Consider the following 72,089-nt stretch of genomic DNA (forward strand, 5'->3'; position numbering starts at 1 on the left):
ACCAATCAGCGTGCGCGCCCGGCGTGGACGAGCCCCCCTCTCTGCACCCAATCACCTGCGACCGCGCCCTACAAAACATCCGGCCAGCGCCGCCCAAACCCCCAGGTAAGTGAGCACTCGGCCGGAGGCTCTGCCCGTCTGCTGAGTGGCATTGCCCCTTTGAAAACCGAAACGGGCTGAGGGCATTCACATTGGCAGGCGCAGAATGCACTCCGGGGACTTTGCGAAAAACTGGGGGAACTTCGCATAAAGGGGAAGAGGTGCAAATGTCTGCCTAACTCTCTTTCTACCGTGATAGAAAGAATGACTCCACAGCTAACTGATGCATGCTAGTTGCTTCTAACTAAGCACAAACAAACTAACCCTTCCGTGGCAGAAGGGAATGACACTTTGCAAATTAACCGCATGCTCTCCCGTTTCCTTGCAGGTGCCCTGACTCTGGCGCTCCCACCTGGTGATGACCGACGGAGCGCTGACAGGTAAGGAGGAGGTGGGGGGGCATTCCGCAGATTAGTGCAAACCGCCCATTCACCTGAACCCACCCGCTCACTTGCCGCTTTGGGTGAGGCCCAGCAGGGGTGGGGGGCAACCATGGCCGCCCCTGGCTGCCTCAGAGGCAGGCGCCTCGAAAACCACATGTGGCCAGGTGTTTGTTGTGACCAGCTCATTCTCTCCCTTAAAGGTAAAGGCTTGCCAAGGCCGAGTGCATCCTCACCAGACCGTCATGCATCAGCTGCTGCCCTCGACCATGTGCAAACCCCCCCCGGATGGCGGAGTGTGGGGCTTGCCTTGCCAGTGGAATGAGGCAAAGCCCACACGTGTCTTTTTCCCCCACAGGCACGTCCAGGGCATGGCTGCTCCCCCGCGCCCCGCCCTCCCCAAACATCTCTGACGGACGGTTGGCTGCAGCCCAGGAAGCACCGTCGCGCCGCGGCCTGCATCCCAGCCCCGCCCCTCCGAGTGGGAAGGAGGGCTGTGTGGAATGCTCCGGCTCCCTCGCTAGCCTAAACGCAAGCCCGCTCTTTCCAGTGCAATAAAACGAGATGTACAACAACTGTTTTCTGTGTCTGCGAGTCTGACTTCGTCCTCCGCCCCTCCCCCAACACTCCCGTCACATCTCCCCACCTGCACATTGCCACAAATGTATCCGACACACCCCGTCTTGCCTCCCCGCCCCCTCCCTCCCTCCTCCCCCCCTCCTCCTCTGTATTTGACCAGTGTCTGTACCACCCATCTGCCGAAGAGAACTTGATTCTCAGAAGCCTGTGCCACAATAAAATTGGATAGTTGTAAAGGTGCTACGGGACCCTTTTTGAATTCGCTACCATAGGCTAACACGGCTAACCCCCCTGTATCTATGGCCAGGTAGAGGGTTGGGGCGGGGCATGTGAGCGGGGATCCCCGGTGGGGAGAGTAGCTGGCACACGATAAGCCAGGGAGAGGGTGGTGCGAGCTGCAGCTGCAAGGGGGCGGGAGATGGCAGGGCAAACGGTCCGCTCGCTGGAACCCTAGCCCCCACCAATGGAGAATCCAGGGTGGTGGCAGGTGGATGCCATATCCCGGGCAGGAGGTCTCGCGCGCCTGGGGAGGGTCGCCCCCATCGCAGCCGCAGCCCCAGCAACACAGTCCCATGAGCGGCCGCCTCCCAGAGTGGGTCCAGCCCCTCGGGCGTCTGCAGCAGCCCCATTGGTCATTCCAACACCTTCCACCCCAGGGCGTCCTGCCTCGCATCCAATCCCGTGGAGCAGTTGCCAGCCTCCCACGCCAACAGGCCATGGTTGTTGGGAGGGGTGGGGTGTGCCTCTCAAGTCCGTGCCGAAGCCCTGCTCGGGCGGCTCGTCGCCATCCTCGACCCTCTGGCCCCACCCGCTGCAGCAGCTCCACCCGCCCCAGAGGCACCCCTCCCTCAGGCCCAGTTGCGTGCGGGAGGCCGGGCCCGTGGACGGCCAAGGGGGTCCGGCCGCCGGCCTCGCCGGTGACCGCCGCTGCCGCCTTGGCGGTGGGGTAGGGTGTTTTGCTGCACAGACGGCTCTCCTACACGCCTCCCCTTCCTCACGTCTGCTGGGGGAGGTGGGATGATATAATAATAAAGGCTGATTTCTGTGCAATGGGTGTCTGTGTTCTTTGCCTTGGGATGGGGATGAGGGGGCAGGCCCGCTGTGTCTGCCTCTTGGTGGCGGCCTCAGGCCAGCCCTCCCCTTCGGCACCACTTGGGGGCTGTCCCCTGCTGCCAGAGACTGGCTGCTGCCCTGGATTCCTCATGGCAGGGCGCCTGCCAGTCCCATGCCAACCTCTCTGGACGCGGCCGCCAGGGACTTGGTGCTACATTGGGCAAACGGGGGAAAGGCTTCTCAGACTACGCCCACCCCTCTCCTTCCCGACTGCGAGCCCCGCCCGACACACGAGCCGAGGCAGTCTGCCAGCATGGGCGCGGTTTGCCTGCTGCTCTGGGGCCTGGCCGGGATCGCGTGCTGCCCATAGGCTGCGCCTTTCCTGGCCCCTCCCCCTGACGCTTGTCAGGAACAGCACCCTTTGGCTGCGCCTGGCGGCGGCCGTGGATCAGACCCGCCCACAACACTTTCTGGTTCTCCAAAATTGCATCTCTGCGCCGCTGCGGGCGCCGCTGCGGCCACACTTTGCTGGCACAGGATCCGGCCCGGCGGCGCCGCCACACCACCAGTGCAGCCGCGTCGGCGTTGGGGCCGGCCATAGGATTGCGCTGTAACTCTATGATATCCCTAATTATTGCAAATGATTCCCAATATGATCAATGTGCATTAATTCAGATTAATTCAATGACCTCTGTTTCATTTTGGTGGCTCCTATTGTAGGTTTTTCTAGCCTCTTCAGATGTTTTATAACTGGTTGGGATCTTTCTCTTATCTTTGCTGTCCTTTGCATTGTTATGTTTTCATTTGCCTACATGTTTTTTAAAGGCTACTGTTGAACTCTAGAGTGCCAACATCAGTTAATTCACAGAATGGTTATGTTAACTGTGGACCAGCAGGAGCATAAATATTGCATACCTAAAGTCTCTCAGTATCTTTTCTTCCACATGGAAGCCTTTATTTTAGCTATAAAGGTTTTTTTAATTAGGTCATGTACTAAATGTTTTCAGTGATGTATTAAATGAGTCTTTTTATCCAATGAAGTAGTAGCAAATTTAATCCCAATAAAATATTTTGTAATCTTCAAACCAGAAGCAGGAATATAAGATGATGGAGAATGTATCCTGACATCCATCTTACAAGATAGCAATTTTTTTCTTGGTACATGCTAGTGTAGAATCTCTCAAAGTGTTCAAAACATTTCTACAAAAATCAGTATTATGACATTGGTGTTTTAAAGAAATACCTGGTTCTCATTTAAATACCTATGTTCTGCAATTGAAACCCCAGCCGGAAGGAAGAGACAGACACAGGCTTGGAATAAAGGGCCGTTTATTAAAATGACCATAAATGTAATGCACGGCAAGAGCTAACTAAGCGGTACAGGTCAAGCCCTGGGGTCATACCACTGACCACCGCCTTGCCTGTCTGGGTGAGCCCCACTGCCCCGGGTATAGGCCATCTCCTGAATGGCTGGAACCCGGCAGCCAGGCCTTGGATCCCCCCTCAAGCACCCTTTACGCCCCAGCCGACTAGCATGAGGTTAGGCCTTGCTCCTGGGGATCCCCTCAGGCGCCTGCCCTCTTAGCAAGGAGCCGTCAAAAGCATCCCGACGTCCTGGCAGCCCTGCACCCCACGCATGGGGAAATGCCAGAGGGGCTCACCGGCCCGCACCCTATTCCCAAAATCTCCTGCCAACTATTAACTAAATAGTACAACCCAACAATAACTCAACCACTGCCACTAGTGCAAGGTAAGCGAAAAAAACCCTTCCCAACAGCGAATCAGGGAAAAGAGGGAAAAATTCCTACCTGGCTCTGAGCCCAGCAGCCAGCTAGTCCTGCACTAAAAACAGGGTGAGGCGGGTGGGCCGAGCGATCGAAGAGACTGGAGCTGGGGAAGGGCGGAGCAGCCAGCAAATGGCTCCTGGCTCCACACCCCCAGCAAAGCCCCGGATGCCCAGGAAGGGAGACTGTCTCCGTTCCACCGGGCGGGGCTTCAAAGGACGGCTCCCAGCTCCAGCGGCATTCTGCCGCACTGGGAGAGCTGCATTTTTAAAAAATGTATGTGTACAGGGTATTATCCTTATTGTCTGTTGCAGAGGCTGGATGGAGGGAAAACAAACAGGACTGCTTCCCCAACAAGATATCCTCACTACATTGTCCTTGGAGATAAACAATTATCTCAGTATCATTCCACTGTCAATAGACATAAGGGCACCTTCCCCCTTACAGCTGAAAAATACCTCTCCCACAAAGGCCCACAAAAACAATTATCCAACATCTGCATCAGTATTTTTCAATTGATAAAGCCCCAATTAATAAGGATGCCTCACTTCCTTCCAGGAGCAGTTTCTGAGAACAGAGCTGAACATTGAAATTGCCTCTTTAATGGAATGCTGTGTTGATTCTTTCCATAACATTGGTAAAAAAAATATAGAAAATAAAGAAGGTCATCCTCTCCCATTAACAAAAATAAACCTACCACCACCACTCCTCCCATTCTCACTGTTGTGGACTGTTTTAGGAAGTAAATATGTTTGTTTAGTTGACTCATTTGTTTTTGCAGTTTACTCATTTGTTTTTGCTTATAGGTTATCTCCAGATTCACTGCATTGATTATAGTCACATGTCACCTCTAAGAACATCACTTTAAAATCCACTGGCAGGCAACCTATGCAAGAGGAGGAAGTAACATAGAAATTAGGAATCAGCCAAAACTATATGTGAAAAATCCATAGAAGATTTTTTTGCTGATGACAGTCAGCATGGTTGGAAGGGGGGCTCACTTCCCCCTTAGCATTTTTACTGATCCTAAAGTAACTCCAATGGGAAGGTTTTTTTGCATAAATTTGGGGATTTATGTCGAGTTTTCTGAGCATTTACAGGTTGACACAGACTCCTCTACAGAAATTCCTTCTCTGGGGATTGTCTCCAAAGGTGATTGGCTGTAAGCGCTCCTCTCCTGATCCTTTGCAAGGATCTGATTATAAAGGAGAAATGCCATTGTCTGGGAAATCAGGAAAATCAAAGAAAACTGAGTGTCTATTGTTGCTGACATTAAGCACCCAAACATGAAAAACAACTTGGATTCTAGATTTGTGCTACTGCAACTAAGAATTCCAGATTTGTGCTACTATTCTGGAAAATCATGTTAATGACCCAAAATAATGACTTTTGTGTATAGTTTTGGCTTAGGAATTTTGAAATGCACACCTAACGAACAAGGCAGGTTCAACTGCTGAGCAGGTTCATGAGAACTTCATGGTGCCCATAGTCAAGAACTGAGGAGCCAAAAAAATTATTTCTCCCTCTGTTTTAATACTACAAGTTAGGAATTGCTTGATGGAATTGATTGTGGTAGGTTTGTCAGGGGAAACAAAATACTTCTTCATACAATGTATAATTATGTGGACATGAATTCCAAAAAATATCAGAGTATAATTATTCATAAATAGTTAATAAATAACATGTAAGGATAGGGTTCTCGAGTTTAGGGTTCTCAGGTAGTGTTCTCATGTGCTTACAGGTGGAGAGTAAACTCCAAGCAGTTTGCCCCTGTGCCTGTGGATTGCCCAGCAATTGTCTACCAACAGCAGGCAGGGCACAACAATATCACCTCCAGAAGTGACATTATTATGCTGCCCATGAGCGTGCTCCTGTGCTGCATGTAGGGCTGGTTTTGACCCTAAACAGACTGATTCACAAAGAACTGACCCCACTTGAAGAATGTGAGCACTCCTGTGGCTATCACGATGACATCACTTCTGGAAGTGACATTTCTGCACAGAAACTGGGAGTGCAAGTGCATGAAGAATAAGCACAGGTAAGTACTGCTCCTCCCCCCACTCCCCACCAGTTGCCAGGGATACCTGTCACTTTAGTAAAGGGACCCTTTTGAAAATAAGAAAGTCCCCTTCAGTGGTATGTGTGTTATAGAATTTCCATTTATTGAATTTCCCTTCAAAATTATTTGTCAAGAGCTTATCCCATCCATCCTTGCTCTTCAATTCCAAATAGCTTTGAACTCAAAAAAACCCTCTAAGTGGTCAGAACTTAGAAACGGGTGGTAATTCATTTCCTACAAGGCCCCTTCCTCTCATTTCCTTACAAATATTCACAATCATATTTTATATTGTATAATATATATGTTGTATTTTAATTACAGCATACTTTATAGAAAGTTTTCATTATGAGTTTTCAGCTAATAATTTCAGAAAAAAATATTTCTTAACTCTATAAAGAACTAACCAGCTCTCATCTCATATTGGTCTTTGTAGGTAGTAGCCCATATTCAAAATAAACACTAACAGTATAAGCCTAAGCAGAGTTGTACCAGTCTAAGCCCATTGAAATCAACAGGATTAGAGTGGAGTAACACTGTTTAGGATTGTACTGTAAATGTGCCAAATTTAAATCTCTTGAGCATTGAATTGCATATGAGAAAAACACTGATGCAGTCACTTTTTGAAATATTGTAATGAAATACTATGGAGTCTCCCAGCAGGCTTCAGTTCAGGAAAGCACTAAAACTCATCTACCTTAAAAAAATCTAATTCATTAAAACATTTATATCTTTAGACATATAAAAAAATTAAATCAGCAACCTTTAAAATAATATTAAACTAATTTATTTTACTGCAACACAGCAGGAGAAAAAGACAATACAGAGTCTACTATTACAAATCTGAGCAGTCTAGTTCAGAAAAGAAATGAAAAGGTAAGCAAAAAAAAATTGAAACCAATCCAGAATTTAAAAAAATTACACTGAGAATATGATGTCTACAATGTGATATTCACTGAGATCTATATATTGAAGTTCTGGCTTTAACTATGATCCTAGAAGTAAAGGTATTAGTCCTTCTAATAGAAAAGTGTCTGGTTTCCTGTTCTGATCACAATAGCAGTACAGCAGAGACACTCACAGGCAAACCAGGGTTTCTACATTCGTGCGGGACTCTCTAGGTATGAAGAAAATGCAATTCATAAATTAATCAATGGAAAATAAATGTATGAGGGCAGACCACATGAAGAAACTTTTTGCTAAGTACAGTGGAAAGAGGGAGATAACTGCAACCTTTGATGGGTTTTGCTATGCAGATGTACATACTAGAATCAGCCCTGATTATGACTGCGTAGATTGTATTTGATAGTTGCTTTATATCATACAAGATGACTATTTTAAATACTTTATAATTAGTAATATGCGATCACTGCTGTGTTTGAATCACTATTTTATTCCGGATTGCAAGCAGCACTCCAACCAACTGGGAAATATTATTTTTTTTACTGAACTCTTGAAATGGTTCAAACTTGTGCTGAGAATGTTGTGTGCATACATTCTCATACACTATTTCCATGTGGCTGTGCCTATCTCCCTTTCGTTTGCCCACATACCTAATGATAAAAATATTAACTTACAAAAATAGGTTCTTTGCTTGTTTACTTCAAACAAGTGGGTGGGGACAGAGAAAAGCTGCATGGTACATCTCTTTAGCTTTGCAGCATTGACCATTTCACCTTCCTAATTCCCAAAGCAGAGCATATTCACCGAATGTTCTAAACAGACAAGCCTGATAACCCACTGGCTTGTTTCAAATCCTGTTTGCCAATCATGAGCAAGTAACCAATAGTTGTGTCCTCCAAGTATAATAGCAGCTTGAGAGGCAGATGATTTGTTGTGGGAAAATGGTGCATGATAGAATTATTAATCCACTACCAAGTATAATAGCAGCTTGAGACCAACCTGGTCTAATAACTGTTTGAAGGAACACTATTGTATCAGATGAATAGTCACTTTGCCTCTTTCACATGATAAAGATGTGGTGTAAATGTTGTAAATAAATAAAAATAAATAGATCATGGCAATTACTTTCTAAGAAATGCTGCCGGAAGAGATAACCTATACATACTTTAATAGATCCAGAGGAGTTAGCCAAGTTAGTCTGTATTTGCAAAATAGTAAAGAATCCAGTAGCTCCTTTAAGACAACTAACCAACTTTATTGTAGCATAAGCTTTTGAGAGCCCCAGCTCCCTTTGTCACAATCATCTGAACTAACACTTATCTGGTATTTAAGCTTAAATTACACATGGTGATATTCAGCCATGGGCATTGTCTCCTTCCTCTTTCTTTTGCTTCTTCCACATAAGGATATCTTTAGTTATTTTTTCCTCAGTCCACTACTTACTTTACCACCTTCTTTGAACCCTCTTACTCTCACATCCCTATTTTCTTGGACCACATGATATTCAGCCTTCTTATCTCAGTTTCTCCCCTAAGGGCTGTGTGAAGGCTTTTTGAAACTGATTTTTCTTTACCTTCAAAGAAGCTGATGTATTTAATAAGGTCATTTCTTCAACAGTTAAAATGTTTGTGAACATTCTATAGTATTGCAGAGGCTAGCAGATCCTAATTAAAACCTGTGATCTAATAGATGTACAGATCAGATGGTCAATAAACCAAGAAAATAAACATCACCTCTCAGTATCCACTATTTAAGGAGACTGTTTCTGCATGCAGAACAGTGGTGAATAAGAGCCTTGCTACAAGTGACATTTTACACATGAAGGATAAAGGATCATTTTCGCAAGTCTTTCTGGGAACTGAAGTTCCTCTCCCCACCGCTTTTCCTTTTGTTCCTTCCCCTCGCTGCGAGAGAAAGCCTACGGCAACAGCAACTTTTGCAAATTGTTTCTCCAGTCACAAGCCTGTTCTCAACGATCTTTGGGGCAGGCAGCTGCAACTTTCTCAGCTTTCTCCGGAGCATTCCCCCCCCCCGACCCCAGCAAGACGATTTGCAAAAGCTGATGTTACCCTAGGCTCTCTCTGTCTCTTCAGGCAGTGAGGGGAAGGAACAGAAGGAAAAGCAGTGGGGGAGAGGAACTTCAGTTCCCAGAAAGACTTGCGAAAATGATCCTTTATCCTTCACGTGTAAAATGTCACTTGTAGCAAGGCTTTTAGTCTGCAGGATAGTTTTATCCTGTCCTATCAAAAGGCTGATATATATTATAAAGAACATAATGTGCATACTGTTACCTTTCTTCAGAACAACTGGATCAAAATGAAGAAAATTAATTATAACTTTTTGAAATATATTTTTATACTGGATTTCTTTTGTAACTTGTTTGTATTTTTATTTAGAGCTTTTACTTTGTGTATTGAGAAGTTTTGACTTTTGAAAGTACATACCCTGGAAATGTAGCTGATCTTTAAAGTGCCACTGAACCTATCTTGTCCAAAACTGCATCATTTTTTCATTTAAAATTCTTATAAAATCCTTATACAAAATCCTTATACACGTGGCATACTGAATACTTAATTGCTGATATGAAAGCTACAGGAAGGTTAATTAATCAGAGGGCAATTACTAGCAATTTCCCCTTCCCAGCCACAGACCCTCCCCCCCAGTGTGGTGTATTGGTTAGGGGTGTGCAACAACAACAACAAAAATCTGGGTGACCAAATTTGGGTTGCATTTTTTAAAAGCCTGAGATTATTCAAATCCAGATCAGATTCTCTGAACTGTGTAAGAAAATACTGGATTTAACCAGCCATTGTTCCCTTTGGGGAACAGAATAATGTCTGGGGGCTGGGGGGGGGGCATTTTTAAGCTAACTCACCAAATTTGGAGGGAACCTAATCTTGACTCCCTGATTTCAGGAGGGTTGGACCTGGATTCCTATTCTATGGGCTGCTGAACAAGCTGTCCCCAGCCACTCTCTATTGTTTCCTATGGAGAGTGGATTTTAAACTCCGTGGCTTGTTAGTAGTCATATCTGCCCTCACACTAATAAGGAAGTTTATGAATATGTAATATCATAAGCCCCTCCCTCATGTGTTTTAAACATAGACAAACTGCCGGGCTAGGCGGGAAATGGATACCAGCTCCCAGCCAGGAGGTAGAAAAATACTGAAATGTGAGCAATGAGATGAGACTAGCTTTCAGCACCACATCTCCAAAGATGTGCAGAACTGTACAACAAAAGGGTCTCCAGAAGTTCCTGAGTTAATCTCATCACTGACCCTGCTAATTTTTCCTTATCCCTTTTGCCAACTTGGGCTATTCAAAACCTGATAAGCCTCTCCCATCCAGCCATTGGATCTTTTACACATTTAGTTCTTCACAGGAAGGTTTAACTAAGCTTTCCTAAATTTATTGCCTCACCTCCAGAGACAGCCATCAAGTTATTGTTCTAGGGCAGAGACACACAGTCTCGCCCCAGGATATATTTTGGTCTATTTGGCCTCCACATTTGCAAGCTCAGTGTGTATCTTGGGACCTCACACACACACACCCTCAAACTCAGATCTGAGCCCCCCCTTCTCTGCCATGAAGTGTTGGACGCTCAAGATGCCCTCCTCCTCCTCTCCTAGACTGGTAAACAGAACCCAATCCTGATTCGCTGTCCCATTTTCCTCACTGTTTTCTAGTTAGTTTTGTGTGTGTGTGCTGTGTGTATTTTTTGCAGTTGGTCTTTATTATTTTCTAAATAGAAATCCTATTAATTGAACATCCGCCTGTCTATTAAAAGAGTTCTCTAGAGGAACAATCTCCGTGCTGCTGCTCCTCTTTCACTGTGGCTGCCAGCTGCCTGCAGGTCCTTACTGTGGCCAGTTATTCAGTCCAGCAGAGTTTAGCCTCCAGATCAGATCCAGGGGTTCAACTTGGGGAACTGGCAAAGCTGGATTATGCCAAATCACATGTCCTTAATATTGGTTAGAGTGTCAGACTGAAATCTGGGTGACTCAGGTTCCAATCCAATCTGCCACTGAAGCTTGCTGCATGACCTTGGATTAACCATACACACTCAGCCTAACTTACCTCACAGAGTTGTTGTGAACATAAAGTGGAGGAGATTTTTATTCATTATTTGCATACATAATTTATAGTTCACCTTTCTCACTGAGACTCAAGGCATATTATATACTGGCAGTCAATGTGATTAACAGCTGGGTCATTCAATAAGCAATGCAATATAGATCAACCAATGCTGAAACAAGCATAACAGTTAAACAAGACACGCAGAAGCTACTCTGTAGGAACAAACTTACAGCAATATACAGTACCTAGTAATATAGTCTGTTGTTCCCATCCCTTTACCAAACTACCTCTATGAACCATTTTCTTGTAGTACAGCCCTCCTGCCTGTGAATATTTCACTTTTTCATTGTTTGTGGAAACCACGAGAGTGGGAGCCCCCCTGACCTCATCAGTCAGGCCATTCCATAAGGTGGGGGCCACAACAGAAAATCCACTTGTATGGCAGTTGTTGATTTTGTCCATTTGCAGGTGAGAGAAGCTGCTAGGGCAAAGCATAGGGAAAGAAGTGGTAACTGATGGGTAACCAAATGGCATGCCTGCAGAATGGACGTAATATGCATGTTCCACCTAGTTTCCAATAATTGAGCTTCGGCATTCCATACCAACTGGAGTTTACAGTTGACTTCAAGTGGAGACCTATGTATTATGTGTTACAGTAGTCTAGTCTTGACTAGACTTCTGTCAAAAAATGGCAAAAGATGGTAGCACAAGAGGAGGCTTGAGGTTTGAGCTCCGCTAAGGTTGGGTGAATAACACCTGAATAACAACTAAATAACAACTATAATTACCATTAAAAGATGGCACGAAGTAACAGCAAACAGAAATATCAACTGAAAGACTAAAGTATAGCGCAACAAAACAGCAAAGTTAATAGTGCATTAGCACAACAAGATTAAGGCACAGTGAGTTGAAATAGCAAAATTACCAGCAAACCAACAGAATGTTGGTGGATAAACAACAGAGATGGCAGTGGAGTGGTGCAGCAGCAAAGGGAGTAGAACGAGTGGGAGAGCCGTAGTAAGTTACCATTTGCTTCAGCCTGTGTTTGGACAGTGTGGAGTGCTTGGGCGGCATGGAGTAGTCCGAGGGCTGCTCGTGGTAATAACTTGCCTCAACTGCTGTTAAAACAACGTGCCCCAACCCATTTGAACCTGAGCTGGTCACCGATTGCCCAGTGGGGAGTCACCCAGTTGGGGAGACAAGACCACTGGAGGTTTGGTGGAGGAATGCTGGAGGCCCCTGGGCATGGATTATGTGAATGGCTCGGGGAGAGTATGTTGAGCTGACCCAGTGAAATAAGACCAGTGAAGCAACACCACACAGACCACGAAGGAGATTAGTGAGACTAGATCTTTGAAGTGAATTTGATATGAATTTCTAAGGCTAAGGTTATAGGGAACCATTAGCCGCTATGGTATTACAGTGTATATGGAATGGTTATAATCCGGTTTACACCAGGAAGAGGTTAATTTATAGGGAAATTTATATGTAAAACAGAGATAGGTTTTAGTAATAATTTGGGAATTGTACACTCCCCCCAGACTGGAATGATTACTGATAGTTTAGTTGTAGCCCTAACTGAATTAGAGAATCTTTCAAGAGTTCTCCCAAAATAAATGAAGAGGGGGGATGCCTGCTGTAAATTGGAACTGTTAAGCAAGATAGTAAATGTTGGAATAGGAAGTTGAAATGTGAAACTGGGGAGGTGGGGAGGGGGATATATTATGAACTGAATTGAATGGGAATATTAAAATTGATTTTGGCCCTGGTTTTCATTGGATGCTATTAGATTAGGTTGGAAATTGCTAGGCTGACCCATAGAAATCTATTGGATTAGAACTGGTGCTACTCTCTGTGCTATTAGAACTGGTGCTGCTTCCTGCTGCTAAATGATATTGTGTATTGTGATGTGATGGTGATGGATGTGGGGAGGGCAACCGGGACAGGGACAGGGATCCCAGTCCTCTGGGGGCGAGGGAGGTATGGCAGTTGGACTCATTAAAATGGAAAAGGCCACAGAGATATGGAAAGGCTCGGTGCCCTTCTAACCTACGTCCCATCCTGAGACACGCTGGTGTTGGAGTTAGGAAAAATTCCCCTTCGACACTGATGTTGTGCAATGCCAGGTCCATAAGTAATAAGACCAGAACACTGTGTGATAATTTTGCAGCAGCTAATATGGACCTGGTATGCGTGACCGAGACTTGGGTGAGGGAGGGTGAAACAGTCGCCTTGGGTGAGCTGACCCCCCCCCCAGGATACTCGGTCCTTCATCCGTCGCGAACAGGGGGGAGGGGGGGAGGGGTGGCAATCCTCATCCAAGAGGGTTTCTCCTTCAGGCCGCTTCCCATCCTGGAGATCTCTGGCATTGATTGTGTGGGACTGGTGTGGAGTGCCGAGGAAAGTTTGGCTGTCTGTTTGGTGTACTGACCGCCTAGCACACCAGCAGATGCCCTGCCACACCTGTTGGAGGTGGTCACGGGGTGGGCCTTGGTGCAACCCAGGCTGATAGTGCTGGGGGACTTCAACATCCATGCTGATGATGCCGCCTCTGTACAAGCTGTGGACCTGGTGTCGGCCATGGCAACACTGGGACATTCTCCCAGTTTGTATCAGCACCCACACATGAAGCAGGCCACACGCTAGATTTGATCTTTGGGATGGGACTGGATGTAGTTCTGGACAGAATAGAGTCAGTGCCATGGTCAGACCACGTGGTCCTGGAGGCTCGGTTGGGTGTGCCACCCCCCCTGCAAGAGTGGTGAGCAAATTTATGCTCGCCCACAGAGACTCATGGATCCAATTGGTTTCCAGAATGCCCTGCCGGAACCGATGCACCACGGCGGTTCATTAGATGAGCTGGTGGAGGACTGGCAAGTCCGGCTGTCCGAGGCCATCAATGAAATTGCTCCATCGTCCTCTTCGTTGCCAAACTCCTTGGTATATGGAGGAACTACGGCGACAGAAACGGGAACTAAGATGACTTGAGCAAGTGTGGCAGCCATCTCGTGACGAGGAAGCCAGAACATCTTATAGGTTGCTTATGAGATCCTATGAGATGGCAGTGAAAGCTGTGAAGAAGGAATACTATGCGGCTTCCATTGCATCAGCTAGCTCACGCCCAGCTAAATTGTTTAATGTGGTGCGCTCACTGGTCTCCCATTCAGGTGGAGACCGTCAAAATTCAAATTTGGGGATAAGCTGTGAGGCCCTTACGAGCTTTTTCGCTGATAAGATCTTGTCTCTCCGCCACAACTTACTGGCCACAGTTGATACAGTATGTGAACTAGAGGCCCCTTGGCCATCTTCGGGGTGGATATTTGATCATTTCAGCCCCCTTTCCGGGGAGGAGGTGGACAGGATTCTGCAGGTGGTGTGGCCTACCACATGCCCCCTGGACCCGTGTCCATCGTGGCTGGTAAAAGCCAGTGTCGACAGAATACGGGATTCCTTGGAGGCAATTGTAAACTTGTCCTTAAGCTCTGGTGTTTTTCCTAGGGCATTAAAAGAGGCTGTGGTATGGCCTTTTTTGAAGAAATCATCATTAGACCCCACCGACCCGCTCAGCTACCGCCCGTTCTCGAACCTCCCGTTTCTGGGTAAGGTGGTTGAGCAGGTGGCAGAGAAACAACTGCAGAATTTCCCGAAGGAGACCTCAGCCCTAGATCCCTTCCAGTCTGGTTTCTGCCCAGGACATGGGGTAGAGGCACTGCTGGTCGCCCTCACAGACGATCTCTGCATGCATCTGGATCAAGGTGGATCGGCACTGCTGATTCTATTGGATCTTTCAGCAGCATTCAATACGATCAGTTATGATCTTTTGACCCACCGCCTCGCTGATGTGGGGATTCAGGGGATAGTGCTGCAGTGGCTAGTCTCCTTTCTCCATGATCAGGGACAGAAGGTGGCGCTAGGGGAGATGCTATCATTCCATAGGCCACTAGTATGTGGTGTGCCACAGGGAGCGATACTCTCCCCATTATTATTTAATATCTATATGCACCCCCTCACCCGGCTGGTGCGGAGTTTCGGGCTTGGGTGTCACCAATATGCGGATGACATGCAGCTTTATCTGCTGTTGGACGGACAGTCTGGATCGGCCCCAGATGTTCTAGAGCATGCTTATGAAGCCGTGGCTGGATGGTTGAGGCAAAGTCGGCTGAAACGGAACCCTACAAAGATGGAGATCATGTACCTGAGTCATGGAGGAATGGTTTCAGGACCCCGGCTTCCTACACTCGATGGGGCAGTGTTTACACTGGCTCTGAGAGTTAGGAGCCTGGGGGGGGGGGGTGAGTCTTGATTCCTCCCTGACTATGGAGGATCAGATTGCTGCAGTTGCCAGGTCTTCTTTTTATTATCTTCGTCAAGCCAGGCAACTTGCCCCCTATCTATCGTCCCATGACTTGACTACTGTGGTCCAAGCAATGGTCACCTCTAGGCTGGAATACTGTAACACACTCTACACTGGGCTTCCCCTGAACCTTATCTGGAGATTACAGCTGGTACAGAATGCGGCAGCGCGGGCCATCGCCAGAACACTGATATGGGGGCATATAACACCGGTATTGCATCAGCTGCACTGATTACCAGTGGAGTACCAAATCAGGTTCAAGGTTTTGGTACTAACCTATAAAGCCCTATGCGGACTGGGACCAGCGTATCTGCAGGACTACATCTCCCCATATGAACCCCAGAGGACTCTTTGCTTGAGCAATAAACATCTATTAAAGATCCCTGGCCCTAGGGAGGCCCACCTGGCATCAACCAGGGCCAGGGCTTTTTCAGTCCTGGCCCCAGCCTGGTGGAACACTCTGTCTTATGAGACTATGGCCCGGCAAGATTTGTTAGCATTTCACTGGGCCTGTAAGACGGAGCTGTTCTGCCAGGCATATGGTTGATGCTAGGCAGTGTCCCCCCCCCCAGTTGGGGGGAATATGCCCTCCCTTCCAGTGACACCTTCCATCTCCCACATATTTTCCTGGTAAAAATGCTTTGGAGATGGCAAAAAGGTGGTCATCCAGATTATGTGCTGCTATGTTTTTTGTTTCTATATTTAGATAGATATGGTATTTTTAAACTACAGTATGTAAGTATTTTATGTTTTTAATGGTCTTAATGGCCTGAACTGTGAAATGTGTTTTTAAGCTTTGTTGTGATCCGCCCTGAGCCTGCTGGTGTGGGGAGGGTGGAGTATAAATGGAATAAATTAAATTAAATTAAACTAAATTTAATGTTATCATGGCATGGATCCAGGTGGCCATATTGGCCATGTCAAGGTAGGGGGCCAATCTTCTGGGGAGAAAGGCAGGGAATAAATGAAGAAAAAATTTAAAATCTCATGCTGTTCCCAGGGTTTTTTGATGCAAGGAATTGCTGGGTAGAGAGAAAAGAATTCCATGGGTGGAGCTTCACTTGCAATAGTCTGGATTACCATATACCAGTCTTTCTATCCAATGAACTCACAAATTTGGTAAGTGGAAAATCTGATCCTGTACAACAATCATATTATTCCATTTAAATATGGAACATTTACTTCAAGATCAAACATATATTTCTCTTAAAACTTTATACATCTCCATACGGCAAATTGACAAAGTATTTGATTACTTTTTTGTTTGGTGCAAAACAAAGGCAAGTAAATTGCCATGCTTTTATTTACCTGCCACATTTCTACTCACTTAGAAAGGCTGCCTGGCAATATATGTTCCTTTGAACTGGAAATAAAGACATTTTTCTTGACCTCTTTCTGCTTGGTCCTCTAGTCATCACTCTGAGAGATGAGTACAGGGCTGGCAGGGCTAATGAAGCAGAGGCAAAGCTAATGATCAGCACATTTCATATTTGCAATCCATGATTTAAAGGTTTTTTCTGAGCTCATAATAAACTATAAAATGAGGATTATCTGAAGATACTGACCTAGCGAAATTTCTGTTGATGGGAATTACGGCATGTAATATTTCCTAATGTAGGCAGATATAAGCTGGAAAAGATGGATTAACATTAAGAATCAGTCACTGTGGAAAAAATGGATAAAGGCTCAGTTGCCTAAGAATAGAAACAGTGAGATGTTGCAAAGAAGAATTATGTGAACCATTTAGTATAAGGACTCCTTTTGAAAAGAGTCGTCTGATTCAGGGAACAAAGTATGAGGCTCAGGAACACTGAGAGATGGAAAAAAGGAGGACAAAATTCCCAGGGCCCATCTGCTCTTGGGGGCCCAGGAACCTGGATAGTTCATTCATTCAGACAATGCTTTTCATTTATTTTGATACAGTTCTGCCTGCAGCCACTAGGGGTCACAGAAGCAAGGTGCAAACAGATCCTGATACTGTTTTGCCACCATTTTTTCCAGTGATTTTTTTAAAAGTAAGCTTTCCATGGTTACAAGGCTGAAGCAAACATGGATCCATCAGCTACCTGGTACACCCTAATTCCTTTCCCCTGCTTCTAATTCTACCTGCATTTGTCCCTCCCATTACTCCTACCCTGGGTGGGGAGGTAAAACAGTTAACTGCAAAACAGAAAAACATTCTTTATATTATGTTCAAAAATGGTATGTGTGTGTATTTCCCTAGAATTTATCAAATTATCAAAAGGGGAATTCCCCCTGCCACAGACATAACACTTTGTATGCATTGTGATCTGTTTTAATAGTTGTGAACATGGAATGTTGAATGCCTTAGTTCCAGTTTATATCAAAGCAAACACTTTTCTAGCTTAACTATGTGACTATAATTTGTGTTTGTAGTTTTAAAATACATCTTGTTTTGACTGAGTTAAGGCACATATGAAGTCTGAGATTAGAACTGCTCTTGATTACCAATTTTCTTTATTCTCTGCTGGTGGGATTCCCAGAAGCAGCTGGCTGGCCAGCATGGAAAACCCGACATTGTACTAGAGAGATCTGAGGTATGCTCCTGTCAGCCTCTTATTTTATTATCATTTATTTCATTTGATTATTATTTGCGTTATTTAGTCTGTCTTCCTCACTGAGACTCAAGGTGGATTTCACAGTGTAAGTCAATACGATCAACAGCTGGGACATTCAGTAAGCAACATACTAGGGTAAAGATTGCAGAAATGTGAAGACAAGCAGAAATCCGATACAGAGCTGAAAACAATTCTGAGACAAAGTATAAGCAAATTGATATGACATATTAAACAAATGTGGAACTAACTATTCAGTTGGAGCAAACTTACAGCAGAAGACAGTACACATTACATATGTTAAGATTTTAAAAGGCACACATGCAAATGAAACAGAAGTAAGTAAGCTTAAAATGAATCTTCTTAGACTCCCCAAAGATCATGTCAATTCTGTTCATCTGTATCCTCAACCGATCAGAAGCATGGAAAGGAGCTACGGGCTACTCTGGAAATTATTTCCATTGTCATTTCAGTTGCCCAATCTGCCCTTGCTTCTGTTCTCTTTTTCTCTTTATGGAGGCAGCTGCAGTAGGAGGGGGAGTGGGGGGGGAAGGGAGCTAGAGCTAGTTGGATTTTCGCATCCAGGGACTAGGAACTCTTTCTAAAGTTAGGGCAGGTAAGGAAGAAAACAGCATGTGGCGATTTGGCTCACCTGCCTCCTTTCCCTGCAGGATAAAACCAGCTTTTCACATCTCCCCAATTTTCCTTCCCCCGTCAAGCATCTTCATGTAGCTGTGAGTTTGCTTTTTTGTTTTGGGTTAGTAGAAATATTTTAATAGTTATTTTTTCAATTGAGTACTTTTTGAGAGACTGATGTTTCACTTGATTCAATTGGGCTCATCACCTGGTAACTCGAGTCTCACCAATATTTAATTGCTAATGTGCTTGACTGTTCTGGCTAGACTCTTGGCTGGAGATACTTCCTGATTGTGCTTGATCCTGGTTTGTTGTCATGGGGTGGGGGGAGGTTGCACCATATCCTATGGCAATTATTATTCTGTTCTCAGTAACAGAAAGTCCAGTGGTTTGCTTTATGAGATTTGTTTTAAATGAGGGGGGTTGCTATGCTGAGGAAGGCAATGGCAGACCACTGTTGCTGATCTCTTGCCTTGAACACCTCATGGTTGGAGTTGCCATGAGTTGGCTGCAACTCAACAGCACATTCTTCTCTTTTATATGAGGGGGGCCCATATGGAATGTTTGTCTGAGGGCCCAAGGTGGCTCTCAGTGGCCCTGGGAAGGCTAAAAGTGGAAACTTCCAGGAACTGGTACTTCATTTGTAGGTTGAACTGAGGATATGCTCTCCAGGATAATGCCCTGAATATAAATGTTTCACTTTCAGCGGACATCTTGGTCTTCCACCGTGGGTGCTCTTGATATTAGGATGCTTCATCAATATATAAGAAATAAGTAACACTTATATTTTCTCGATGCCATAATAAAAAAATAATTGATACATTTGAAATTATTTTCCTACTTCATAGAAATGCTATTTTGGTCCCTGCCTATTTTTGAAATCAGATTAGGTAAAGCAGGATTTTTCTCATTCTAACAATACCTTATAACCTTCATTTATTCCAAAGAAACAAAATGCTTTATAGCTCCTTTCCTTGACAAACCAGCGGACGGACAGTAACAAACTTGAACTGTCAACAGCTAAGAACCATCTGGCTTCTCAAGACTGGCTTTAATCCATGATAGATCAATACTATGCAATGTTCATGCATTCAGTATCAGAAAAGTTCATCTGTTGGTTATTCACTAAAAAAATCATCCACATCGTAGCCTCAGTATAAATGCCCAGGCTACACAACTGGGATAGCAGGCAAGAGAAAGACATGAATAACTGGGAAATTCAGCTTTCCTACAACTGAAAACTCTGAAGTACTTTTATTTGGAAAAAGAGTATTTTACAAGTGTTTGTATTTTTATTGAGAGCCAGTTTGGTGTAGTAGTTAAGAGCGGCAGGACTCTAATCTGGAGAACCAGGTTTAATTCCCCACTCCTCCTTCCGTCAGTTACAGCTCTCGCAGAGCTCCCTCAGCCCCACCCACCTCACAGGGAGTCATGAGGATAATAATAACACACTTTGTAAACCCATCTGAGGGGGCATTAAGTTGTCCTGAAGGGCAGTATATAAATCAAGTTATTAATACAAATTGAATGTTATTATTATTGAGTTGTTTAACAATTATAATACAGTATTCAAAATATTTTGTCTACCAAAATAGATTTGATTAAAAATTCATTATATTAGGACCTGCCAGTTCTATTAATATGAGTTTGAGAAAGAAAGAGCAGAAGAGCAATTTTTGAAAATTGCTCTGTGCTCCTTTGGTGGCAAGAGCAGGATGCGTTGCAGAGTCAAACTGCCATGTTACGATTTAAAAGTGTTTTAGTATCTGTTGCAGAGCTCAGAAATGAAAAACAGCATACTTGACAGTAAATGAATGTGTTTATTTCTTTGTAAATATTTATAGATTTCAGCCGTGTATCGGATTTCTGTTTGTTTTCAAATTTCTGTTGTGTTGTTTATCGATTATCCTGGCTGTTGAACATATTGACTTATACTGTGCAATAGGGTTGTGCATCTTGAAAATTTCTTTTTCAGGTTTGGATCTTAGGACTACGAAATAATTGCATCTCATTACCGGTTTGTTTTGACTAGGGCAGTGCTGGCTCAGAACTGATCCGTTTGGTTTTTTCTGTTTCATGAGTTTCAGAGCCAAGCTACAAGTGACGCCTTACACAGGTTGGACACTTGTCAGCTTACCTCAAGTTTTGATGGGAAATGTAGGCATCCTGGTTTCATAGCTTGGCTCTCCATTACAGCTGCAAGAACAGGCTGCCTACATTTCCCATCAAAACTTGAGGGAAGCTGACAAGGGTCCAACCTGTGTCAGGCGTCACTTGTAGCTTGGTTCTCAGCCCTTTACCTGTGTGTTGGTTGTGTGTTGCACACATGCTAGCTGTGTATGTGCAAATGAATGCTCTTCTTTTCAAGGGGGTGAGGCCCTAGGGCAGTTGCTTTTGCACACACCTGCACCAAAATCACCCAGAAAACACAGTCCACCCTCCTAACAATCGACCCACTGACTTTGAGAGCACACAACAATGGGGTTCTGTGTTTATGGCCCCTGAGGAATGCTTGGGAAAGGCAAGTGTTAGGCAGCTGTGCGTGCATGCACATACTGTTCTTTTCACATCATCTCAAACCTAGCGATCCAATGAGTTTCTCCTCAAGCACATGTAAACTAATGGACCTCAAAGAAGGTGAGAATTGGTGGTGGCGGGTGCATACAATAGTGGGAAAGAAGTGACACAAACAAGGCATGCAAGCAGGAGAGTGCTCCATTGCCAACCAGTCCAGCACAGCTCAGCAAAATGTAAAAAAAAATCTTGCTTTAATGACAAAGCCAATAAATTTTATCTTTGAGTCCTGTTATTATGCCATGTTTTCCTATTCCTTCTAGTTTTGTTTCCATGCTGAGGGGGCATTTGGAGGAATTCTCCTTCTAATATGCTGCAAGAACCTAGGCCAGGGCTCCTGGCTGCTGTCCTGTCCTTCCACTGTGCAAAAAAGTGCACATAAAGTGATAGTGAGGGCAATGCTGGCAGGATGGCACTGTCTGCTGTTCCCCTTTCTGGTGCAAAGAAAACCTTTGATCTCTACAAGCCACTCAATGTCAATTCCATTACCTAGGAAGCTCTGGGGGGTGGAATTCACTCTTGCACACCACACACATCCCTTCCAACCAGCTGCAGCTTTTGTGCGGTAAGTACTGAAATGAAACACACAAACTTTTCTGTAAGGGGGAGTCATTACAGCTTCATTTCCCAGATTTAGTTCAGCATTCCAGAAATTGCTTTAAGGAGATGAACCAGCAAATTCTGTGTGTATCTTTGGCTCTTTTTTTTGTTAAATGCATCCCTACTTTTTTGATACACACACTCCTATCTGCCTTGAGTCTCAGTGAGAAAGGCGGACTATAAATAATGTGAATATATAAATATAGTACTATGAAAGAAGTACATGATCTGAGAACTATTAACAGAATATTGATGAGAAATATTTAAAGAAGGGGCTCAATAAATTTATGCTACCTGCTCTGGAGAAACAAATGATGGATGTTCTCTTTCTCACAGTCACAGGTGTTTGAACTGTCTATTTAAAGCTGAGACTAGGTCTGTGAAATTAGTTCTGAATTTACTTTTCTACCTCACTACACCTCTAAGTCCTGCTTTTCATTTTGGCCTGTGGTTTTGTCATTGTTTTCCTTCGGCAAGGAGCAGGAAAATAAAATATACCTGCAGATCGCATTAGTGCAGTGATTTGTTTTCTGCTCAGAACATGAAATGTGATATCTGTCAGCGAAACATAATTTCTCTCTCTCTCTCTTTCTATTAAAGAGGCAACACTATAAGGTAGGTGGAAGCCCCAGAAAGCTAGACATGTAGCCAGCATAGCATTGTGTTGCATTTACAGGTCTGACAGTGAAGTAAAGATTATTGCCACTGATAAGCCACAACAGGGTCAGTGGGAGACGGGGGCTTCGAGAATATGGGAAGAGGCACAAGCGATGAAGAGTAATACTCTTATATAGTATTTTGAGGGCTGATTTCTTCAAACTTAACATCTGGTTAAGGTTAAAAATATATTTTAAAACAAAGGAATATATTTTGAAAGTCTAAACCAAGATCACTCATATTCCAGTTAGGAAAGTATCATTTTTACTGAGCAGTACTGAAATTTTGGGGATAATTGAGTGATTCTCTTTAAAATTCCAGTTTAAACAAAGTGGATCATGAATGCACATTGCAAGCGCAATTCTGACTAGGTCTAATCAGACTCCTACTCAAGTGTATTCAGTGGTGTTTAATCTCATGGAAAATGTCTTTTGGGTGTGTCTCTATCAGGGCTCGATGTTTAGGTTTTGTGAATGGGGGTTACAGTGTACTTTCTCTGAAATCATGAAGTGAGTGACTGTATCAGTATAAAAATACTTCTGGTTCTGTGGTAGCTGTCTGGGTGTGTTAATTGCAAAGTAATGCAAAAGCAAATGATGACAGCATCTTTGCCAACTCTCTCTGTGTTGAGTCTGTTCATTTACCTAGATACTGGAAATGAAATTACTCCATAAATTGAGGCTGAGATTCAGCTGCTTCCCACATATTACTTCTTCCAGCCCTTCATTTAGTTTCCAAAAGTTATCTTTGTTCCATAGCAAAGATAGTTGTATCCCATTTTCAAATATTTAAAGGCATGGACATTGTCTCTAGGTATACAGAAGTATTTAACTACTTTAAATACATGAAGGACCTGATAGAGTCGCTGATGTTAATTAAATCAAGTATTTCAAGATGGTACTAAATCAGAAGTGTATTATCAGTGGAGATGTTTATTCCTTTCCTTTAAATTCATTCCACACTTTCCCACATCTTACCTATCAGAGAGCCAGTGTAGTGTAGTGGCTGGAGTGATGGACTGGAATCTGAGTAACCTAGATACAATATCATGGTTTGCCATGGAAGTTTGCAGGGTGACCTTGGGCCAGTCACATACTTTCAGCCTAACCTACATCACAGTGTTGTTGTGAAGGAAAAAATGGAGGAAAAGAGAATAATGTAAGCCACTTTGAATCTCTGTTGGGGAGAAAGGTGGGGTATAAATGAAGTAAAATAAAAATAAGTGACTGAAACAGCAAGTTCTAATAGTCAATAGATCTGTGCCGGAGAGTAAGAATTTGTTATAGGAATTTCAATTCTTGTAGCATATATAATGCCTGGATGAATTTCCAATCATACCGGGAAACATTTAGGCCCACTCATAGAAAACATGCATTTTATTAGCCACTAGCAACAAAGCCTGTTGTGGGGGAAAAATAAAACTGGCTCTAGAAAGGGGAGAGCGGACAGGCAGGCATTTGCTCCTCCCCCATTACTGATTCCAGCTAGTAAAGGAGGGGAATGGGCATTGTCATCTGTTCCATGCCTGATCTGCCTGATCTTGGCCATGTGAAGGGGTGGTGGGCTTTGCTAACTGCTCCATGCCTGATACATGCCGGGTAAGGGGGAGATTGCCTCCTGTTCTGTGCCTGACAATGGCTGGGTGAAAGGGGGAAAGCATTGCCACCTGCTCCAAGCCTGATCCCAGCTGGGTGAAGGGGGGTGGGCATTGCCACCTACTCCCTGCTGGGTGAAGGGAGGAACAGGCATTATCTCCTGCTCGGTGCCTGATCCTGACAGGTGAAGGTGGGTGGAGGGCTTTACTACCTACTCTGCTCCTGATTCCAATTGGGTGAAGGGGGTGCGGGCATTGCCATCTGCTCTGCTCCTGATTGTGGCAGGTTGAAGAGGGGGCAGGCATTGCTGCATGCTTGGCTTCTGACTCCGGCAGGGTGAAGACAGGGTGGGCATTGCTGCCTGCTCAGTGGCTAATCCCGGTAGGTTGAAGAGGGCAGGCATTGCCACCTGCTCTGCTCCTTATCCCAGCTGGGTGAAGGGAAGAAAGGCATTACCTCCTGCTCTGTGCCTGATCCCAGCCAGGTGAAGGTGCGAGGTGGGTATTGCCATCTGCTCCACTCCTGATCCCAAATGGGTGAAGGCGGGGGGTGTTCATTGCCACCTGCTCTGCCACTAATACCAGCTGGGTTAAGGCAGGGAAGGGTATTGCTACCTGCTTCACTCCTAATACCAGCTGTGTTAAGGTGGAGGATGGGCATTGCCACCTGCTCCGCTCCTAATACCACACGAGTTGGGTAGAATACAAATCAACAAGGTTTAATAAATAAATTTAGAATATATCAGAACAAAAATCAACTTGAATCAGTAACATCCAATAAATATACATATGGTACATATGCACCAAATATACATATGGTACAAATATACATATGGTGCAGCAAAGCAAGAAATCAGTCCACAGGCATTGCCACCTGCTCCACTCCTTACACCAGCTGGGTTAAGGTGGGGGTGGGCACTGCCATCTGCTCCGATCTAATAAGAGCTGGATTAAGACAGGGGGCAGGCATTGCCACCTGCTCCACTCCTGATCGTGGCTGACTGAAGGGTGGGTGGGCAATGCCACCTGTTCTGCTCCTAACACCAGCTGGGTTAAGGCAGGGGGTGGGCATTGCCACCTGCTCCGCTCCTGATACCAGCTGGGTTAAGGCAGGGGGAAGACATTGCCACCTGCTCTACTCCTGATCCCAGCTGGCTGAAGAGGGGGTGGGCATTGCCATCTGCTCTACTCCTAATACCAGCTGGGTTAAGGTGAGGGGTGGGCATTGCCACCTGCTCCACTCCTAATACCAACTGGGTTAAGGCAGGGGGAAGGCATTGCCACCTACTCTGCTCATAATACCAGCTGGGTTAAGGCGGGGGGTGAGCATTGCCACCTGCTCCACTCCTTATACCAGGTAGGTTAATGTGGGGTGGGCATTGCCATCTGTTCTGCTCTAATAAGAGCTGGGTTAAGGCAGGGGCAGACATTGCCACTTGCTCCATTCCTGATCGCAGCTGGCTGAAGGTTGGGTGGGCAATGCCAACTGCTCTGCTGCTAATATGAACTGGGTTAAGGTGGGGGGCGGGCATTGCCAACTGCTCCACTCCTGATCTCAACTGGTTCAAAGGGAGGTGGGCATTGCCACCTGCTCCACTCCTAATAGCTGCTGGGTTAAGGCGGGGAGAGGGCATTGCCACCTTCTCCGCTCCTAATACCAACTGGGTTAAGGTGGGGGTGGGCATTTTCACCTGCTCCGCTCCTAATACCAGGTGTTAAGGTTGGGGTGGGCATTGCCACTTGTCCTGCTCCTAATACCAGCCGGGTGAAGGTGGGAGGCAGCCATTGCCACCTGCTCCCAGCCTGGGCTTCCTACCATGGCATGTTTTCTGGAGGGTCATGGTGCCTTGCCTAGGCTTCCCTCCATGGCAGCGCCCTCTGGTGGTACACCACGGTATAAAGTGAGTTGTCTGAAATACGCTTACTCAATTATATAGTAAGAAGATAGACAGGCTGCTGTTAAACAGCTATTTTGGGGTTGCAGACCACTACATGTATATGGGATCATCAGCTACATTGTCCACCTCAAAATTCTTAGCTAAGTGATAGCCCTATCAAACAAGATTAATTAAGCACTTCCCTCAGCTTGTATTGTTGAAGGCTTTCACGGCCGGAGAACGATGGTTGTTATGGATTTTCTGGGCTATATAGCCGTTGTCTTTGCATTGTAGTTCCTGACGTTTCGCCAGCAGCTGTGACTGGCATCTTCAGAAGTGTAGCACCAAAAGACAGAGATCTCTCAGTGTCACAGTGTGGAAAAGATGTTGGCAGGTAATTTATATCTACTCAGGATGGTGGGGATGGGCTGAGTCATCCTGTAAGAGTTTTCCAGGATGTGGAATGCTAATGGAGGGAGGCTTCACTGTATCCTGAGGAGGTTCTTTTGCATATGGATTGGTGCTTGATATGCTAATGTTCTCTGCAGGGCTATTGTCGGGTATAGAGTATTTTGTTAGCCTGGTGTTTTTCAGGACTAGAAACTGTGCTCTATTCATTCTTAAAGTCTCTTCTTTCCTGTTGAAATTGTGCTTATGCTTATGAATTTCAATGGCTTCCCTGTGCAATCTGACGAAGTAGTTGGAAGTGTCCAGTATTTTAGTGTCCTGGAATAGGATACTGTGTCCTGTTTGAGTTAGGCTATGTTCAGCTACTGCTGATTTTTCCGGATGGCCAAGTCTACAGTGTCTTTCATGTCTTTTTATTCTTGTCTGGATGCTACGTTGTGTGGTCCCGATGTAAACTTGTCCACAGCTGCAGGGTATGCAGTATACTCCTGCAGAGGTGAGGGGGTCTCTACTGTCTTTTGCTGATCGTAGCATCTGTTGTATTTTTCGGGTGGGTCTGAATACTGCTTGAAGGTTGTGCTTTTTCATAAGCTTTCCCACAATGCAAAGACCACGGCTATACAGCCCAGAAAATCCACAACAACCAACTTCCCTCAGCTTGTTTATATTTGATTTGTTTACCTTTAATAGACTTAACTATCATGAATGAGAATGAAAATGGAACAGTAAAACTGCAGGTCTGAACCAAGTGATTTGTATATAAGTTTATTTTAAGCTATTAATAACAGTGCACCACATAACTAAACACTAAAGGGTATTCAATATTTTAAACACTAGACTAGTACATAGGAAACCTGGAAGGAAAGGTTCACAAAACTTGAAAAGTCCTCAGAATCTGGTTGTACTATCATAAAGTAACATTGAAAACAGCGCTGGCTTCTTTTCATATTTTGTAGAAGCAATTATTCCTTCAACCATGGCCTCTAAAAATTAAATCAAGCAAAGCAAAGCAAAACATGAGACAGTGTTCTAAATTTGTACAGTAATGCATGATTATAGTCACCAGCCAAATGGAATAAATACCTCCATCATGCTCCCAACAGATTAAAATTGGAACCAGTCCAGTCAATCAACCTTATGCAAAATCCAGAAACTTTCACCCACATAGTTGATGGGCTATGTTGATGTATAACACAGGTACAGACGTTGACAGAGCTAATAATACTATTTATATGTATAATTACTGAAATTACCCTGACCTGCTTGGTTTAATGGCATTTGCGAAATTGACATGCATAATTTATGGCATCATTGCTGTCAAGCATCAATCCAAGTGACACAGTCAAGCATAAACTGAATTACCAAATAAAGTGTTTATGAGCTTTTCAAGACAAGATCACCATAAATGATGGCACAGGAAATATCATTTTCTCAAGATCTGTAGTGCATTATTTTCAGTAGGCATGTGTGGCATTCCCAAAGAAACCTCTCAATAAGTAGTTTATCAGCCAGTAACTGCATTACTTTGCAAAGAGGCCTCAAGGGCAGAATTTTTAGTAGAAACCAGTCTAAGCTTCCTTTCCCTTATATTAGGGGTTTAAATTTTAGCTTTCCTTTGGCATGTCTTTATTCTATGGAGAAAGAGTCTTAATGTTAACACCTTCAGTTCAATCCACTGCAAACCCATCAAGAAATCACAAAGTAATCAACATAGTAAATTTTTTAATGTTGATGTAAAATACTAATTAAGGCATTCTAAACTGTAGATGTATAAAAATGTATTTTGTAAAACCTTATACCACTCATCTGAATAATGATCTGAATTCATTTTCATAGCCAGGAGGTATTTTAGAATTCACAGTATTAATCAAAATGGCAGAGAACATTATACAATGATTTAAGTGTCCCAAATCTCATTACTTAGGATTTGCTACACTGAGATATTTGCAGTATGTTTACATTTCTATATTCAGAATGCCGTAAACAACTAATAGATAGCTAAGTGCTGTAAATTTCTTTTACAATGCGGTGTCATGATGCTGAAAGAGCAGAGATTAAATTGAGATGAAATCTATGAATGCAAGGAAGAACAAATTTCTGACCTACTTTTGCAATTCAGAATCAAGCATAGTTATTGAGAACTAATTCTGTATTTGCTTATATAGGATGGATGGCAGTCTTTGTCTCCCATCTGTTAAAAACAGTACGGGTCTAGGGCCTGGGCACTGGAGTGTTATTATGCATATCAGATTAGAGTTATCAGTTCCTGAGAGCTGTAAGTAGGAAGAGCTATGGTTTGGTGGTGGTAGAGTTTATGCCCAGTTCCTAGGAACTCCAGCTAAAAGATTTCAGGTAGCAGATGTTGGGAATATCTTTCTGTCTCTAAAAGCTGTGAATTTATGAAAACAATGCTGAATTAATAAATGGTCTAATCTAGTGCAAGGCAGTGCTCTGTGATCCAAGTTCACCCCTTTGGGGTGCACAACATGATAATTCTAATGACTCTGGTTTGATTCAAAGTTTGGCTTTATTTTGTCATTTCTTTTCTCCTGAGATGAAAATCTAGGCATCAGTTTTAAGTGATCAAAAACAATAGAACAATTTCAATCAAAATTAATGCTTGTTGAGGGTTTTGATGTTAAAAGTAGTGTTAATTTTGTTGCAAATGTGAGTGTTATTTTCTTATTTTTTCCTAATGCTATGCATTCTAGTTGGCCATTCCTTGGGCAACCACCCTACAAGCTAAATAAAGGTGCCAGACCAGGGCCTGCAGCTCTGTCAGAATGCACTTTGGGCAGGACAGGGTGCACTGAATTAGCTCATGGAGGATCTAGAGCTTTTCGGGGGAGGTGGGAACATCTAGCCACTGAGTCTAGCTCAATGTCCAGGTAGGTCAAACAGCAAGAGAGGCCCTCCATCTTCTCCAAGGGGATCCCTAACTCACAGGACAGTGCCTGGAAGGTGACCTGGCAGTCAGCCCAGGCAGTGTCCCCCACCTGGACTACTATGAAGAAATCATCCAGATAATGTGTTATGTGCGAGCACCCCCCCCCATTCAATAAATGTGCTAAAGGTCTCAAATGTCACAGTCTACAGAGCAGCCCATAGGCATGGCCTTGTCCTCGAACCAGCAGCCTCAAATTAGAAACCCAGGAAACAAAGTCCTCTGGGTTCACTAGGAGCAGCTGGAAAGCTGTCTGCATGTTGCACTTGTCCATAAGGTCTCCAGTGTCGCAAGACCTGACAAGACAGACCACCTGATCGAACAATGCATACCAGTCAGACTAGTACTTGGCATAGATGGCTTCATTCACAGAGAAACTTCGGAGTAGTATAGATGTATCAGGCGGTATTCTCCTGGGGCCTCCTTACGGACCACCTCCAATACAGAAACCCTATAACTGGGGTGAGGCAGAGGGTGGAAATGGCCAGCAATGTGGCCTGCTAACAACTCTTTGTCAGTCTTACTGGTCACAACCTCTTGCAACTCCCTGGTGGGCTTGAGGTTGCATCCCTTAAGGGGATGCAGAACCCCATGTAAAATCCTTCCTATAAGTAAGCTGCTAGAGCTCTGTTGGAAAATGGTTCAAGAAGGTGGTGTAGGGCCTCCTTCCATACAGAGGTAAGTGTCAACACCAACCTGACGGCTGGAGAACTATTTTTTCACCATGGTGGGCTGAGCAACAGTGCAATTGGACCCTCCCTCCCTTCAGGCACTAGTGGAAGAGGGCTGGGCAGACTGAAAGGGCTGCTGGCCACCAGAGGGATGGGGGCAAAAAAGTCAAGGATGTGTGTGAAAGCAGCCATCACAACTATGATCAAATTTGCATCTTGGCCGCTGACATCTCCCATTTGCCACCCCACTTCCTCTCCCATAAGGGTCAGCATTGCCCTTGATATGAGAACCCACTAACCACAGCCAAACTTTCTGATTGATGAGGTCCCAATGCCTTCTCACATTAGAATATGCCTATTTACTGAAAGCCTCATCATACTTAATTGTTTCCATGTTATCTCAAGGGCCCAAGAACAGAGTGCATTGGCCTGGTGGTTGGACAGATGCCAACCCCGTTCTGGGTAAGCTGCCTGCACCACCCCCATGAACACAGTCTACCCCTCCATTCAACGTACATTCTTCCTCCTCCCTTTGGCCCTCTTTTTCTCCAATCCTCTGCCTCTGGGTGAAGTAAGGAAAAGACGTCCACATATAAACTGTCCAGGAACCTATTCTGGACCTTATGGGCTTTTGCTGCTAGCTGCAGTGGGAAACTCAGGGCTGCTGATAGGTTGCATGGGGGCAAGCCACTGCTGTGGGTAGGCTACCACTGCCGCAGGAGAGGAACTACCACCAAGAGAGAAGAGGAGGAGCTGCTGCTGCAAAGATTGCAGCCAATTGAGTGAGAGTCTGACTGTCTATCCATTTTAAGTCCTGCCTGCCCAGGTCAGGTCTGCCAGCAAGGGACCCTCGCACTGCCTGGCCAAGTCACCACCAATTGGCCAGCCAGGCAGTTCAAACTTATTGGCTCACATGCCTTGCAAGGAGGCTTCTGGGAGCCACCTGGACCAGGCAAGCATGGCTGCTACCTTGTCCCCGGGCCCTGCACCAAGCAGCCTGCAAATGGCACCTCGGGTGAGTCAGGAGGTTTTGGCTTATTTACATTATTTATAGTCCATTATATGATATAAGTCAGTACTTGTGATGATAGTGAAATGATATATAATAAAGGCAAATCAAAGAAAGCTTATCTTCAGCTGCTGAGGACCCTGGTGCATCAGCAGATGAACTTCATGGCCACGTGGTCTGGGGCATGTCTGCCCAGTTTTACATGCACGAATGGTGTCCAAAAGGATGAAGATTTGGGCAAATTGATATAGGCTAGAATATACTTTCAATTACACAGGGGGGGGGGGGGGAAGGAGTCAGCCAGCATCTATTCATGAAAAAAAGATTCACGAAGACAAGCACTGAGTTTACAGCAATGGTTAAACATCGCAGCCTGTGTCATGTGAGAGGCCATAATCATGGTAAAACCTGAACTATCATGGAACCTGTGAACAATTCACTATGCCTCCTTGCCATGTAGGAATCCTATTCCCCCATAGGGGCAGGCGATCCCTCGCTTTTACCCTCTGCCTCCTGCGTCCACTTACCTGTCCAGTGGGGGAGGAAGGCACAGGAATGGGTCTCCCAGTTGTGCTCCCAGGGCAGTGTAACGACATCACTGATGTCATAGTGCTAACCCAAGAGTACTCTTGTGTTTCTCCACAGGCTGATTTGGGCTTCAAATGGGCCAAATTGGGCCCATTTGAGGCCCAAATCAGCATGTTGTGAAGAGTGCATGCACTCCAGTGACTGCAGAGTGATGTCACCATGTAGCCGTGGGGCTGCCTGTGCTGTGCAGGCATGAGTAAAACATACAGAAGGGAAGAAGAAGAGTAAGAGGACCTGGCAACCCTATTGACAATAATCTTCTGGTTCTGTCCCCAATACACTAATTGGCTAAGAAAAATGGGCAAACAATAAAAGATAAGGGGACACATCACACATTATTATTCACTGAAAAAGCAATCAGATAAATTACTATTACTGTATTTGACATGAAAAGCAAGTCACATCCATATGAACCTAACTGACCATTCTGGCCAATTTTAAAGGCCCTTCTTCGGGTGCCCCAGCCACCTGCATGGGTGGCAACCTGAGAAAGAGCCTTCTTAGTCATGGCGCCAAAACTTTGGAACTCCCTCCCCCGGGAGAGTCATCTGAGTCCCTCTATCATTGTCTTTCTCCAGTGGATAAATACCATTTTGTTTTGTTTGGAATTCCCTCACTAACTCCTACTACCCTTCCTCCTTGTTTGTATGTGCTTATTTTTTGTGTGTTTATGTTTTGTTTTAAATCTTATATCTGTATGTATGTATGTTTTTATAAAATGCTTTTATATGTCTGAAATGTTTTTAATGTTTTGTTTTAATGTTTAATGTTTCAGTGTTTGCCACCTTGGGGATCCTTAACTGGGTAAAAAGGCAGCATAGCAATGTTTTAAATAAATACATAAAAACAAATGTAAAGCAAACATTTAAAAGGCCTCGCAATAACTGTATTGTTTCCACATCTCCTAAGGTTGTGATCACATTTTTACCAGCCATGTCTTTTCAGAACAGTTATTGGTCAGTTTAAACTGGTGTTAACTTTGTTGAACAAAATAGGATCATAATTTGTATCAGTTTAAGGTATTAAATAACATGTTTTGAAATACACATCACTTCACTGTTGTTAAGCTTTCATTTTTTAATAATCTTTGAGATAATTTATTGTGAGTGATCTTGTTGAGAGTAATTGCTGTGATTTCACTACTATACACAAAGATTTAGATGCCTGCATACTGTTAATGTCAATAGGACCTATGTGGCTAGATCAATGTTGTCTAGTTTGAATAAAAAAACCTTAATGACTTTCCATGTGCTTTGGGGGATGTCTTCTGTCTTCATTAATTATTTACCAATTAAATGTGAAGGGTTTAAAGTATAAATAATCACAGGGGATAAACATTTCCCTAATTTTAAGGACATAAACAACAAAAAAAGCAATGCATTAATGAAGTAAGGGACGTGTACTTGAAGAACATTTTCATGAATCAGGGCTTTGCTAAAATGCAGCAAAAGCTCTTGACAGTTGAAATCTTAGATCTCATATCATAATTAGCAACAGGTCACATTTCTTTGGATGCAGATTTACGGGAGTTCTTTTAATTCAATGCTAATAGAAATTTTGAAACACTGGTGTATTTAGTCCCAGTACAGGTGGTACGATATAGTGCTATGGAAAGAGTATATTCTGCCAGTATGTTCAACTTGAACAGAAAACCTACCCTCCCATGAGCATACTGATGGGACTGCTTTTTTGTTGGTGGTCCACAAAACTAGTTTAATACTTGTTCTGGAAAATTGAAATTTTTTTCTCCAGGAATGTGAGTGTTTGCAGTACTTACTGAAAAAGTTTCAACTACAGTCTCTGCAGAGGATAGACCTTTTTCAGTTAAACATTTTTCAGTAAATACACAAAATATCTCTGTTAAGATGTTTATATACACATACAGTGAATGTGTATAAATGACCTGCTTGGTAACACTTCTGCTGCTATGAACATACCAATTTGATATCAGCATAGAAACTGTGCACATACAGTTATGCATAATTGGGACCCTGCTTTTCCGGAGCTCCTGATTTATAAAGAGATGTTACACAGCACGTGTGAAGGTTCTACACTGAGTAATACTGAACATGTAGGGCAGAGCAGACTCTGAAAGTATAATTCTGCTTCTCCCATGCACTGTTGGCAAAAAGCTATTGGGATGAACCCTGATTAAATTGTAAATTCTTTAATTGCCCCTTCCTGATGCAAATCACCCTCCCCCCCACCAGAGTCCACTATCCCTCAGCAACAGTATTTTGTGAAAATCAGTGGGCCACAATGGGAGGATGAAAGCAGATAAGTTCTATTCAGCCACTGGAAAATTCAGCTTGGATCCAACCCATCATCAGTCTCATTATACTGGTCCTCTCAAATAGTATTGGTGGGAGAACCCATGCCTTCCTCTGAGATCTAAATTCTTGTGACAGCTCATTACTCTCATTCTGATCAACCTACGGCAACACCTCTTCTGTTCTCTATTTCCTTATTTATCTCTTTCTGATACTGATACCGATGCAGTAGCTTCTTTTTTATCTTTCTCTAAGGATAAACACACCTGTTCAGCTCACATCCTGCTTACTTATTCCAAGCAGGGGCATCATTGTTCAGCAGGTAGTTTGGTTTGCTCATGAGCAGCTTGAACCTGTTCACCAGGTTACCTTCTGTGCAAACCAGTTTGCATCAACCTCCTACCCACTGCTACCAGCTTTCTATGCTCTGCCATCAATTGTTAATTACATATAAATCAACATTGTGCAATTGTTTTTAAAAAGACGTACTACTTGGTGTTCATGTGTCTTATCAATTTTAATGGCTGCCAATCTGTCGAGATCTGCAGTAGTCTGCACATGTGTGTTTTTTCACAGCCCTGAGTATAATATCCTGGTGTCATTCAGTTACCATATCCAAACAACTATGACACTGGGAGAAAACTGTTGCAAAAGCAGCCACAAAGAATAACAAAATGAAACTACCACTGCGGCTAATACACAGAGAATATAGGGAGACCAACTAAACTGTTGCTAGTCCCATTTTATTCAATAGAATCAATTCCTCACTTTAAGGCATACATCTTTTACAGCTAAATGACATAATGGTCTAATCTAAGGCAGCAATGTCATTGAAAAAGACAGTTTTGTTCTCAGTTCATGAAGGATTAAAATATTGTCTGAATAAAAACTGTTTGCAGTGTAAATATTAAACTTAACAGTAATGTAAATGATCAGGCACTGAAGAAGGGAAGAAGAAATCCTTTTACATAACTGAAAAATTAATTCATGGAAATATGACTTGCACTGATTCAGTAATGATCACAGAATTCACAAGTAGGGGTTCCCACAAAAATCATGAGAGGGAGCTTCCAGGGAACCAAGCTGGGCTTTCAGCGCTCTCCCCTATAAACATCCTACCCTCATTGGCCCCTCTATTTCAATCACTTTCCCCTTTGCCTCCTCCCTCTCAAAGACTCTGCCCCTTTAACCTTCCACTCTTCCAAATATTTTTCTCTTTGCGTCCCCACCAAAAGACCCTTCCATTTTGCCCCCTTGCTTTCAAACAGCTTCCCCTTTGCACCCTTGTACGATCTTGTATGAAGTTTGGTGCGGTGGTCTCTTGTTGGCCACTTTTTCCCTCTCACCCTTCCATCATCCCCATTCCTGTTTATTTCCTTGGGTGTTTTTAACAAGTCCCCTCCTCAAGGCAAGAGTTGCTGGGGAGAGGCATTTGATTCACCATCCCCATTCCTGTTTATTTCCTTGGGTGTTTTTTAACATGTCCCCTCCTCAACGCAAGAGTTGCTGGGGAGAGGCGTTTGATTCAGGAAGTGTTTTTCCAAAGCTGCCAGCAGTCTCTTAATTACCTTTATCAGGACTCTCTCTGAATGTTCATTCGGCTTGAGGGCACCATCATGACCCAGAGGATTCCAAGGCAAGGTGTCCTCTGTGCTCAGCAGCCTCAAGAAATCCACAGGAGTAAGTCCAGGAAACCATATGCTGCCTTTGTCTTCAACCAAATATCACACCGTGACCAACTAACTAAACTAGGATGAAACGTAACTCAATTTCAATGTACAAAAAATGAAAAACAAACTTTATTACACCTCTTCACATTACTCTACTAGAAGCAGTTGGCTAATCAAGCTCCAAGTACTGGTGAGTGAAAAGCACCCTCACAGTCCAAGAATGGAAGAGCACTTACCCCTCCCAGCACAATACTTGCTTCCAGAGTAAACAAAATTCTTTATATTACACACAAGCAAAAACAATTAAATACAATATCAACAACAGGCGTGAATAATTCAAAATGTGCCCTCCAAGGGTCTAAAAGTGATATAAATACTTCAAGACTTGCAACATACACAGAGGTACAAAGTTACCCCACAGAGCATCAATTTGTAACAATGATATTTCGAGTATGAATTGTGTAACCGCTGACGGGTTCGCCAGCAACAGGTTCCCGTTTCCGGATGCCCCTTCCTCAAAGCAGTTACAAAGACCACATTTCATATGGATGTGCAATCTCAATAAATAAAGCAGCAAGTCAAAGAATATCACAGCCTACAAAGTGCATAGTAGCGGCTCACTCACCGACGTAAGCCTTTGTCTTCAGGCAAGCCATGGTCGCTTCCTGCTGCTTGTGGCCTTTTTACTGCCAAAGAGTTAGGAAAAGAAGGTTTTGGTGGAATCATATTTCCTTCCTGCACCCCTGGCACTCCACTCACCTATGTTCACCAGGCCTCCTTAATATTTTCCTGCAGCAAGGCTCGGAGGTGCACCAGGCTGCCCTCTCCCACCCACCAAGCAACTTCTCCAGCCTTTGTGCAGCTTTGCAACTGCCCTCAACCCAGGCATCCTGCCAATCATACTACTGCCCTTCCACTTCAAAAGTCTGTCTGACAGGGGAGGAGGCGAGTACAGTCTGGCCTGGAGGGGGTTAAAAAACCCACATTTTATTTTTTCCAAGTTTTCAAATTTTTCTGCCAACTTGGGTTTTCCCTCAACTTAGCAGAACAATCTAGTTTGTAGGAAAGTGGCCCAGATGGTCAGATTTAAGTATCCACACATTGGGGCCACTTGGCTATTAGATTTGTGACAAGTGGGGGATCCACAAGGGTCTGCAGGGGATGTATCACTTTCCCTTTACTCACCATATCTTCTTTCCCTTCCCTGCCCCCATAGACTTTCCCCCTTTTCTTCTCTCCTTCCCACTCACTTGTCTCCATCTTCAGCCTTCCGCCTTCCCCTCCCTGGCAACTTCTTCCCTGTGGCCCAGTTGTGCAAGCTGACTCAGACCCAGTTACATGATGGGGAACCTGCAAGGGGTGCTTCACTTTTCCCTGTATCCCTTTCCCCACACTATTTCCTCTTTCCCTCTTCCTGGAAGCCATGTGCTCAAGTTTCCTTATGTCCTTCTCTTCTTCAAACCCACTAAATACATTATCTTTTATTTGCCATCTTCATCTATATTTATTAATTCACTTAATTTATACCCCACCTTTGTCCACAATGAAAACCTGTCACAGCTTATGTCATTCTCATTGCCTCCACCATGTTATCCATACAACAACCCTGAGCGGCACATTAGGCTCAAAGCCACCCAGTGAGCTTCCACAGCAGAATGGTGATTTGAACCTGGGTTTTCCAGATCCTACTCTGAAACCATTAAACAACACTGGCTTGGGAAGGGCAGTTGCTTTTGAACAGTAGCAAGCAGTCAAGCCTGGGTAAGTCATGCTAGTCATGTGGCATCAAGTCATCCGATGGTTGCTTCTGAGCCTGACTACAATGCACCTCCCTCAAAGGCCAAATCAGCTGCTGAAAGGGCCCTGCTGCCTCCTTTGCCTTTTACTAACAGAAAACAAGCCTGGAATACTGGCTAAACTGTTATGGATGGCTAGCAACAACCAATGAGGGCATCTGGTTAAAGTTACCCACATTGCTTTTATCAATTTCTTTTTCTTCTACCCCCAATGTATTTTTTTTTTAGGTTTCAGATTTTTATGCGCATTTGGAGCATTTTTCAGGTGTATAGGAAGATCTGTCGTGGCCGTTTGTGACTCCAGTCTCTGGATTTAAGTATCCACAGATCAAGGCCACTTGACTATTAAAATATAAGATGATATTCAGTCCAAAACCTAGTTTTGTTCAAATTGTACTAGAATATGTACTGTCTTCTTTATTTTCTTTCTGATTGCCAAAAAAGGGAGTTGTTAAAGATGTTTATTAACTAAGACCAATGATTAGAAGGATAGTGATTGTTTTAGTAATGAATGTCGATATTATCAATATCTATGTGGCTTCATTTTACATCCTACATAATGCATATGCAATAACAGAGCCTAGTTTGACAGATAAATGCCCTGGAAAAAATACAAATTGACTAATAAATTTCACTGCATCTAAGTAGTTCATTCATTCTAATCTAAATTGTCATGGATTATTAACTGTACTAACTAATGACTTGTTTATGTTGCATCTTAAATAATTTATAACCTTTTTTTAAAAAAAAAGTAACAGTTGAAATTGATGAGAATTTCAACCTATTATTGATAAAGAGTTCTTAATTATTTTCTTAGGGAAATCCAGTTACTAGGATGCTTAACTAGCAATAGTTTAAAAACTACTTTTTAATGGAACAATTTTCATTTTCCTAGTTAATATCTGTTAACTCAAACTCAGAAAAGTAATAGTTCCCCAAATGTCCCATTGATGTTTTATTAAGAATTCATATGTATATTTTTACATATTTACATCTAAGCCTAATTTTAAAACTTATAATAATAACAGCAGCAGCAGCAGTGTCCAATTTATTTTCATAGGTTATTTTGTGGATTTGTATAACAGAATGTTATCCTGTGTGCATTAATGAAGGAGATATAGAATAGCTCTATTTATTTTTTTAAATTATTTTTATTAATTTTTCATAAACAAACAACATATTAAACGGTGAATGTAGTAAAAATAACAGATTATTAATTTTGTGATAGTACAATATTAGTGATCAGTTCCTATTAAACTTGATAGATTAGTTATACTAGCAGTATAACGATTGCTTAGTTTTTCAAAAGATACTAGAAGCCAGATTAAATAACTGAGTAATACAATTAGCAACAGTGCAACATTTAGTGGGGCTTATAAATTTGTGACTATCTCTAGTCCTATGAAAACGGAATTTCTACATTCTTACAAAAACCCTTAAAAAAGAAATGTATCTATCTATAAAATAACAGTGAAAATTTTACCTCCTACCTACCACCCCTCTAAAAGGCTATATATTATTAATAACAATATGTTTATTCCTCCCTCCCCACTTTTCACCCCACAAAAACTATTGAACTCAAATTAACAACAAATTACAAGCGATTTACATACCAAATGCTAAACCTAAAAATATGATATATGTACAGCCTCTGAGAGACCCTATGGAAAATATCCTCCTTTGGGTCTGTTGAACAAAAGTACAACGTCAAGGGGCTGTCATTGTTGGGAACAAGAGAAAACTGGCTCCCCCCCCACCCAAAACCTCAATACTGCTGGGTAGCACAAACTGCTTGTTACATTTTAAACTATGATTTCTAAGTTTTGATTGTTCCCCCTTCCCCACTTATACAGCTTTTAAGGAAAGAAAAAAAAATCAGTGTTTCTTGACTGGAATGCTTTCCGTTTTGTGGCTCAGTTGTTTCTAACTGGAATTTTGCTTCCTTTATGAGGAGTAGGTGGCTGAATGAGTTTTCTTTTTTGTGCAGATTTTGATAGGTCAGTTGAAGTAATGTCCAGTTTCTGCAGTAAAGCTTGTCCTGATTCATGGTCTGATGCATAAAGACGTTTGTCTTTAAATTGGACGCAAAGTGTAGAGTATTTGATCCATTTATATTTTATTTTTGCTGCACGTAATGCTTCGGTAGTCAGTTTGAGATCTCTTCTCTTGTTTAATATCTCCTTGGGAAGATCTGTAAAAATCTGGCTTTGGGCTTCATTACACTTAAGCATTTTTTGTTCTCTTGCAATCTCCAGAATTCTTTTTCTTGTTTCCCAATCTGGGAACGTAGCTATAATATCCCTTGGAGTTTTCCTGTTTGCTTTTAGGGGTCCCACACAGTAAGCTTTGGAAATTACTGGAGTGCTTTTGTTTGGCTGCAAAAAACTGGCTAGCCATTTAGCTAGGAACGAAGATAGATTTAGTTTTGATGTAAATTCCTCATTCACCCCCCTAAATTTAAGATTCTGCTGGCGCACTATTAATTCCAGGCTTATAATTCTTTCATGCATCTCTTCTTTCTCTTGTTGCATAGTGCACATTTCAAAATGCAAAGAGTTAGAAATATCTAGTGCATTATAAGTCTTTTGAATAACATTATTCATTTTTGCTTGAAGGTCAGCTATCTGATTAGAGAGTGGCTTTATAAGATCTGTCATTTTATTTAAGATATTAAGTTCCATGCTTGCAAACAAATGACCTACATCTTTTCCACACTGTGACACTGAGAGATCTGTCTTTTGGTGCTACACCTCTGAAGATGCCAGCCACAGCTGCTGGCGAAACGTCAGGAACTACAATGCCAAGACCACGGCAATACAGCCCGGAAAACCCCCAACAACCACCTTGCAAACAAAGTTGCTAGATCAGAGTCAGGAGGGGTATTCATTAGAGCTCCTACCTTGTTTCCCATCCACTGCATTTTGCTTGTGTTGCTTGCTTTGCTTGCAATTGCTTGCTCGGCCTGGGTTGGAGGGAAAAAGTCCTGCAGGTGCTTTGCAACTGTGCCATTTTGCTTCTTAGTCTTCTCATTGTGCTTCCTCATGACTGGGGGTGATTTTCATTAAGTTAAGATGTGGATTTTAGAGGAATTTGGAGCAGGGTGGGACAGAGCTCAGCTCTCAGGCATCCATCTTCTCAGATGTTGATGCCACGCACCCCGAATAGCTCTATTTATATTATAGAATATGATTATTGTTACTCTTACCATTACTTGCACCATGAGTCCTCAACAATTTTCAGCCTGCAGGCACCTTTGGAATTCTGACAAAGGGTAGTGGGCAAGCAACCACAAAATGGCTGTCATAGGAGGTGAGGCAAATCACAAAATGTCAGAGAGTGAGGTTATACATAACTTTATTCGTCAAGCTTTGACCTTTCATGCAGTAGCTCTGTTTAACAGAATGATCATATTGTTTAAAAATCTTTTCTTGTGTACACATAACTTACCTTCAGTAACACAGTGAAGACCCCTGTGCTGCTGTGGTATATGCTGCCAAAGCAATGTTTTTAAAGATCTGCACAGCCAATCAGGTATCTCTGTTGGGGAAAGGCCCCATCTGACCCCAACCATTTTCTTAATACACTTGGTTTGTACCAGTGAGTACATGGGTGCTCATGGGCAGCACACTGAGGACTAGACATAGGCACGAACGGGAAAAAAACTGAACAGGCTGTTCATTGTTCATTGCTGCCGACGAACATGAACAAACGAATGGAAACAAACGTCCCGTTAACTAACATGTTCATTGTTTGTTGTTCATCGGCACCAGAGCAGCCCCCTTAGGATTTCGAGAGCCCATATTCACAGGGAATGTGCAGCAGGCTTTCCTTCAGCCTTCACCCAAGTTTGGTCAAGATTGCCGTATGGATCTCAGAGTTATACATTCACAAATTAGACGCCCCTAGGAAACACTCATTCAATACAAATGGAGCCACCAGTTCACTTTAGCCCCATGAGGTGGACCTGAAGGCGGGCCGTCTCCCCTATGGGGGGGTCTGGCCACTGGCCAGCAGTACCTCCTATGTGCCCGCCTGCAAGGTCTGAGGCTACTTTCCACTTTCTGCAGCATGGTGGTTGATGTCTGCGTCTGGTGGGTCTGGAGAGTTCGGGGAGGCAGTGGTGGGCCAACTCCCCTCTTGGGGGTGGGGGGTCTGGCTGCTGGCTGGAAGCACCCCCCATGTGCCTGCCCGCCAGGCCTCCCGGAGGGTACCGTCTGGAGGGTCAGCAAGGTGTCTGCGGTCGCTGGGCCTGGTGGGTTCGGGGAGGCAGTGGCGGGCCACCTCCCCTATGAGGGATATAGGGCAAGACCACTGGCCCAAGGTACCCCCCATGTGCCCGCCCACCAGGCCTCCTGGTCGGAGGCCACTTTCCACTTTCTACAGCACAGTGGTTGATGTCTGTGGCCGGTGGGCCTGGTGGGCTCGGGTGTCAGGATCTGTCATATTCAGAGTTCTTAACTCAGAGTCTGTTATGCTAGAGAAATGCAACTGAAGTAACGCCATATTAATTTCTGTAGTTGTTTAGTCTTCTTCTCCCTCTAGGCCCCTTCGATTGCCAGGAGCCAGTTTTCCATGGGAGAGGATGCTGTGTCTTATCTGTTTTCTTCTCAGTCGACCTTGGATGGCCAGTGTTCCCACTCCCTCCATTCGCTGGCTGGATGGCCAGCGTTCCCACAGAGAAGTTTCCTGCTATGTGAACTCTGGGGGTAGGCTGGGTTCTGAGGGTTTGATGTGTAACAACTTTCGTTTTGTACCTCATTCCTAGCAAAGCTTGTGTTCAGCTAGGACTGTCTTGGTTCTAGAGTGTGGACCTCTGGGCTTGAATGCTGTCTTTCTAATAAACCTTTTGAAATCAAGAGACTTTGGCTTCTTGCAGAAGGGAAGAAGGCAGACTCTGGCTAACTGGGATGCCACAGCCTGACATCGGGGAGGTGGTGGTGGGCTGCCTCCCCTCTCAGGGGTGGGGGTCGGGTTGCTGGCTGGCGGCACCCCCCATGTGCCCGCTCACCAGGCCTCCTGGTCACAGGCTACTTTCCACTTTCTGCAGCATGGTGGGTCGTGTCTGTGGCCGCTGGGCCTGGAGGGTTTGGGGAGGCAGTGGGAGCCCCCTTCCCTGTAGGGGGTGGGGGGTCTAGCCGCTGGCTGGCAGCACCCCCATGTGTCTGCTCGCAAGGCCTACTGGAGGGTACCTTCCGGAGGATCAGCAAGGTGGCTGAAGTCTCTTGAGGGTGGGGGGTCTGGCCACTAGCCAGAGGCACCCCCTATGTGCCCACCTGCCAGGCCTCCTGGTTGGAGGCTACTTTCCGCTTTCTGCAGCACGGTGGGTTGTGTATGCAGCTGCCAGGTCTGGCAGGCTCTGAGAGGTGGTGGTGGGCTGCCTCCCCTTTAAGGGGCAGGGGATCTGGCCAGTGGCCAGTGGCACCTCCCCATATGCCTGCCCTCCAGGCCTCCCAGAGGGTAGCTTCTGGAGGGTCAGCAAGGTGGTTGATGGCTGCGGCCGCCAGGCCTGGAAGGCTTGGGGAGGCGGTGGCAGGCTGCTTCCCCTTTAGGGTGCGGGCGGTCTGGCCCCTGGCTGGTGGCACCCCCTATGAGCCCACCTGCCAGCCCTCCCGGTTGGAGGCTACTTTCTGCTTTCTACAGAATGGTGGGTTGTGCTTGTGGCTGCCTGGCCTGGCAGGCTCGGAGAGGCAGTGGCGGGCTGCCTCCCCTCTCGGGGGCAGGGGGTCTGGCCACTGGCTGGCGGCTCCCCATGTACCCGCCTGCCAGGCCTCCCAGTCGGAGGCTACTTTCCACTTTCTGCATCACAGTGGGTCGTGTCTGTGGCTGCTGGGACTGGCAGGCTTGGGGAGGTGGTGGTGGGCTGCCTCCCTTTAGGGAGCAGGGGGTCTGGCTGCTAGCCGGTGGCACCCCTCATGTGCCCACCCACCAGGCCTCCCAGAGGCTACTTTCTGCCAAGGCAGTAATGTGGGTCATGTCGGCAGCCGCCACATAACCAAATGACCCAGAAACAGTCTGCAAAGAAAACCCTCCAGTAAGACATGATGGCATATGCGGAAGCCTTGCACACACAAACACACACCCTGGTGGTTCAGAGACACCAACAAACATCCACCAGATGGGGACATTATGTCATTGGAGCCAATGCTTTTTTTTTTTTAATTTTATTGGTGAGTACATACAATATTATTCAATACACAAATTCCCCGTCTTATCTAAATTATATCAGCCCCCACACTTTCCCCCCCTCCTTACTGACTTCCAACAGCTTTCCAACCCCAAACCCCTCTTATTACTTAAATTACTCTTAACCATAATTTTTCTAAATCCTATATATGTTATATCACTTATTCTAAGCATGTTCAAATTTTTCTATATCTCCAATTTTCTAATATATCAATCTACATTTCACTGTTTAAACTATCTATTTTTAATACAATCTCCTTATTACTAATGTTAGCTTAGATTAATTAATAGCTAAGTTTCCCCATTAATGGTAAAGTTACTTCTCTCTCCCCTTTATAAAGTCACATATTAATAATTCTCAAACTGCCACAATCCTCCTTTCACATCCCATTTTTTTTCTAGATATTGTTTCAATTTCTCCCAGTCTGCAATATATTCTCCTGGATCAAGATCTTTGAGTTTTCTTGTCATTTTGTCCATCTCAGCCATGTACAGCAATTTGTAAATCCAATCTTCTATAGTTGGTATTTCTTGCACTTTCCATTTCTGTGCATACAAAAGTCTTGCTGCTGTAGTCATGTAAAATAACAATGTTCTGTACTGCCTTGGAACTTCTTCCATTCCCAAGTTCAGTAGCAACAACTCTGGGTTCTTATTTATTTGGGTTTGCAAAACCTCATTAATTATTTCTATTATATCTCCCCAGTATTGCTTAGCTACCTCACAAGTCCACCACATATGATAAAATGTTCCTTCATGCTTTTTACATTTCCAGCATTTGTCTGACATATTTGCATTTCCAAGCGCAATCTTCTCAGGCATTAAATACCACCTATACATCATTTTGTATACATTCTCTTTAATGTTGGTACAAGTTGAAATCTTCAAAGTATTTTTCCACAAGTATTCCCATGATTCCATTGTTATTTCTTTATGAAGGTTTATTGCCCATTTCACCATCTGGACTTTGACTGTCTCGTCTTCTGTATACCATTTTAAAAGTATTTTGTATATTTTCGAAATATCTTTTTTGCCTTCTTGTAAAATCACTTCTTCTAACTCCGAGTTTTTTAGTCTTATTCCTCCCTTTAAACAGTCCGAGTTGTAATTCATCCCTAATTTGCCTATATTGAAACCATCCATAGTGAGGAGATAACTCTTCTTGCGTCTTTATTTTTGGTATTCTATGTTCTATCGACATTATCTCTTTATAAGTTAAACATTGTTGTTCATTATAAACAGTTCTCGGATCTATTACTTCATATGGTACCACCCATGAAGGGATACCACTTTCCATGTAATTCTTATATTTCTTCCAGATTGTGAAAAGGCTTCTTCTGATATAGTGATGCAAAAACATAGAGTCCACTTTAAGTTTATCATACCACAAATAGGCATGCCATCCAAACAACTTTTTATGTCCCTCCAAAGTCAGCAGTTTACGGTCTTTTAACGTTATCCAATCTTTTAACCATGTCAGACAAATTGCTTCATAATATAATCTTATGTTTGGCAGTTGCAGCCCCCCTCTTTCTTTCGAATCTTGTAATACTTTCATTTTCACTCAGGGTTTCCCGCCTGCCCACACAAAGTCTGAAATTTTTCTTTGCCATTTATCAAATTTTTTGCAGTCAACTCAATTCCTAAATATTTCACTTTATTAGTTACCTCACAGTCCATTATATCCATTAATTCTTGCTGTTTTTGCTTCGTCATGTTCTTACACAATATCTTCAACTTCTTTTTGTTCACATAAAATCCCGCCAAATCACCACATTCCTTTAATTTGTCCATTATTTTTAGCATATTGTCTATTGGGTCTTCCACTATCAACATTACATCATCCGCAAATGCCCTGACTTTGTAGGAAAATTCCTTTATTTTTATGCCACGGATTGTATCATCCTCTCGAATTTGAATCAGCAAAATTTCCAAAATCAAAATAAACAACAATGGAGACAGTGGGCAGCCTTGTCTTGTATCTTTACCTATTTTCTATTTTTTAGTCAAATTGTCATTAACTACAACCGCTGCACACTGGTCTTTGTAAATTCCTTTAACTGCTTGTATGAACTTTTCTCCCATTTGCAGCTTTTCCATAGTGGAAATCCCAGTTCCCATAAAATCCCAGTTCAAATTGTCAAATGCTTTTTCCGCGTCTACAAAAAAGAAACCAACTTCCCTATCACAGTGCTTATCGTAATATTCAATAGCGTTTATTACTGTCCTTAAATTGTCCTTAATTTGTCTATTGGGTAGGAATCCAGCTTGTTCTTCTGCAATAAATTCCGACATCCATCCCTTTAATCTTTCCGCCATAATTTTCGCAAATATTTTATAGTCATTATTCAGCAACGAAATTGGCTGATAATTCTTAACGTTGGTCAAGTCCTGTCCATCTTTCGGGATCAATGATATATTAGCTTCATTCCATGAATCAGAAATCTTTTGGCCTTGTAATATTCCATTAATTACCTCACTTAGAAACGGTGTCAGCTCATTGGCCATCATTCTATAAAACTTTGCTGTTATTCCATCTGGTTCCGGTGCTTTCCCTAATTTTGTTGATTGTATAGCTTCTTTTATTTCTTCCTCTGTCACTTCCCTATTTAACTTCTCTTTCCATTCCTCTGAAATTACTGGAGGCTTCACTTTCTCCAAATATTCCGCTATTGAATCTCTGTTCACCTCTTTCTTTTGGTACAGCTTTGCATAAAATTTAAAAAAGGCTTTACTAATGGCTGATTGATCTGTCAATGTTTTATCCTCCTCTCGAATCTTAGTTATGATTTTCTTCTCCTTTTTTTTTAATTGCCACGCTAAGTATTTCAAAGGCTTATTTGCACCTTCAAACGACTTCTGTTTCATTTTTTTAAAATTCCACTCCAATTCTCTATTATTCATTGCCGTCAATTGTTCCTACAGGATTTTCATATCCTGAAATATTTTCTTTTTTCCTGGTCTTTTTTTAAGTTGTATCTCTTTGGCTTTAATTTTTCCATAATTTCAAGTCTCTTTTCTTCCCTACTCCTCCTAGCTCTTGCATTCAGATCCATTAGCATTCCTCTAATAACAGCTTTATATGTGTCCCATACCTTGTTAGTTGGTAAATCCTTATTCAAGTTGCACTGTATAAAAAATTTGGTCTCTCTTCGTAACAACGCCATATTTTCTTCCGTTTGCAGCAAGTCTTCATTTATCCTCCATCCTCTTTTCTTTTTATTTTTCCCAAATCTCCACATAACTGGATTGTGATCTGAGCCTACCTTGGGCATTATCTCCACATCTCTAGTCCATACCACCAGTTCTTTGGAGGCCCAGATCATGTCAATTCTTGATAGTGTAAAATGTCTTGCAGAGTAAAATGTATATTGTCTATTTTTCGAATTTTGTCTCCTCCACACATTTTCCAGACTTTCTTGTTCCTTAATCGCAAAACACGATTTTGGCAAAAGTCCTCTCTTTTTCTGTGCACTTTTAGATTTCTCGTATTCTTCCAAATTTGTAACTCCATTGAAGTCACCTGCCAAAATTATTTGATCATAAGTCAATTCATCTAATTTTTCCTGTAAGTCCTTGAAAATATTTTCTTTTGCCCCATTAGGCACATAAATTCCAATCACCAAAATCTTAGAGTTCCAAATTATTTCCACTGCAATATATCTAGCTTCTGTATCACTTAGAACCAATTTTGGCTGTAGCTCCTCCTTTATATATAATACAACTCCTCTCTTTTTTCTTTTTGGAAGCTGCTACAAATTCATTTCCAAGTTTTGCAAGTTTCAAATATTTCACATCCTGTTTTTTGATGTGTGTCTCTTGCAAACACACTATATTACATTTTTGTTTTAAAAGCCAGTGGAAAATAGTCTTACGTTTAAAAGGTGAATTTAGTCCATTTACATTCCAAGATACGATTTTACACTCCATGATCAAATTTTAGCTCCTTTTGGTAAGTCTTTTTCATTGTCCCTGATAAACCTTTCCATCTCCTGGCCAGATCTGATGATTTTCCTTACACCACCAAATTCGAAAGCCAGTCCTTCAGGTATTTCCCATCTGTATCTGATTTTCATGTCTTTTAACATCTGGACCAGCTCTCTATACTTCTTCCTCTCCAACAACACTGATCTGGGCAGTTTTTTCATGATTCTCACCACTTTCCCATCAACCTCTAATGGGTCCTGAAATTGTTTACTCACAATTGACTCTCTTGTCTTTCTAGTTGTAAATTGCACAATCATATCTCTTGGTAACTTCCTTTGAGCTGCAAATTTTGAGTTAATTCTGTATGCCACGTCCAGAAGCACTGCGATCTCCTCTTCTTCTTTTCCCAGGTATGCCGCCAAAATTTCTGTAATCTGCTCTTGGGCTGTTTTTTCCAAAACTTCTGGGATTCCACGAAATCTCACTTGTCTTTCCATTTGTTTACATTCAGCTACGGCCATTCTTCCCTTCACGCCTCTCAGCTCCATTCTCTGCACATCTGCCAAGGTATCAGCCGCCTTTTCTACTGCGTTAACTCTCTGCTGTGTAACTTGCATTTCTTTTTTAACCTGATCCATATTCTTCGCTAATTCTGCCATCTCCGATTTAAGTGCCTCTTTAAAGTCTTTCACATTTTTCGCCATCTCTTGCATCATATCTTTAAGCTCTTTATTCCCTTCTGAAACTTTTTTGTCTAGGTTTTCCAGCGCCATTTGCCATTCCTTCTTCGACATCGTGGGGCTAGCTCTACTTCGCTCCCACGAGTCTGCTCTTTTCCTTAACTCCGTGGCGCGATTTTATTATTTTCCTTTATTTTTAAAAGTCAAAGTTTAGGTTATTTTTGTAAAAACTGATATTTACACGGTCCAAAATGTCGGGCATCTTTTCTCTATGGTTTTGTTTTGAGGCAACCGCCCTTACCCTTGTCTAAGATGGCCTACTTCCTTTTTCCTTGAAGCCGCAGCTTTGCCCTCTTCAAAAATGGCGATATTCCACTTCCGCTGCTTACAAGCCGCTTCTCGCCAAGCTCTTTATGGTTCTGATGCACTTCCTGTTCCTCTGCGTTTCACAGCAGTTATCGCGATGTTAAAAGTTTCTCACAGTCCACTATCTCTCTCTAGCCGCAGGTATGTAAACAATAATCATTTTTCCGCTCTAACTTTTCTTTACAATGTCACTTTTTAATAATTTATTTGCCGGAGTTTTCTCAGTTATATATCAAGTCTTTTGCAGTTTTCTAGATCTCTTTGTCACTTTATTTCTTATTGTAATCAGTCCCGTAATGAGAGATAGCAATCTTTTCCTTCTTAGATGTTTCTCTTGGGTTGTAATTGCTGCTTCGATTATCCAATCAATTCAGGTTCCCTTCTTGGTTTGCTGAAGCTTGGGCATGTCAGTCTTATGCCAAAATTTGACGCCAAAGTCGCTGCAGAGATCTCAGCAACCTCTCTTCGGGTGGGACCTCAAGGGTGGATGGGGGCTCATTACATAGAACCCCCCTCACACCCGAGATCAACACGCCCTCAAGGTCTTGAGCGTACTTGCCTGTTCTCCTGCGGGCAGTTTGCACCCCTCCAGCCCTACAAACAGCGACTCGGACAGCTCAGCTCCCTGAGCTGTGTTAGACTTTCATGGATCCCAAACTGGAAGTCTTCATTGGAGCCAATGCTGTTGTCCACACCTCGTGTGGTGCAGAGGCTGTTGCTGCCCAAACACACCAGCGCGATATGGAGCATTGGATGTTTAGGTACATGGGATGTTTAGGTACATGGGATTTCTCAATTGACAGGTGCATAGCTGTATGAGATAGGTGTATAGGATAGAAGGATGCATGGATATGTGGAATACCTGTATTGGATTGACAGGAGAGACAGATACCGTGTTCAGGGATATTGGGGAAACAGGTGGATCACATTAATATCTATGTTATCCTGTCATTGGAAAGGTGGAAGGAAAGAACTGAGGGTAGGAGTTGGGGTCCGCCCCTAATGTGTAGAATCAGAGGCTCACATGCTGGCCATAGAGGTGGTGGAGGATGCCCTCCCCCTTTTGTGAGGGAGGCATAATTTCCTCTAGGAGAGGGGATTGTGGGCAGACAGGTAGGTGCCCACATGTGGAGCTGCAGGCTGCCCCCCACATCACCCACCTTCCTGCCTTCATGGAAAGGATGGGAGTCGTGGAACCCATTCCCCCCCTGCTCAGAAGGGACAGCAACTGCTTCTGAGCTGCCCCTCATGGCCAAAACCAGCAGCAGCAGACAGCACCCACCTTCCTGTCTTCACAGAAATGGCAGGATGTGCAGGACAGGAGAGGTTGGGAAGGTCAGAGTGGTTCCGGATAGGGAGAGGCTGAAAGAGGGACCAGCAGCCCCATGAACTGAGCAATCCACACCAGTCTGAGACACTTTTCCTGCACAGGCAGGACAGGCACTTCAAATGAGTGGTGTAGTCTCCCACCGGCATCATCCACCTTCCTGCCTACATGGAAAGGATGGGACGGACAGGACAGGAGAGGAGGTTGGGAGGGATCGGAGTGGTTCTGGGGGGGAGGGTTGAAAGAAGGAATGTGGGAGTTGACAGGGAGAAAAGGACAAAGGCTTCCTGGCCGCATTGCGCAGCATGACTGGGATGGAAGACCCCAACATCCACCCTGAGTGATTATGCAGACTTCTGCTGGTGAGGCTTGTCCACCCCTCCTGTGTCTAACTGGAGGCTGCTGACATCACTCACCTTCCTGCCTTTGCAGAAAGGAAATGAGTCATGGAAACCATTCCACCCATGCACAGCGGCAACAGAAGGTGCCCATAGATGGGGGCGCACCTTGCCACAAAACCGTATCTGCAAAAGCTTTTGAGCTGCCTCTCGTGCCAAGAAGCAGAGGCAGCAGCACTGCACCCACCTTCCCACCTTCACAGAAAGGGTGGGAGGGACCCATTCCCCTCTGCTCAGAGGGGACAGCAGGTGTACATGGATGGGGGGCATGCTCCACAACTATATGTGAAACAGCTCCTGATCTGCCCCTCCTGGCCAAGAGCAGCAGTGATGGACAGCACCCACCTTTCTGCCTTCATGGAAAGGGTAGGTGGGAGGGACCCATTCCCCTGCCATGCCCAGAGGGGTCAGCAGGAGCCCATAGATAAGGGCCTCTGTGCTGTGTTGCCCTGTCATCATCAGCAGCAGCAGAGTTGGATAGTGGCGGCAGCTGGCATCACCCACCTTCCTGCCTTCACGGAAAGGATGGGTTGGGCAGGAGAGGATGGGAGGGGTCGGAGCAGTTCCAGAGAGGGAGAGGTCAAAAGAGGAAACATCCAGGACCTTGACATAGAGAGGAGGACAACGGGTTGCTTGTCACAACCACATGGCAGAGCGGAACCGGGAAGGCCCAAAGATGGCAGCTGTAGCATGGTAGCCCCCCTTGTTCAAGGGCTGACATCACCCACCTTCCTGCCTTCACAGAAAGGATGGGGTGAGCAGGAGAGGAGAGGTCGTTGCGGGGGCTTGTTCTGGTTCCATCCGCAGACAGTGAGGATGAAAGAGGGACAGTCCGGGGAATTGTCAGCTAAAGGACAGGATGGGCAGGACAGGTTGTGGGGAAGGGTTGTATAGTTGCCATCAAGAGTGTGCCATCAATGTGACAGGACACCTGAGTGGCTAGTTGACATTGACAGAGAGGTTGTGGAGAGGCATCTGGCTGCACTGGATGAATACAAATCTCCTGGACCAGATGGGGTGCACCGAAGAGTGCTGAAAGAACTTTCTAGAGAACTTGCAGAACCCCTGTCCATCATCTTCAAGGCCTCCTGGAGGACTGGGAATGTGCCACAAGTTTGGAGAAGAGCGCATGTTATCCCAATCTTTAAGAAAGGGAAGAAGGATGACCCGGGAAACTTCAGGCAGTCTGACTTCTGTTGCTGGGAAGATATTAGAACAGATTTTAAAGGGATCAATCTGTAACCATCTGAAGGACCACTCAGTGAAGTCAGCATGGTTTTGTCCCTAACAGATCTTGCCAGACCAACCTGGTTTCCTTCTTTGATCGAGTGACCAGCTTACTGGATTGGGGGAACTCTGTTGACGTGATTTATCTGGATTTCAGTAAAGCTTTTGATAAGGTCCCCCATGACATTCTGATGGGCAAACTGGAAGACTGTGGAGTAGACTATAGGACAGTTCAGTGGATATGGAACTGGTTGGAGGACCACACTCAAAGAGTGGTGGTCAACGGTGTTTCATTAGATTGGAGGGAGGTGTCCAGTGGGGTGCCACAGGGCTCGGTTTTGGGCCCGGTACTTTTTAATATTCTTATCAATGATCTGGACGAAGGAGTGGGCTGTTCATTAAATTTGCTGATGATACCAAATTGGGAGAGGTAGCAAACACCCAAGAAGATAGAATTAAAATTCAACAAGACCTGAATACTCTGGAGAAGTGGGCAGCTGTGAATAGGATGCAATTCAACAAAGACAAGTGCACAGTATTACATCTGGGCCACAAAAATGGGAAGCACAAATACTGGATGGGGGATACACTTCTGGGAAGTAGTATATGTGAAAGGGATCTTGGGGTAAGAGTGGACTGTAAACTGAATATGAGCAGTCAGTGTGATACGGTGGCAAAAAACGCCAATTCAATCCTGGGTTGTATCAAAGGGGCCATAGCATTGAAATCACAGGAGGTAATGGCCCCTCTCTATACTGCCTCTGTCAGGCCACACCTGGAGTATTGTGTGTAGTTCTGGGGGCCTCACTTCAAAAAATATGTGGACAAAATCGAGAGGGTACAGAGGAGAGCAACAAGGATGATCAGGGGTCTGGAGACTGAGCCCTACGAGGAAAGGGCTGAGGGCCTTGGGAACGTTTAGTTTGGAGAAGAGGAGATTGAGGGGGAACATGATTGCTCTCTTTAAGTATTTGAAAGGCTGTCATTTGTAGGAGGGCAGGGAGCTGTTCCAGTTGGCAGCAGAGGGTTAGACCCAAAACAATGGGCTTAAATTACATGCACAAAGGTACCAGCTGGATATTAGGAAGAACTTTTTCATGGTCAGAGTAGTTCAAAAGTGGAATCAGCTGCCTAGGGAGGTGGTGAGCTCCCCTTCACTGACAGTTTTCAAGAAGAGTCTGGATGAATATTTGTCAGAGATGCTTTAGGCTGATCCTGCACTGGGCAGGGGGTTGGACTAGATCATTTATGGCCCCTTTCAACTCTATGATTCTATGATTCTACGAGAGGGAGAGGTTGAAAGAGGGAGCATCCGGGAACTTGTCTGGGAGAGGAAGGCTATGGGTCACCAGCCATGGAAGCACCCCTGAGAACCGAGGAGGGCTGGAGCCTGCTGCACAGGAGCTTGGCTGAGAGCCACAGTAGACATGGGGAGGCTCAGAGGCCAAATAGGTCCAGGTCCAAGGAGGGATGCCCAAGGAGGTTGAGGTTGACCTTCATGAAGGTCAACATGTCCACCAGGTTCGGGTGCTGACGTGTGCGGCAGGGACAGAGGAGGTCTCCTAGGTGGGAGAACACCCGCTTGCTCTGAACGCTGGTGGGAGGGCAGGACAGGATATTGGATGCCATGATGGACAGGTCCAGCCATACGGCAGATTTACTCGCCCAATACTCCAAGAGGTTGGAGTGGGGGGGACTCGGTGGGCTCCACCAAGTACTCTCGCACCATAGCCCCCGCCGAGTCCTCCACCGTGAGCAATGTGCCCACTGTGCTGAGGCCAACCACACAGCCCACCAATGAGTCCTAGAGATCGAGTGGGCTCATTGCGGTGGGTCTCTCCTGGCATGGCTGTCTTCCCTCGGTGGCAAGAGCTCTTTGGCCTCCTCCACTGCCCCCACAGGTGATTTTTGGGGAGCAGGAGTCTCTGCTGCTGCAGAGCTCTGCCCAGTACTGCTTCCTGTTGGGCAACCGAGACCATCTTTGCACTTCCCCCCACAACCACCTTTTGCCCCTGCCCGAAGCCTAATTGAAAAGGAAAGCAAGGGGCTCCCCTTCCCACTCAAGGTACAAACAGAACAAACAGGGAAGGTAGCAACATAGTCTAAAAAGTATACTACTCAATCAGAAATGTAATAAATTGACAATGAAAATAAATATATACAATCTATAAATCAACAATTATGATGCATATGAAAAAAATGGGGACCCAATACAGTTTAACATAAAGGCAATTTATATAAGTTTGATAAAGGCAATTTATATACAGTATAACACAAATAAGTTGGTTTGTTTAAAGTAATGTGTAATAACAACAATTTCTAATCAGTTTGATCTTGGCAATTTATATACAGTATAACACAAATGAGTTGGTTTGTTTAAAGTAATGTGTAATAACAACAATTTCTAATCACAAGGAATGCGTCCAAGTCTGTGTAGGTGATGCTTCAGGTGTGCCAAAAGTAAAGTTCATTAAAGAGCCAACAGGGAAAATGCTTGCATCTTCTGACGTTCCCGTTTCACCATGCAAAAGCTTCCTCAGGGCATTCAACTGGCAAAATAAATAAATGGAATAATCATATACTAGCCACACCCACAGGCAGTTACCCGAAGACAAAAATAAGCAGTACAGTAAATACTCACAGGAAAGCACACCCATGTGGAATATTTATAGTCAATGCATTCAATGAAGTAATTCAAACCAACACAACTGGATACTGCTCCACAGTGGGGGTCCCTTGATGGGCAATCACCGCGTCGAGTCGGCCAATTACAGGTGATTTATATTCTGGGACCTTAAAAGCACAGTATATCATATAGACAGGAGAAAAGTAAAAGGGCCAGCAGCTATTGTAGACAGTTTTACAGGAAACAAGAGAAGTCCAGCTCATTGTTTAGACCACTTGGGGCAGTGCTGCGTAGTTTATGTATGAATTCCATTTCCAACTGTAAAAGTTTCTGTGAGCAGTCTGCCTGAAGGGGCAAATGTAACACGTGTAGCACAGATATCTTCATATCCCTCAGTTTATGCTTAGCCTCTGTATAGTGAGCCACCAGTGGAGCTTCCACTGTGCCAGTTCTGATGCGTGACAAGTGTTCCTGGATACGGACTTTAAGAGGTCTACTGGTGCTGCCAATATAACACAAATTGCATCTGCACTGAATTATATAGACCACATTTTGAGTTCTTCATGTTGACAAAACAGTAGAGGTCCGTATCAACCGCAAATCAGGATGCACAATACTCGGTAGGTCCACCATCAGGCTGCACACAGAGCAGTCACAACATGGGTGGTGCCCACCTGGTAAGTCCCAATTCTGGATGACACTCCTAAATTCCGACCTGGTCAAGATGTCTTTAATATTTTTATATTGTTAATAGCCAATAGCCGGTGGGGACTCACACCCAGGAATGTCCCTAATCAGATGCCAATGGCGTTTGACGATCCTGCATATACTCAATGATATTGATGAATAGTCAAACGCCCATTTAATTCTATTATCCACAATCTGGGGTTTCTGTACCAGGAGGTCCCTGCACTGACACTCCAGGGCTCCCGTCCTAGCTCAATCTATGTAAGTCTTCGGGTAGCCCCTGTCAGCGAAGGCATGATTAAGAATCTCAGCGTTCCATAAGAATTGTTGGGTGCTGGTGGAATTCTGGTGGAACCGTAAATACTGTCCCTTAGGGATATTTTTCTTCAAGTGGTGCGGATGAAATGATTCAAAATGTTAGTAAGAATACTTATCGGTCGCCTTTCTAAAAGGTCGCACAGCTAGAGTGGTTTCTGTCTTCTTATAGACCACCACGTCCAGGTAGCTCACACAACCATTGTCGCCCTCCCACGTGTATTTAATGTTCACGTCCAATTGGTTCATCCAATCAAGCAGTGGTCCAGCTATACGTTCATTGGCCACCACCATAATGATGTCGTCAATAAAACGACGGTAGAATATAATGTCATTGTAGAATGAATTCATTGCCGGGTTCAGTATATAGTCACATTCCAAACCAGACATGAACAGGTTGGCAACACAAGGGGCTACAGCGCAGCCCATTGCAACCCCTTTGGTCTGGTAGTAGAACTCACCGTCGAACTTAAAATAGTTTCTGGAACCAGAGGGAGAAGGTAGAGCCCTATCCCAGCACTCCCAGATACCTGACCAGATCAGGCAGTAATAATAATGTGAGCCCTCAGCCGAGGTGTCCACTGAGCTTGGCCCCAGGGCCTGGCAACAGCCCTGGAACCAGAGGGAGGGGCTAGAGCCCTATCCCAGCACTCCCAGATACCTGACCAGATCAGGCAGTAATAATAATGTGAGCCCTCAGCCGAGGTGTCCACTGCGCTTGGCCCCAGGGCCTAGCAACAGCCCTGGAACCAGAGGGAGGGGTTAGAGCCCTATCCCAGCACTCCCAGATACCTGACCAGATCAGGCACTAATAATGTGAGCCCTCAGCCGAGGTGTCCACTGAGCTTGGCCCCAGGGCCTGGCAACAGCCCTGGAACCAGAGGCTGAGGCTAGAGCCCTAGCCCAGCATGCCCAGAAGCCTGACCAGATCAGGCACTGATACTACTACTAATAATAATCAATGTGAGCCCTCAGCCAAGGTGCCCACGGAGCTTGGCCTCAGAGCCTGGCAGCAGCCCTGGAACCAGAGGCTGAGGCTAGAGCCCTAGCCCAGCACACCCAAAAGCCTGACCAGATCAGGCACTGATAATAATAATAATAATAATTGGGTGAGCCGTCAGCTGATCTGCCCACAGAGCTTGGCCCCAGGGCCTGGCAGCAGCCCTGGAAGCAGAGACTGGGGCTAGATCCCTAGCCTAGCACACCCAGAAGCCTGACCACATCAGGCACAGATACTAAGAATAATCAATGTTAGCCCTCAGCCGAGGTGCCCACAGAACTTGGCCCCAGAGCCTTGCAGCAGCTCTGGAACCAGTGGAGAGAGAGATCCCTATCTAATCACACAAAAATAATCCCAGCTCCAATCTCCCTGTCTGTCTCCCAAAAGGCTAGCAACAGGTCTGTCCTACTCCACTGCTTGCTGAAACTGAACACCAGAACTGAGAGCACAGTGCCCTTTTATAAGCAGAGGTCTCATTGAGAAAAGCAGGAGGTCTGTGGTTGGCAGTCAGAACTGCCTAACAGGGTTTGCAGGGATGAGATTGGAGTTCCCATGGCCACAGAACACCCCCTGCTCCCTCCTTCCCCCCTGGTTTCTGCTCCCATGTTACTAATTGTAACCAATTTGCAGCTCCACACGTGGAAGGAAGATCTGCCCATCAAGCTAAGTTGGCCTTTGATTGTGGTGTCCAGGGCGACAGAGGGAATACAGACAGAGTTCAGGCAGTCCCTCCCTCCATTGCCGAGGCAATTGATTGAAGGTGCCTAACTGTCTGGCTTCACGAACAGCGGATGAACGCAATGAACAAGGGTTGTTTTTTTTTTGGAAGTTTTTTTATTTTTTAATTACTAGTACTACAAAAGGGAAAAAATGGGAACAGGGAAAGGGGAAGAAACAACACATAACAACACAAACACTACATCTACAAGTAATGCATTCCCTTCATACTGCAATTATTTAACATTAGAACTTTGTAAAATGCTGTTAGATTGGTAGATCTTATAAAATACAAACTACAATCAGGATTAGGTCTTCTTGCCCCCTCTGGGTCTCGGTCGCAATTCTCTCTGAACAGCTACAGTCACTGTGCTCGTTCCCTCCTCCCCTCCCCCTTCAGGCTTGAAATCCTCTTCTTCTTGCTGAAAATCTTGATGTTTACACACAAAGTCCCTTAGCTGATCTTCTGATGTTATCTTGTGAGCTTGATGTTTGTAGCTAAACCAAATACCTTCCGGAAATAACCATTTGTACTTTATTTCACGTTTCCTCAGAAGAGCTGCAAACCTTTTATATTTAAATCTTCTTTTCCGAGCTAAAAATGGAACGTCCTTCCATATCTTAATCTTATTGCCCAGAAAGTCCAAGTCCGCATTGTATGAATTATATAGGATGGTGTCCCGGATCTTCTTAGATGAAAAGTCAATAATAATCTCGCGCGGCAGCTGACGCTTCGTTGCATATTTTGAAGAAGCCCAACGGACTTCCAAAATGGCACTTTTTAACTCTTCTTTAGTTGCCTTCGTGGGTATCGCCAGAAGTTCCGACATCAGATCCTTTAAATTCCCATTTTCCTCCTCCTTCACATTCTGGAGACGCAATATTGTCTGAGCACGGTCCACTTGCAACCCGATCAGTTGGTTCTCCAACAGCTTTAGGTCTTTGTTTGTTGCCCTCATGAGTGCTGCGTTTTCCCGAGCAGACTTTTCCGCCCCCCCCCCGCTGCTTCCTTAATGGTTTTCACTTCACTCTCAATTAAGCCAACCCTTTGATCAGTTTCGTTTAACTTGTCAACAAAGGGCTTTATTGCTTCGACGACCAACCGCTTTACTAGCTCCTCCAGAGACTCTCCTTTCCCCTGCAAAGCAGCCGAGATAGATTTGCCCATAGCGGGGCTCTGCTTTTTCGTCGCCATCTTAGGGGGGGGAATCCGCCAGCCAAGTTTTGATACTCAGTGAGGGGGAAGAAATCCGAGCCTTCTTAGCTTCAAATCCCACCAATCCTTCGCATACGCTTGTAGTAACAGAAGGGATTCGCTACTTACAGGTTTTCACCTTAGATCTGCTTTTTGCTGTTCTCCATGGCCCGGCAGCACACGAAGTGCTGCGCAAGTCTGCCGGCCTCCATAGGAGCAAATGGGCAATTTACCCCCCGCATCGATTTCGGGGGGTTCTTCCCGTCGTGCTCCGGACCCTGACACCCTCACTGGGAGTCTTGGGGGCTAACCTTTGTAGGTCAGCCGCCCGGTCAGGGTGCTCGGGCACTTCCTCCCGGACCTGCGGAGAGGAGCATCCAACATGGCCGAGAAAACGAAACCGAATCACAAACAAGGCTTGTGATGACCACTTGTCTGTCTGGAATTGTACCTCACGAACGGCCCATTCACAAACAGACAAAGGGCTGTTAGTGGGGTTTTTTTGTTTGTAATGCTGTTCGTGCCCATGTCTACTGAGGACCCTGACTTACACCATAAAAATATATTATCTTAGGATAAGCATACTCAGTATGGTATATTGAAATTGGTCTTCAGTCCATCAGTGTAGTCCAGCATAGGGGCAGAGGATAAAGGTTGTGAAGAGGTGAAACTAGAACTAATCTAGAAGGAGTTAGTTGTTATCCTATTCCATTGGGTGAATAATTTATATAATAGGAGACATTTCTGTACTTAACAAGGGAATATTTATTTACAAAAGTCCTGGGGCAAAATTTAAACTGGTACAAAGAGTAACAAAGTGTTTATCTTTGTGATAAAAAAGGTTGTCTAGTGGTTAGAGTGTTAGACTAGGATCTGGGAGACCCAGGTTCAAATCCTCACTCTGCCATGGAAAGGACAGGGAAATGATGTAAGTAAATAAATAAATCTCATTTCTGCTTGTGATAGACGTCTATCACTTTCTGTATCCTTTAAATGAAAATTGCAATTGACTACTCCAGAACATACAATATTTGTCGCTTCTAGTGATTCATAGTGCTGCAAAATTATTGAAAATGCAGAAAGACATAGCACCACATCTGTCACAGTACCAATTTTATCTGATTTTCAATATGAGCATAATAGCAAATTGCAATTACTTGTACTGTATTAACTAGCTTTTCAGCATTTTCTAGGTGTTTTCATTTTTGTCTCTAATTCTTTTGACAAGTGGAGATCTTTGGGCTCTGTTCTGGGATACAAACCTCCCATTTAAAATGAATTTTCTTATTGTTTTGTGATAAGAATATTTTAGTACTGAACAATTAAATCTGTTCTTGCAAGCTAGAATATTAAGTGAGGTAAAGGCTTCAGCCAGCCGTGGCCTCTTTTCCTTCGGTCAATGCTGTGTGTATAGATAAGTTAAGCTTGTTAAGAGAACTGCTTTTTCCAAGGAAAGATCCACATTTTTAATACAAAGATTGGTAGAAAGTGAGAGTGAGTGAATGGGCGTGTGTACAAGAATCACCCCTTCCATTGTTTTCCCCTCTGTTTGTTTGTTTGTTTGTTCCCTATTCCTTTGTGAGGCCCTGCAAGAGACCTAATGTTTGCTGGCTCTCTGCTCAGCAGCGTGTAAAGCCAAAGTGAATGGAAGAGTCCCTTAGACTATATACTTTGCTGTGCTGAGCGGCTGGATCCAACCCTCTGTGTTTGTGCCTGACCATTTCCCTGCTGCACATTAATGGGAAATCAAAGGGAAGTTTTTCTGTATGTACACTTGAGATTTTCAGTGCGCCCCTTTTTATTGTTTAATCTCTCTCTTAGTGTTACATGGTCCATCTTAACTGAGATTGCATCAGACATTCAAGGTATAATGTAACTCTTTCTTACAAAAGAAGCGTGGAAGAAAAAATGTTGCTTTGTCCATTGTCGCTGTACCATTTTTGTGACACTGCCATTTTGTTAACAGTTGCTGCTCTTAGGGTCCCATTGCATGCATAGAGCATTTCCTAAGGGCAGCTGAAATAGACTGAATAATTCAGCCTCTGTCTGTATCTTCAAAGACTATAACTGAAGTAAATTTAAATATTTGTGAAATATTTTTCATATTTTACTCCAAACGGATAACAATGCATAATGTATGTTTCCCCAAAAGCGGTCAAAATCAGGTAGTATTCAATCATAATGGAATTTGTTCTCTGAAATTAGCACAGTTTTCAATCATGACATATTATTACTTGATAATGCGATTATGTAAGGAAAGGTGAAAGTGTTGATTTCTGGAGACTGCTATTGAAAAGAATGATAAGGCATATTTAAAGTCTCTATCCCATATTACTTTGGGGGAGGAAATTAAAAGAGGACCTCAATAGAGAAAAATGGGAAAGGGTGAAAAGAAGGTTGACATAGCTTGGAACAGTGACTGGTTTGACTGACATATAAAAGCCTTGGACAAGAAAATAGCTTGTAAATTCAATTTATTAATTATTTATTTATTTATCAAATTAGTCAAAGACCAAGCATGCTGAAACCCCTGATGCCTGTGAATTTATCTTATTTTGGTGAAAAGGAACACCTTCTCTCAGAATTGCCATACAGATGTTTTAAATAAATACTCAATATCTAGGATTCTCCCTGAGTATACGTCTCAATTCCACCTCCAACTTGGGATGCTGTAATCCAGAGTTCAGACACATACAACTGAAATTCTCTATGTCTGTTCATAGGAGTTATACCCACTATATGTTTACAAACCACGTTGGTGTTTAAACAAATAACTGTGGATAGGGTCAAAGGCAGGTCTTTCCCAACTAATTAGCATCCCTCTGGGAAAAGTGGTCTAATTTGAGTAGGACATACACAAGTGATTGCAGCCATTTAAGAGTTTGTGGTATTGACACACACCGTGTAAGATTCCTTCATGAAGAAATCACTCCTTCACAGTTCAAAATGTGTATGTGTACTTATGTACTAAAGGTCTCTTTTCTCATTGCAGTTGAGTCTAAAATATTGTAAAGCAACTGGGCTTTTAATTTAAACTTAGCACTGAGTGAGGATATGTTCATACATTATCTTATATTAATTTGGGCCTGGCAGAGTCTGCCATCAGTGTAATATCTTTATTTCATTCCTTAATCCATAGCTGTCTCTTACAAGAATCAGGAAGACTTGCATAATTAATTCTTAAAATTATTGAATACCATCTCTAATGTGTATACATTTAGAACTTTCTCCGTAGCTTTTCCTGTCTGCTGTGCATTTAACATAGCTCTCTTGAATGTGGAAATCAGTCAGAAAACATTGTTTAACACATACTTACTTGGAACATAAAATGTCTTTTGTTTGTTCAGTTTGGCCAGTCATGTTGGAAGCCTCAGCAAATAACTGGTTATGATAGTAAGTTCCAGTGCCCTAATAGATTTTGTGTGCATGTATAAAGTGCTGTCAAGCCACAGCCAATTTATGGCAATGCCTGCTGGGGATTTCAAGGCAGAAGACTACCAGAGGTTGTTTGCCATTGCCTGCCTCTGCATAGAAACCCTGGTTTTCCTTGGTGGTCTCCCATCCAAGTATTAATCAGAGCGAACCCTGCTTGGTGACTAAGATGTGACGAGATCGAGCATGCCTGGGCCAACTAGGTCAGGGCAATAAATTCCATATGCATAAAAGTTTATAACAAAAGCCATTGGTTGGACTAAATTAAGTAAGTTAGTTTGTTATTTTCATAATAAATTTTATAGATGATATATTCTGAATTGTGTGAATGGATTAGAGGTTTGGTATTATAATATATACAGATTATTTAATAATGTTTCAGTGGGAAACTCTTACACAGCATACCATAATAATGTTCAGAACCGGATAGTTTCACTTCATAATTAATTCACTTTTATATGTTATTATATCTATTCCAAATTATTTCAGCCATAAAGGTAGAGTTTAATGTGGTTGGTTTTACACATTTTTGATTTAAAGCACTTTAAATGACTAATATCCCAGGCCCTTACTAAGGTGCTAGAGTCACTCTAGACTTGGGTTGGGTCTCTCAGAATCATGGGAAATATTTTTTCTGTGTGCAGGCATCCCATACCTTCGAGTGGACTGCAGATAAATAATGGAAATTGTGCTATCTCTGCAGAGGAATAATGGAAATGGTACCATCTCAGCTACCTCTACAGAGTCATCCAGGATGCAGAAAGAATCTGAATTTCTACCATTCAATCCATACCCCGTCCTGAGGTCCAGGCTGCCTCTTAGTACATGAGACCTCTATTTCTAACACCTCTGAGCAGGCTGTAGAATGGGTTTTGTTATTTTATCGTTAATTCCAAGAAATCCCATTGAAGAAGTTGTGGCATAGGAGTCTTATCTTTACTCTGTAAGCCTTATCCTGCGTAGGAACATTTTAGGACTGAAATTCTGTCAAGCAGACCTAAAGCTTTCCCCAGGATTGTTAATAACACTAGATCTAATACAAAAAAACCAGGACTCCCACATCTGTTTATTCTGCTATAGCATAGTTTATGCTGCTGTAGCATAGCAGTTAATTGGTTGTGCTGCAAATCAGGTGGTTTGAATCCCACTACTTCAATGAGCTCAGGTAGGGTTGTCAGATGGGGTCTGGCCTAATACTGGAACCCAGCGAGAGGTGAGAAGGAACTTAATGTTTGTGTGTGTGTGTATAACACACACTTCTGGCCAGGCAGGCTGGCTGGCTGCTCCTGAGTGGTTCAGAACCAACACAGGAGCCTGCCCAGGTATCCAGAGTTGCAGGCATTTTTTTTGGCCCAGCACCAGCACCGCTCAGCCACAGGGGGCTGGGCAGCCAGGCCAGGCAACTGACGGGGGGAGGGACTGGGCATGGGTCAGGTGTCCAGTATCTGGGGACCATTTTCTCAGACAGTTCCCCCAAAAAGTGGACTGTCCAGGCTTAAACTGGACACCTGGTGACCCTAAGCTCAACAGGTGGCCTTGGGCAAGCCACTTGCCTCAACCCCATCCCCCCAGCTGTTTTGTGGAAATAATGATAACACTTTGTTTACTGCTCTGAGCGGGGCACTAATTTATCTAGAAGAACAGTATATAAGTACACTGTTATTATTCTATATGACAGCACTAATAAGAGTTAAATACATTCATAAAAACCCTAGAATAATACTTACATTTATACTTTACATGCACTGAAGTTATTCAGCGCCTCCAAAGTCACTCCAAAGTCAGCAATTCTTATCTATCTGTCCAACATAAATGTTTTATTTCATGCCAACTTTAGGAAGATGGTTCCACAATGGACATGAAAAAAGAAGCTGTAAAGCCAAAGCAGAACTGAAGATCTTTTCTTTGCTTGTTCTTAAGTGAAATAGGGTTGCCAACATCCTTCAAGACCAATGCTTTGATTTGGAGCAAGAAAATGGCGGATGGCAAAAGGCTTAAGAGCCCCTAGCCTATGCAGTTTCTCCATTCTCAATTACCTCCTTCCAATGTGTAACAAAATAGGGTCATAAATCTGTATTCAGAGCCGGTGCCAGAGTTTCTGGCGCCTGAGGCGAGATACCTACTTGCGTCCCCCGCTCCTACTAACCAATTTTAAAAAACAGAAGAAATGTAGGAAAAATGTAAGGCACAAAACTTGAAACTTTTTACATTTTAAATTTAATTTTTGTTTCTTAATTTAAATTTTAAATTTTATTTTTTTAAATAAATGTGAAAATAACAACCATCTTTGTTTTTCTTATTGTGAGCCAAAAATCTATTTTGTGAGTAGAAACAGCAACTTGCATTGAAGTTCTGAGCACACCTCCTTTTGAGTGTGTGTGTGTGTGTGTAAAAAAGTTTCCCTCTCTCTTCCCACCTCTCTCTGAACCCAGATACTCTTGGCAGTAGAAGGAGGGCTTCTCTTACAGGGCCCACTTGGAGGAGAGAGATGTTTGGAAGGGGGAGACAGCTGAAGCCTGTCAGACTGTGTCTTATTAAAAGTTGCAATCCAGACTATCTCTTGCAATTAGACATGAGTCCATTGGTTCCAAAAGATTTTACTGAATATAAACAACCATTATAGTCCACTGGCCAAGATTCAATATCCTGGCTGGTACACGTATATTGTTACGAATGAAGGTAAGGGTTAAGATACAGAATAGCATAGCCCAGCAAATCCCATCCTCCCCCCACAGTTCTCAAAACACGCGGCTTGAAGCTGAGAGAGTGAAACTTTCCCAAGGCTGGAAAGGCTGTAGTCAAAACAGTGCTCTTCGTTGAGATAAGTGTTGCTGGACTGCTTGGCACCTGCAAAAGAAGAGCTTAAAACACTGACAGCATTAAAATGGAGTCTCTCTGGTTAGAATACACAAGCAACATATGTCAGACCTGACATTTCTGCCCCCTCAAAAATGCCCTTCCCCCCGGCTTGAGAGGGTAGAGATTGTGAAAGGATTTGATTAATCGGGGGGCATGAACATGAATATCCTCCACCGACTCATCAAACCCAGAATCAAAGTCCTTCCACCTAATAAGGTAAAACAGTCTATTACGTTTGATTTTAGAGTCCAAAATCTGTTGTACTTCATAATGGACTTGGTCATCGATTAAAGTTGGGATGGGAGGAGCACGGGTGTGCCATTGGTCTGCTGGAGGGACCCTCTTCAGCAAGCTGATGTAGAAAGTCGGATGGACGTGGCAAAGGTTTTTTGGTAAATCGAGTGCTACTGTCACTTTATTAATGATTTTCCGGATTGGAAAGGGTCCCAGGTATTTCAGTGCTAATTTGCGGCTGGTTTGGGCGACTTTCAAATTCTTTGTAGATAAATAAACGAGGTCTCCGGGTTGTAATTCCCAGTCGGCCGCACGATGGCGATCAGCATATTTTTTATAGTCCTGCTTGGCTTTGTTAAGATGCTGTTGAATAAGAGTCCATTGCTGAGCTGCCTCCCCCCACCATTCTGAAACATCATGGGAGGCAGTTGCAGGGGGGAGAGCTTCAAAAGGAAATGGTTTAAAATGGTAGCCATACACTACTTTGAAGGGTGTTTCTCCGGTAGATGCATGTACACTATTGTTGTAAGAAAATTCAGCTAAAGGTAACAAATCAATCCAATTGTCCTGTTGGAAATTAATATAGCAACGGAGAAACTGTTTTAACAATTGATTAGTTTTTTCGGACTGCCCGTCGGTTTGCGGATGATGTGCGGAACTTAAACCTTGTTCAATTCCCATTAGTTGCATAAGCTCCTGCCAGAAGTTGGCAACGAATTGTCCTCTGCGGTCGGATATTACCTTAGACGGAAAAGAATGGAGTTTTACAATGTATTTCAGAAAAATATCCGCCAATTTCTTTGCCGAAGGCATTGTAGTGCAAGGAATGAAGTGAGCTTGCTTAGAAAACAGATCTACAACCACTAAAATACAGGTGTGATTTTTGGAGGGGGGAAGATCTGTGATGAAATCCATAGAAATAATTTCCCATGGTCTATTTGGAGTTTCAAGGGATTGTAAAAGTCCAGGAGGTTTGCCCTTACGCGTTTTGGCGCTGAGACAAATGGGGCATGAAGCTACGTATTGTGAAATGTCTTTGCGCATGCCCGGCCACCAAAATTGCCTCTAAACCAGATGAAGAGTTTTTAAATATCCATAATGGCCAGCTGTTGGGGCATCATGACAGCGATGTAGTACTTCTTTTCTCAAAGTCTTTGGTACATAGAATCAATTACCCCAAAGCCATTTCCCCTGTTCAGATTGAACTAATTTGTCTTTGGGTATATTATCCCCCTCCTTTTCGACTTCGCTTTTCATTTTTTGTCTCCACCCATTGTCTGCTTGAGGAGGTTGCGCCGTGCGACTGTGCGTAGTAACCACACCCCCTAGTTGAGTAGGCGAAAACACTGTGTCTATTGTCTCCTCCCGCTTGCTTTTATGTTGGGGCATGCGCGAAAGGGAATCCGCTAGAAAATTGGTTTTGCCCGGTAGGAATTGGAGGGTGAAGTTGAATTTTGAAAAGTATTCCGCCCATCTCAATTGTTTGGCGTTGAGCCTTTGAGGACTGCGTAACGCTTCTAAATTTTTATGATCTGTCCAAACTTCAAACGGATGACGCGCCCCTTCTAGCCAATGTCTCCAAGTGGAGAGCACCGCTTTTACAGCAAATGCCTCCTTCTCCCATACATTCCAATTTCTTTCTGCTTCAGTAAATTTACGAGAAAGGTATGCACAGGGTCTGAGAATATTGTCTGTTCCCCATTGGAGAAGGATGCCTCCAATTGCCGTATCGCTGGCATCCACCTGCACTATGAAGGGGCAATTTTCATCGGGGTGCTGCAGCACTGGTTTGGATATGAATTGCTGCTTTAATTGATTAAAAGCTAATTGGCATTGTGGCGTCCAATTCAGTTTAGCTTTTGGCTTTTTAGCTTGCTCCCCTTTATCTTTCGTTTTTAGGAGTTCAGTAAGGGGAAGAGTTATTTGGGCAAAGTTTTGTATAAATTCTCTATAGAAATTGGCAAACCCCAGGAAGGATTGCAGTTCTTTACGAGTTGTGGGGGTTTGCCAGTCTTGAACAGCTTTGACTTTGCCCGGATCCATTTTCAACCCATCTTTCGAGATACAATATCCCAAATAAGTAAGTTCAGTTTTGTGGAATTCACATTTAGACAGTTTGATGGGTAGATTATTACACATGAGAGTAGTTAATACTTGCTGCACTAGGCGAACATGTTCTTCTTCAGAATCAGAGTAAATTAACACATCATCTAGGTAAACAACTACCCCCTTGTACAAAAATTTGTGCAGTACTTCATTGATCATGGACATGAAAACCGAAGGGGCCCCGGACAAGCCAAAAGGCATAACTAAATATTCATATTGTCCCAATGGCGTATTGAACGCGGTTTTCCATTCATCCCCCTCTCTTATACGAACGTGGAAATAAGCATCTTTTAAGTCCAATTTTGTGAAGATCTTACCTTGGGCCACGATGTTGAGAAGATCCCTGATGAGAGGAATGGGATAGGCGTTTGTGGAGGAGACTGCATTAAGCCCTCTGAAATCTGTGCACAGTCTTAAACCCCCATCTTTCTTTTTTACAAACAGTACTGGTGTAGCATGGGGGCTGTTTGCTGGTCGGATAAATCCCCTTTGGAGATTAGTGTCAATGAATTTGCGGAGCTCCTCTCTCTCATTTGGGCTCATGGGGTAAAGTCTACCTTTGGGTAAGGTAGCTCCTGGTATAAGTTCCACTGCACAATCGGTTCTTCTATGGGGAGGTAAGGTGTTGGCCTCTTCCTCGGTAAAAGCTTGCAAATAGGCTCTGTATGGTTTGGGTATTTGGTTGATTTCCTCCTGGGTCAGGAGTGCAAGCTCTGTGAGGGTAGGATTATTACCCCAATTCTGGTCCCAACGATGTGACTTGCAAATATCCGTTTTGAATGTGATACTTCCAGCTGCTCAATTAATGTCCGGGTTGTGATCCCACAACCATCTGCTTCCCAAAATTAACGGGTACTTTGCTGTAGAACTAATTACAAAGGATCTTGTCTCCCAGTGTTGACCCATGCCTGTAATAACCGGTACTGTTTCAGTGGTAACTGGATTCATATTAGTGCCATCCATTTGTTCAAAAATGACCGGATTTTCAAGTTCTCGTACTGGGAGTACCAGTCCATTCACCAAAGCTGGTGCAATTATGTCTCTGGAGCACCCAGAGTCGATGAGCGCTTGCACTCGAATATGAGTCTGTCTTTCAGGATTAACTAGTGTAACAGGCATGAATAGTATGGACCCTTGAGGTCTATCCACTATGGGAACTGACTGAGTTTTGATCTGCCGTTTGGGTCCGCTTACGACAGATCCATCTCCTTTCCCGAGTTAGGACTCTCGGGCGCTTCTTCGCCGATTAGAGCGGTTGGGTCAAAGTCCATAACTTCCTCCAGCTCTAATCCTCTTTCAGGAGGGTTTCTTCTGAACGTACCTCTCCCACGCGAAGTTCGCGGAGCAGGTGTCGGACGGGACGGCTGAGGAAGGGTGGCAGGGGCCGGACGCCTTGGTGGGAACAGAGTTCTTTGCACAGGCCGGAAGGGACATTGCGCTGCGAAGTGGCCGCCTTGACCACACTGTAGACACAGTCCTTGTTGCCATCTAGCATCTCTCGCTCCTCTAGTTGCGTAGCCTGCCCCTCTGCCCCCTCTGACAATTATGGAGGTTCGCCGGCTGCCACCCGCCTGCTGTTGCTCAACCAGACGCACTTCTTGCATCCGGTTTTCTACTTCACAAGCCAATTGAATCCAACCCAAAGTGTGGGGGGATTATCTTGCATGAGGGATTCTGGGATTCATGCCTTGCTTGAACATGATTATTTTGGTGGATTCCTCACACCTTGGGCATTTGGCAGCTAACTGTCGGAATTTTGTGACATAGTCTCTAGCCGACATGCTACCTTGCCTAATCGATTGTAATTCCGTTCGGGCTCTGCTCTCCTCTAACGGGTCTTCATATTGCGCTCGAAGTGCATTTACTAACCCTTGTAGAGAATCTAATTCTGGGGCCCCCAAATCGTATAATGCTACATACTATTCGGCGGCTTTTCCTTGCAATCAGGATCCCAAATGCTCAATTTGACTAGCTTCATCTTCGAACAAGTGTCCCCAACAATTAAAAAATTGCAGGGCTTGTACTAGAAAAAATCCCAACTTCGAGGGATCCCCATTGAAAGTAGCTTCCAACCTCACCCATCCCATTGGTAATTCTTGAGGTCTGGGCGCTGGTGCTGGGGGTGGGTGATATGGTACAGGCACCCATTCCTGCCTTGGCTGCCAGTCAGGTTGGCGCGGGAGCGGTTGCATAGGAGGGAGTTGGGGTCTTGGCTGTGGGACCCCGTGGGGCCTCGGTATTGGAGGAGCTTGTAGCCGCGGCTGAGGTCTCAGCGGTCGCGGGGCTGGGGGACCTTGTGGAGGCGGACCTCGCGGTCTAAATGGTGGAGGAAGTCTATGCCCTGGCAGCCCCCGTGGTAGCCCCCGTGGTGGCGGCGGGAGTGCCGGAGCCTCCTCTTGCGGCTGTACCGGGCAGACCGGAAGCTCCTGCGGTTGCTCTTGGGGTTGCCCCAGCGGCAACTCTTGGAGCTGCTCCTGCGGTTGTTCTTGCGGTTGGTCCGGCGGTGCCTCTTCCTCGTCTTCCTCATCTCGTGGCTCTCTTGGCTCCTCTAGGGGAAGTTCCTCCGGCCTCTTATCTGCTGGCCCCGGAGGTTGATCCGGTGGTAGTACTGGCTGTTGCTGACCATCGGGAGGTATCAGCAGTTGTCCCCTCGGGATCATAGCTTGCAGGGCAGCCAGATTACGCTCCACAACTTGGCCGGGAGCCCCTTCCAGTTGGGTTGGGTCTTCCTCGGATCCTCCTACAACAAATACGGAGAGTAAATGAACCGCATGTGCTAAACTCTCCTCCATGGTACAAAGTCTTTCTTCGAGTATTTGTACTCGTTCTGGGGCTGCCGTGGTCCCCTCTTCAGCATACTCTTGGGGAGTTTCTCTGGGAACTTGAGTAGTTTCCATATATTCTGTGTAAGACGCTGTAGCTCGGGGCCAAGGTCGAATTTCTCCCATGCCCTGAACCCCGTTACCTTGCTCTATTTCCGATCTCCCCGCCAATATCCCTTTGGTCAATCCAGTTACCGCCGAGATTCCAGCATCTACTGCCAAAGTTCGACTTTGCAATTGTACCCAACTCTGTTCGGTTGGCTCGCATTGCCCCATCCATGGGGTACTCTCTGCATAATCCCAACTCATCACATCGCGACGGGAGGTTTCCCACACCTGGGTACTTTCTGCAGCTCTTCGGTTCCACTCAAGTTGATCGGCTTCTCGATTCCAGTGGTACCACGGCTGGCTACCTGGATGCTCGGGTATAGAGCCGATACTTCTTTTCCCGTCCATCTGCGACTTGGTAAACACCGCACTTGTCCTTCTTTCCCTTGTGTCGCGCGGCCTCGAGCCCCACTGCCTCGGCATAGGCAGAGATATCAGAGGTTCTGCCGCCGCCCTGGGCCTACCTTCGGCTCTATCAGGTGCGAGGGTAATCAGTGCAGTACGTCTGGGCTCCGTCCCTCCCTGGACGGGTCCCGTAGGTTCCAGTCCTTCCGAACCAGGGGAGGTGTAGGGATCAAACAAAGGGTCCCTGTTGGGAGCGCCCTTGGAATCCGTCTGCCCCGTTTTAGGCATTGGAACAGATGTGATTCATAACAAAATGTCAGACTGTGGCTTATTAAAAGTTGCAATCCAGACTATCTCTTGCAATTAGACATGAGTCCATTGGTTCCAAAAGATTTTACTGAATATAAACAACCATTATAGTCCACTGGCCAAGATTCAATATCCTGGCTGGTACATGTATATTGTTACAAATGAAGGTAAGGGTTAAGATACAGAATAGCATAGCCCAGCAAATCCCATCCTCTCCCCACAGTTCTCAAAACATGCGGCTTGAAGCTGAGAGGATGAAACTTTCCCAAGGCTGGAAAGGCTGTAATCAAAACAGTGCTCTTCATTGAGATAAGTGTTGCTGGACTGCTTGGCACCTGCAAAAGAAGAGCTTAAAACACTGACAGCATTAAAATGGAGTCTCTCTGGTTAGAATACACAAGCAACATATGTCAGACCTGACAAAGCCTTCTCTTTCACTCCGACCCTCTCCAAGCCTTAAAATATTGATCGCCTTTGTCAGAGATCCCTTTCTGGAACTACTCTCCATGCTCATCCTTCTCCCCTACCCTTGGGTTTGAAGTGAATGGCAACTGACAGCTAAGCATGTGGTGTATAAATAGTGAAATAAATTATTGGGGGAGAACGGGAAGGTGGCGTGATATATGTAAACTAGGGAATGAGAGAAGGAAGGTGATAAAGAGGGGCGCAGTGTGGGGCGCTGCTCTGCTGGAGTGAAGGGGGAGCAGCATTGAGATCGGAGAATAGCAAGGGGGAGGGAGAACGAAAGGGAGAAGGGGTAAGGAAAGTAATAGAATTTAAAACAACAACTTTAAACCCAACAACAGTGACTTGCTCCTACCTGTTGCACGGGGACTGAAAGGGAATTGTGTGTGTCTCACCTCACTTCCTCCTTCCTCTGTGGTGGTGCACACACAACAAGCCACTCTTTCCACCAAAAGCACCTCCCCCCCAAAAAAGCCTGAGGAAAGGTGATAAGTAGAATTGATGCCAGCTGGGGAGGGGGAAAGGGATGTACTAAAAGGAATGACAGGATTGTCCATTGGAAATAATGGGAGAGGCTTGAAGGCTCATTGGCAAAAATGGGAGCCAGGAATGCCAATTTACTTGCATGGGCTCCATTGAAATGCATTACAACACAAAAGACTCCAGTAGTGAAGATGTGGCTCATGAAAGCTGATACCCTACCACAAATTTTGTTAGTCTTATAGGTGCTACTGGACTCTTGCTTTTTTCTACTGTTACAGACAAACATGGCTACCCATCTTGATCTATCAACACAGGCCCCAGAGTGGAATGACAGGCCCTTGGAGAAGAATCAGTGGACTAGGACTGGAATGGCAGTGGGTGTGGAATGACAGGGGGTGTCATTCCAATCCCAGAGCCCTGATCCTATTCCCAGGAGCAGTCGTTCCACTCTTTGACCTGTCATTCCAGTCCCTGAGCACAAGTTCTATTCCTAGGGGCTGTCTTTCCACTCTGGGGCTGTCATTTCAGTCCAAGAAAACTTCTGCTATTCCCAGGGACTGTCACTCCACTGTGCTGCCTGTAATTCCACTCCAAGAATGCTTCTCTACTACCAGGGGCTGTCATTCCACTGTGCAACCTGTCATTCCTTCCCAGAGCACAGATTCTGCTCTGAGGGGCTGTCATTGCACTCTGGAAGTTGTCATTCCAGTCCCAGAACACTTCTGCTCCTCCCAGGGTCTGTCATTCCAGTCTGGTGCCTGTCATTCCAGTCCCAGAACACTTCTTCTACTCCCAGGGGCTGTCATTGCACTGCACTCTGGGGGCTGTCCTTCCAGTCCCAGAGCACTGAGCCTATTCCAAGGACTGTCATCCCACTCTGAAACCTGTCCTCTGGTCCTGAAGCACAAACTCTACACCTAGGGACCACCATTGCACTCTGGGTTCTGTTATTCCACTCCCAGAGTGTTCCATCTGGTCCCAGAGACCTTTATGGAAAATCCATTCCACATTTTCTTTGCAACTTTTTTGTGTTGTGATGCATTTCAATGGAGCCCAGGCAAGTAAATTGGCATCCCAGGCTCCCATTATCTCCAATGGGCCTTCAAGCCTCTCCTATTATTTC

Source organism: Eublepharis macularius, chromosome 3, assembly GCF_028583425.1.
Source record: "Eublepharis macularius isolate TG4126 chromosome 3, MPM_Emac_v1.0, whole genome shotgun sequence".
Classification (NCBI taxonomy): Eukaryota; Metazoa; Chordata; class Lepidosauria; order Squamata; family Eublepharidae; genus Eublepharis; species Eublepharis macularius.